At 46.1% G+C, this 57,131-nt stretch overlaps 1 protein-coding gene across 1 annotated transcript; it reads right to left on the reverse strand.

Moving 5' to 3' along the window:
• Positions 1–16,822: 16,822 nt before the first annotated feature.
• Positions 16,823–50,245, reverse strand: ZBTB10 (zinc finger and BTB domain containing 10). The gene is made up of 5 exons (XM_066578614.1): positions 49,315–50,245; positions 40,323–41,214; positions 29,015–29,080; positions 25,132–25,304; positions 16,823–22,298 (listed from the first exon to the last, which is right to left on the reverse strand). The coding sequence occupies exons 1-5, from the start codon at positions 49,990–49,992 to the stop codon at positions 21,903–21,905; spliced, it is 2,205 nt and encodes a 734-aa protein (XP_066434711.1). The 5' UTR covers positions 49,993–50,245; the 3' UTR covers positions 16,823–21,902.
• Positions 50,246–57,131: the final 6,886 nt, after the last annotated feature.

Genomic DNA, 57,131 nt, shown 5'->3' on the forward strand with positions numbered 1-57,131 from the left:
CCTGAGGTCCTAATATGAATGATAGATGAAGCAGCGTGACATCAGGACATGCTAGTAACAAACACATGCTTCAGCACTCATACACACTTAATATCTACATAATACGGCACAACAGTTTTTTATACTATCTGCATAAAAATGCAAGTTTCTTAGCACACAACTTGATCAAATTATGTAGGCCCATCCGCCACGTCCTTAATGGGTTCCTAACTCTACAGACACCTTTCTTTGGGCTAAAAAGCTTCCATTAGGCTTCTTTCCCATGAGCGTATATCAGCTGTCCGTTTTTCATGGCCGCTAATATACGCGGTGGTCTGATGCATTGGATTCTAATGCATCAGATCACATGGCCGTATTCCTGAGACACAAAAGCACAGGGCCGGGCGTTTTTACGTCGGGTCCAAAAGATAGTCCTGGAACCATTTTTTGGGCCAGAATACTTTAGCTGCTGCATGGGGTCCTATGGGAGCCAATGACAGTGACTTCCCACCCTGATGCAGGCTCACCTCTCTTCTACTCCCCATTCATTCTTTGCAATGGGAGGGGTGGGACGGGGGCGGAGCTAAGCGCAATCCCGTCCTGCCTCCTCCCTTTGCTGGCTGTGGACAACGGGTGGGATGTGGGCGAGCTAAGCTCCTGCCCTCTCCCCACCCCTTGCCCATAGCCATCAATGGGAGGAGGCGGCATAGGGGGGCGCTTAGCTCCGCCCCTCCCATTGCAAAGAATGAGCTGGGAGAAGAGGTGAGCCTGTGATGGGGAGGAAAGGTTAAAGGGGCAACAGCATGGTAGTCTCGGCGTTTGATTTGTGGGCCTGTTCACCAGTTTTATCTCTCCCAATGTAGCGTATATTGGCCGTCCGTGAAAAGGGCGGGCGATATACACTTGTGGGAAAGAAGCCTAAGAATGTGAAAGCTGGGTACCTGGCTATATACATGAAACATGTAGGCAGCCATTCCTACATAAATGCATATCCAACAGATAAATTAAGTGTGAAGGTGCACAATCAGCCATGGCTGCAACAATTACAGTGTTTCGGTGACTTACTGTGCAGCTTCACACTTAACCCTTTCCAATCCACTGTCTGACGTCTGAAGACATTATGATTTAAGGCTGTACATCTCCGATGTTGGAAGACGTCCGTCAGGGTTCTCTTATTGTATATTGCCAGCCTCTCTGTCGGAGCCTATCCAACGTGTCAGCTCGTGCAGTACTGGCTTTAGCCAGCAGATAGCGCTGTTGTATAATGGCATAAAAAGAGTAATCCCCCTAGGAAAACCACGATACAAATTGGATTGGAAAGGGTTAATTATTTCTTGGAAGTGCAGACTTGTGTTTTTCGTTGCATCAGGACATGTTCGCTAAATGTTTTCAGTCCACATCAGAACAGTGAGAATTGTGGATTCCAGAAAAACTGAGCCTCTTGTTCTTTTACAGGCTTTGTACAATATTGAACAGCAAGCTATTATAAGGGTGACTACCCACTACAGTTTTTTTTCACTGCGAAATTCACAGCATTTTCTTTTTGCAGGGGTCTATGGGACTTGTAATGTTAAAATCGCGATCTTGCGGTAAATTGCAATTTTGCGCGATCGCGATTTTAACATTACAAGTCCCATAGACCGCTGCAGAGAAAAAAATGCTGTGAATTTCACAGTGAAAAAAAGCTGTAGTGGGCAGTCACCCTAAGATTGCACAGGGCCGCTATAGACGATCTCATTTTGTAAGGGCTTATTTACATGGGCGAGAAAAACACGCAACATCTGTGCAGCTGCACAATGCACAGAATCGGCGCACTGGAATTACCCATTATTTTCAAAGGGTTAATTGACACAGTTATTCTTTCTCTCGCACCAATAGTGTGAGACAGAAAAGCTAAAGCAGGTCCTATTTTTGTGCGATTCCCGTGTGAGCTTAGGACTTGTGATGTAAAGGGTCTTGCACATGAATGAGGTCTCCGCTGCTGGGTGATACACGTTGCGCTCAAGTATCAGCCGTGTAAATACAGTCTTAGAGCAATCTAATGACATACTAACAGTGTGTGGCCCCTATCAGATAGCTAATTATGGGACGATCACATGAAACAGGAGAGGATTTCCTTGTACAGATAGAAAGCCTCCAAACAGGAAATATTCTACTACTATGGCAAAATCCATAGCGGAGTTTAAGAGGGACTAGATGCCTTGCTAGAGCGCTATGATATTACAGGATATAGACATTACCCTTTCCAATCCACTGTTTGACGTCTAAAGACAATAGGATTAAAGGCTGTACAGCTACGATGTGGGAAGACGTCCGTCGGGGTTCTCTTGCTGTATATTGCCAGCCTCTCTGCTGTTGGAGTCTACCCAATGTATCACCTCATGCAGAATTGGCTTTAGCCAGCATATAGCGCCGTTGTATAACAGCAGAAAAAGAGTAAACCCCCTAGGAAAACCAGGATACAAATTGGATTGGAAAGGGTTAAATAACCAGCGGGGTTGTTAATCCGAGTCTTGGAGTCAGGTAGGAACTGTCAAACGTTGATCCAGGGATTATTCTGACTGCCATTATGGAGTCGGGAAGGAATTTTTCACCCCCAAATGGGTTAAATTGGCTTCTGCCTCATTGGTTTTTTTTTCCTTCCTCTGGATCAACAACGGGGGGTGGAAACAGACTGAACTACTTTCTTCAGCCTAGCATACTATTTTACTGTATTTTATCTCTCTTGAGTTTTGCTTTTGTGAAAATGCACTTCACTCGTAACCTCACAGCTTGCAAAAAGCAAATCTTTGGGGTGCAAGTGTAAATCCCCGGGGTGCAGTTGCTTCGTGCTCAGAACTCTTATGGTGAACAGGTAACGTTTGTCACAGATGCTGACCGATGTTGGAGGAGGGTCACGCCAACTGCCCAGTTACAGGCTGCCTCCTCCCCTTTCTACCCATGTGCTGCCCCTCCCTGTTACACATGTACATGTGTATTTTACAGCTCCATGTTGTACAGAGTCTATGGGCCATACTGTACCCCAATATACTGTACCCCAATATGCATCAAATGTTATATGTTTTAGCTATTTTCTGCCATGATGCTTCACCGGCTGCCGCAGTATATTGTGGCGGTGTTCTCACCTAAACTACAACTGGGGAAGAATATTGCCGTAATACTGTGCCGTACGGTAAAACACACCTACTGCTCCACTGTGTGCACAGGGCCTCGGAAATAGGCTGGTTTTGTGCTTAAAGGGGTTGTCCCGCGCCGAAACGGCTTTTTTTTTTTTCAATAGGCCCCCCGTTCGGCGCGAGACAAACACAAGGGATGGGTTAAAAAAAAAAAAGTTTAGTACTTACCCGAATCCCCGCTCTGCGGCGACTTCTTACTTACCTTACCAAGATGGCCGCCGGGATCTTCACCCACGATGCACCGCGGGTCTTCTTCCATGGTGCACCGTGGGCTCTGTGCGGTCCATTGCCGATTCCAGCCTCCTGATTGGCTGGAATCGGCACACGTGACGGGGCGGAGCTACGCGATGCCGCTTAGAAGGGGGCGGAGCCAGAACGCCGCTCGTGCCGAGACCCAAGAGAAGGGAGAAGAATCTTCTGCGCAAGCGCGTCTAATCGGGAGATTAGACGCTGAAATTAGACGGCACCATGGCGACGAGGACGCCAGCAACGGAGCAGGTAAGTGAATAACTTCTGTGTGGCTCATATTTAATGCACGATGTATATTACAAAGTGCATTAATATGGCCATACAGAAGTGCTTACCCCCACTTGCTTTCTCGGGACAACCTCTTTAAGTTGACAAACACGCAAAAATAAACCTTTTAAGAATGAGGCCTATTTGGTACGGTCGCTTGCTCCCGCCCGGCCGTCTACCTGGAGGCCAGGGCATTGTGAGCTTCAGCGATCCGAGGAGAGGCGAGTATTAGCTATTTTTTTTAAGGACAAAACAGTTTTGGGGGATTTTCATCTCAACTTTTCAAAAGCCATAACCTTTTTATTTTTCTGTCCACATGGCTGTATGAGGACTTCCTCATTGGGTAGCGAGTTGTACTTTATATTGGTACCACTTTGGGGTACATATTATGTGTTGTATAACGGTTAATTCTTGTGAGGAGGATACCATGCGGTATAAATGACATCATACGTTTGTTTTCTGCTGGCCGGGTCTGTACAATTACAATGAGATTAAAATATTTACTTTTTAGGTTTTTAGACTTTTCCACATTATAAAGCTTTTTTTTGGAAAATAATTTGGCATTACTGCATTCAAAGACCAGGAGCTTTTTTTACTTTTTCATGCATGAAGGGCTTGTTTTTTGTGTAACAAGCTTTAGTTCTTATAAGTTCCCCACTTTGGGGTACATATAATTTTTATCACGTTTGTTGTTTTTATTCTCATATCGTTTTATTTGTTTTTTTATAGTGTTTGCCGTGTCGAGGACTTGAACTTGAGATCCAATGATCGCTCAGAAAATACACTGTAGTATTTGTGGTGTGAAAAGACGTGTCCTAGTGTCTGTGTAGGTGACCAGACACTTGATGTGATCAGCTCCCTGTTCAAGCTGTATGTCCCTTATCTATTTGTGTGTGAACTGCGTCCTGTTCAGCGTATATGTTGTATACCATCTGTTACGATCCAGGCCCCTGGGTTCCAGCGTGGGGCCGTCCCTAATGGGACGACCGCCCTGCTTGTAGGCAGGATTCCTGGGGTTAAGCTGTCTTGTTAGATAAGGAACTCACGAGACAAAGAGGACCCTTGTTGTGAGCTTAAGGATCTTGGCCAAATACCAACCAATACCTCATACGTACTTTAGCTATTCCATCTGCTTATGTGCGTTGGTATTCTTGGTAAGTGTTTTGGTGTTTGTCAGCCTTTTGTTGGATGTCTGCTCTCAAGTCCCATTTGCAGTTCAAGATTGCAAAGCCTCATAGGTGTCAGAATGATAGATACCCCCACAAATGACCCCATTTAAAAGATAACCCTTTAATGTATTCACTGAGGGGGGTCAGGAGTATTTTGACCCCACAGTTTTTTTTTCAGGAGTTACTGCAATTCAGCGGAGAAAAAAAATAGAATGTCATATTTTTGCAAATATGGAATTTTAAAGACAGCTTTTTGGTATAGTGCGCGTGAAAATGAAGGTTTGTACCCCAAAATTGATGCCCCTGTTTATCCCATGTTTAGAATTATACCCAATGTAGCTCCAATCTGCTTACTGGACACATGGCTAGGCCTATAATTGTGCAAACAACACTTCGCTTTCAGAGCACAATTAAATACATTCCAGGCCTCACGGAACGCTTGTAGAGCCATGAAAATGCCCAAATGATAGAACGCTCCCAAGAATGACCCCATTTTGAAAACTAAGCCCATTCATCTAGGTGTGTACCAAGCATACTGACCCTACAATTTTTGCAAGAATTAATATAAAGCAGGTGAAAAAAAAATAGTTTTTTTTTCTTTTCACAAATATGTCATTTTCATGACAATTTTCTTTGTTTCAAGCAGATTAAACTGAGGAGATGCACCCTAAATCCCCATTGTAGCCCCAATCTGCTTGCAGAACACATGGCTAGCTAGGCCTATAATGGAGGAAACATGCATAGGTTTTCAGGGTACAACTTAAAAAATTTCAGACGCCATTGCAAACTTGTGCATAAAAATAAATAAACTGACTCCTTAAAAATACCCTAACCCCCCTTTTTGGAGTAATAATGTAAAACTGTAAAATTTCTCAAAAAATGGGTAATTACAGGGGCTCGATTGTGATGGGCACACTGGGCAATAAAACCGTGCATCCCTCCTCCTCCAATGCATTTGTGTGTATTTCTTGACCTCAGTGGCGGGGATGGGGTGTAAAGCTTGGCGCTCTGTGAGGCTTCGCACTTCCTCAGACTCGTAAGCTTGCTGAGTTGCGGCGGTCTCACACAGAAGGCACTCAACAAGCTGCTCCTAGAGCTGCAGGAAGGCGAGCGTTCCCGGGGACTTTTTGTTAATTATGACAGGTAGCGATCTGAATAAGGTAGATCGCTACCTTTTTTGGACCAGGCCCTGGTCTTTCGCTTCATCAGGTATGGCTGAAGCACCTGTTCGGACAGGTCTCCACCCCTCATAAATTTGACAAGTTTTCTCTCACCCGTTGTAGCCCCCTCTTCTTACTACTACTGAGGTGTCTGCATGCACAGCTGAGAGCAAGTATACTTCTTTTTTTATCATGCCGCTTGACTAGAAGCAGCCGATCACTTACAATCCCCCATTTTCCACACCAAGAGGGTTGTGGGAATCCTGCTTTGCTTTTCCTTAGTGTCCCGCAGGCCCCTGTATTTGCGGTGTGTAGTGAATTGTATAGTGGGACACTAGTATAGTAGTTGTCCATATACACATGGTACCCCTTTTACAAGAATGCCACCATTAGCCTCCAAACTATTTTTCCATTAATGCCAATGTCTGGCAATCCGGGGGATTATGGTGGCGGTCCCTGCCCTTATATGTCCCAGGTATATCCTGTAGTCTCTTGCACACCTTATATAATCTGTCACCATTTCTGACACGTTTGGATGGGATGAACTGCCGAAAGGTAAGCCGGTCCTTGAAGCTCATCGGGGACTCGGCCACTAAAAGATTTTTCTTAGGGATATATAAAATGTGAAAGGATTATTTTAGCAGGGAGATGAGGAGCCTCGGTGTATATTATCATCATAGGCGGGGTCACCGCTGGGGGGACTTGGGAATTATCAGTTACATGGAAGAAACGCATTCGTGTTTCTAAGCAGGTTGAGGGTATAACACAGGGGTCGCACAGCACTGGTAAACCAGTAGGGGCGGATGGAGGAGTTTTTTAATGAAACCCGTTAACTTTAGGATTGTGGGGGTCCATATTCTGGAATAGACAGAGGTGGGGGCTCTGCAATGAACAGTCTAGAATTCCATGACTATCACTGCTAAATTAAAAAAAATCAAAGGAAGAAAATTTGCAACATCTACATTTACACCCGGAATTGCTACAAATTGGGGTATTTTAGGGGAAAGTGAAATTGATGAATCCAACATTGCGGGAGGCATCACACTATTCAGCCCTGACGACCCAACAATTGCTTCAGCCACCATAGGGCTGGCGGTAGAACTAGAGTTGTCACTGCTGGAGATTATTTCTGCCTCCGATGCAGTTTTAGTGTCTCCACCGGAAATGCTGCACACCATTTTAGAACATTTTTTTATTTTGTAGGTAATGGTGTATAAGCTTTAAAAAAAAAAAAAGCTGAGGTGAAACAGACGTAACAACGTAACTCTGCCTAAGAGCATTGCAACCACAAAAAAAATACCCAAAAAACTAAAAAATGTCATCGGTACACTACTAAGCAGTTCGCTACTATGTTTTTTTTTGCATAAATGACGAAAATAAACCGCGGGTAACCGCACGTAATAGTGTAGTGCTGCCTAAACAGCATTACAACCCACCAAAGAAAAAATAGTGAATATGGGGTGTTCTTCACTTTGTGGGTGAAGGAGGGTGATCAGGGTGTTGGAGGGGGTGATGAGCGGTACTTTCTTTAACTCTTTCCCTCTCTACAGCACAGTATCCGTCGCCCTATGGCCTCATGTCCACTAGCTAAAAGGAATTGCGGATTTCTGCCGCGGATTCCGCAGTGGATTTTGCCTATAGGGAATCATTGGCCATCCGCGGGTCCATTAAATTGATTTTTGCACCCACAGATGGCATTTTAAAAGAATTGCGTTTTTCATGCGCGGGAGAAAAACCGCGGCATGCTCCATTCTGCCGCAGATTCTGCTCGGATCGGCAACATTGCTATCACATTGATAGCAATGTGTGCGAATATCTGCATGCAAAAAAAATACCATTTAAAGCAAATCTGCGCGGCTTGTATTTTTCAAGTGGACATGAGGCCTATATCTCTCCCCTATCACACAAGCCCTCAGTGAGGGGAGAGAAATAAACAGCACTAATCCTCTGCTGTATTTACTAAACAAATGACATAGATGGCTGTCATAGGTGGATCACAGAGAACCATGTGACCAGGGACCAATGACAATGGTCTCTGGTGGTGACTATGTGCCAACTGCTGACAAAGGCAGCTTGCCTTATAGCTTATGCGCATGCGCCCATTGATCAGCGGCAGGTGGGATGAAGATTGGCGGTGGGGAACCGTCCTGAAGGCCTCTGGTACTATGTTAAAAAATAAAAAAAATCATGCTTTTGGGTTATTTGCACAGGACCGCGTTTGTATCCAACCATTTAGCTTCGGAAATACAGCAGAGAGGCGGAGAAAACAGCGCTAATAATCCGATTTTTTTTAATTAGGTGGAGAACTAATATTAACGCCTAAAATGTCTATGAATGACGCGAAAAAAAACATGTGCGAAGAGCTTGTAACTGAGCGCACGTCATGGTTGGTGAGCACACGGCACACGGATTCATGGAGGGCAGGCCAGAAATGTAAAGTAGCTCATTGGGCATGCAGCACAGAGAAGTGTTTCATGATTACATTTGCATGATATCCCATGGGCCGCGCATTCAGTTCATCCGATTGTTTTGCATCAAACGTTACCCAAAATACAAATAAGGATTTACACCAAGTAACATGCAAATAGACGCTGGGGACATCAACCGTGAATGTTATGCTGCTGGAGCGGAGAATCCTAACAGGTAGCGGAAAGTAACCGGCGAATGTTCACAAACCTGAATGAGCGGATTCTCTGAACACGGAGTCATATCGATAAGAGTTAGAAGTCTTTCGGGCTCACCCACACGGGCGGATTCTGGCTGCGTATTATACGGGAATTGGCTTCGCGCGTAATATCCAGTATACAGCAAGTATTCCTGCGCCATGTGCATTTTATGCGCTGTGAGACGGTGACCGGCAAGGTGCTGGAGGGCAGGTATATTTCGCCTAGGATGCTCTCCTATGCTGCTTTGGGGAGCGCTTGGGCCGATACGTGCCACCGAGCAGCCTGGGCTCGGTGGAGGAAGCCGGCAGTATGGTGTCAGTAACACTAAGTTACTGACACGTTGTAGCAAGTAAGTGGCTCCAAGCCGCATAATCCGGGCCGGCTTTTCCTGGAGTGACCAAAGTGAAGGGTGGGATGGTCACTCCCACGTACCAGGTGGGGCTGGTACCAGGCCTTATAAAGCCTGGGCCTACAGGGCCAGGGGGAGAGCTGAGACCTTTGCAGGTCTGAGAGTCCTGGCTGGCTGTCTGCAGGAGCCATTTGTTTACCAGTACGTAGACAGGGACGCTACATGTATAGTAAGTGCTCAGACGAGCAGGATTTACGTTATGTTTGCCTGATGTAAAGGCCTGTATTTTGCTTTGTTTGCTTGGAAATAAACCCAGGCAAAGCCTGGACTAAAGACTTTATCCTATGTGTCACTGTCTCTGACTGCTTATGCCCAGGTTGCTACCGATCCTAAACGCTAGTCCCTCACAGCGCCCATAGATTACAGTGGTGCGCCGTTCACAACAAAATAGGCCTTGCTGCGCTTTTTCACGCATGTAAAGAATGCAGGTCTGAATGACCCAATGTAAATCAATGGGCTTTTAGCACTGCAGATTACATGCACAAAAAAATCTTCATTCAATACACAGCCTCGATACAGTAGTGCGGGGGAGCTCTAAGATATAGGGGGACTTGATAACATCACCTGTCCAAATTCATCATTTTACAGTAAGTAGATCCACAATACAGGAGTCCGACAACCAACATATACACTCATTGTCAAAAAAACGCCACCCCATAGAAGTTAGCATTTTGCTGCAAACCTGGCATGCAGTTACATCTCAGCAGATATGCAAATGATGAGAGTTGTGGTGTGATTAGATGAACAGTCTTGTCACCTGAGGCCCTAAAAGTGGTTCCCCCCCTTGGCCTATAAAGAAGGCTCTCAGCAGCTCCTTACATGTAGTGACCTCTTCTTCTGCTTGTGTGAAGCTAGTTGGCAACTAGACGCCTCTACGACACAATTCATGAGATTTCATTCTCCCAGTTAGCAGAGTTTGAGGGGCGCATTATTGGGATGTGTGAAGTTGGACGGTCACATCGATGAATTGTCCCCCGCGGGGCTGTTCTGCCCAGACTGTTAGGAGGTGTTGGGACCAGTGGATGTGTGAGGGTGTGCACACTCCAAGTGTGCCCTCAACAGACCACCAGTGGAGAGGATCATCCAACAAGCAAGAGCAACTATTTCATAGTCTGCCACCCACAGATGGGCAGCACCATCATTACAGGCTTCTGTGTTGTCTGTACCATTTCCAGGCTCCTGGCTGAAGGATATTTCACCTCACAGAGCCCATTACTTGTATTGCCTTTGACACCCACCGTCACCTCCGTTTGTAGATTGTTACAGAGTGGAACCTGGTCGTTTTCAGTGATGGGTTCAGTTTGATCGCTGACAACGGCTGTATTCATATCTGGAGACCTAGCAGTGAGCGCCTCAATCCTGCCTTTGCTGTGGAGCGGCACACTGCCCCCTGCTGGTGTGATTGTCTAGTAGTCCATCACATATGACAGTCGGTCATCCCTAGTAGTGGTACGAGGGACGATGACAGCTCATCAATATGTTCAGGACATCCTGCAGCCAAATGTGAACTCTCATAGCGGCTTCCAGCAGGATAATGCTCGGCCGCACACACAGAAAGGGTGTCACAGGAATGTCACCACAACATGGGCCTGCCCAGTCACCAGATTTATTGCCAATAGAACATGTATGGGACCATCTGGGATGCCAACTTTGACAGCCTACAAATTTGCATGATCTAGAGGCTCGGTTGCAGCAAATGTGGAGCGATATACCACAGGATACCATACAGAATCTGTATGCCTTCATGTCCGCCCGTATCACATCTAGCATCAAAGCTAGAAGTGGTACAACGGGGTACTAGAGCCTCCATGCCCGCCCGTATCACATCTAGCATGAAAGCTAGAAGTGGTACAACGGGGTACTAGAGGCTCCATGCCCGCCTGTATCACATCTTCAATGCAAGCTAGAGGTGGTACAACAGGGTACTAGAGCCTCCATGCCCGCCCGTATCACATCTTATATGCAAGCTAGAGGCCTCTATGCCCGCCTGCATCACATCTTATATGCAAGCTAGAGGTGGTACAACAGGGTACTGGAGCCCTCCATGCCTGCCCGTATCACATCTAGCATCAAAGCTAGAGGTGGTACAACAGGGTACTAGAGCCTCCATGCCCGCCCGTATCATCTTATATGCAAGCTAGAGGTGGTACAACAGGGTACTAGAGCCTCCATGCCTGCCCGTATCACATCTAGCATCAAAGCTAGAAGTGGTACAACGGGGTACTAGAGGCTCCATGCCCGCCTGTATCACATCTTCAATGCAAGCTAGAGGTGGTACAACAGGCTACTAGAGCCTCTATGCGTGCCTGTATCACATCTTCAATGCAAGCTAGAGGTGGTACAACAGGGTACTAGAGCCACCATGCCCACCTGTATCACATCTTATATGCAAGCTAGAGGCGGTACAACAGGGTACTAGAGCCTCTATGCCTGCCTGTATCACATCTTATATGCAAGCTAGAGGTGGTACAACAGGGTACTAGAGCCTCCATGCCTGCCTGTATCACATCTTATATGCAAGCTAGAGGCGGTACAACAGGGTACTAGAGCCTCCATGCCCACCCGTATCACATCTTATATGCAAGCTAGAGGCGGTACAACAGGGTACTAGCACCTCCATGCCCACCTGTATCAATGCTAGAGGTGGTATAACAGAGTTAATTAGCCTTTTGCTGATATTGTAATCACTACATGGACGTTTCCTTCATTCGGCCTAGCATACTCTGTTACTTACTATTGTCAACATTACAATCGCACACAGAAATGGTCATCCAATTCCAACACCTCCTTCTAGGTACTTGATTATTTCTGATGAGTTGAATATAAATGTATTCTGGGATGCTAACTGGATGTTGAGACTATAACTCTATGGAAAACTAGAAACTGGTTAGAAAGCCCTAAAATGTCAGCCAAAAGTAATACAAAATGAAGACTAAAGAGAATTGAACCCCACTCCAGTGATATTTTCCTCACTTACTTTGTAGTTGACCTTTTTCAGACACCCTCACCACTTCTGTAAAAAAAAAATTAAAAAGGAATGGATACAAAATAGGCAGACTTTGAGAGTGGCTGCCCATTGGATTTACTGTAATTTATGCTAAAAACGGTCATAAATTATAGCAAAAATCTATATTGGACCATAGCCAACATATATTTCAGGTGGCGGCCCCCGGACAGCCCAAGATGCACCCTATGTATTGAGGCTCGCACTTCTTATTACATTTGCAATGTCTTACTCCAGTAGCACTTCAGTGAAACAGCACTCTTAGGCCAAGGGCACACAAGTTTATTATCAGTCCGTATGCTGTTTGAGGACTTTGACTTAGCCCCATAGTAGTCCGATGCACCAAAAACACACATTTTTTTATTCTTTTTTACACGTGTAAAAAAAAAAGTCAGGACTCACCTGCTATCTATATTTCATGACTACATGGAAAAATGGGGTCGGTTTCATTTTCCTTTTGTGGATGTGAAAAACAGATAACATCTAGAAGTGAAAGGACACGGACTGCATGGGGAACCGCAGAAAAGGGGCGACCCCACGACTGGGACCTGGCTAAATTCTCTTACCATCCCTAGAAGTGGGGGTGGGGGGGACGGGGGGGGGGGGGGGGACTGATACAAGGAAAGAGAGACAGATTAAACTAATATGGAGGGGAAGGAAGCGAAGAAGATACAAGATGGATTGATTGAAGAAATCCAGGATTCTAAGTACAATATGGAATGGGCAGAGAAATAGAACTGAGCTCAGAGTCGAGTAACACCAACTCACAAAAGGGCCCAAGTGAAGAACAAGAGTATAACTGGCCCCTCTACTCAAAGAGACGGAATAAATACACAATTTTAGGCAAGCACAGATAGTTGTACTGTTGATGTCTTTTATTGAGCAAACATCCACAATGCAGGGAGAAAAAGTGAACTGTTGTATTTATTAACCTGTAGCTCCCATTTAGCATTATCATATAAAAAAATGTTTATTGCGGATGCATCATTATACGAATCTTATTTGGAGAGGAATATCGAACCATTCCTCCCTAAAAATGTTTCATTTCATCAATATTTCTAGGATGCCTTGCATGCAAAGCCTTTTTCATCTTATTCCACAGCAGCTTGATAGGGATACGGCCAGGACTCAGACTTAGCCATTCCAAAACATAAATATCTACTTTATCACCCAATTCTTCGAGTTGTGCACCTTAAGTCCCTGTCTTGTTGCCTCACACAGTTTCTTGAGCTTGATGTCATTAACCGCTCCTCTTCTTCTATTCTCCTGTATGTTTTGATGTATCTCAGATTGTTGGCTCAGGGCCCAGATACCCCGAGATCATTGAGTGAGCAAAGCTCCAAACCATGATGCTGTCTCATTAAGTCCATAGAAGATTGCCCTGAAGCACTGTGGAATATCCAGGTAACTGAAAATGGACTATGAGATATATATATATATATATATATAATGTCTTCCCATGAACACCATTCTTTTTCTAAAAGTAGACATGGCAACAGAGGTTTTTGAAGATTGTAGAGTCTTGCTGCTACCCTTTCGTCCTCCTCCACCTCTTCCAGGATTGCCACTGTAGTCTAAGGCCTCATGTCCATGGGGTTAAAATCCTCAGTGTTTTCCCCGCAAGCGGATCCGCGCCCCATAGGGATGCATTGGACACCCGTAGGTAGTTAAATACCTGCAGATGTCATTTTCCCCCTTCAGGCGCAGATCCGCGTGCGGGGTAAAAAAGGGACATGCTCCATTTTAGTGCCGGTCTCCCGCAGGCTTCTATGGAAGCCGTCCGGATCCGTGGAAAACCCGTTCCATAATTAAACTCACCTGTCCTGGACGCTGCAGGTCTCCCTTCCGTCGCAGCCGGCGTGTCGACCACATCCGCCGAGCCGAAGAAAAAAGAACCGGCCGAGACAGAAGGGAGACCTGCAGCGTCCAGGACAGGTGAGTTTATTCTTATTTTCAGCCTCATGTCCCCAGGAAAGGAGGGACCCGCTGCGGATTCTGCATGGAGAATCCGCGGCAGGCCTGATTTTCCCCGTGGACATGAAGCCTTAGAGTGACCTTAACAAGATACTCGCTCCGAAAGAGTAGCATCAGTCCTGAATTTTCTCCAATTGCAGATCATTTGTATAACCGCAGATTGATGCAGACCAAAGTTAGCAATGCTTTTATAACCTTTTCTGCTTCATCTGTCCATAACACTTTCTTTAAGTTGGTTACATCAAGGCATGGTTCAAACCAGTCTTTAAGAACAGATTTGTCAGTAACCAGGCTTTGTGCCTTTATTTAATGGGCAAACTACCGATGAAACCAACACTTCTAATGACATCTTTCGTAAATGAAACACTAAGTCAAGTAGTTCTTAGAGAAGATGACGCAGAGGTTCACGTACAACACCTAGAGTTGCAAGAAACAGTGACATTATCTCACAACTTCCTCAAGGAGAGTTCACCAAACCATCCATCCGCCTAATGTGTAAGGGGCTGTCCAAATTCTATCTTGGTGGCAGATAGAGATGAGAAAGCACCCAAATGCTGGGGTCTGCGTTATTCGAGTCAAGCTTTTCGTAAAATTCAAGAGCTCTACGCGAGTAACGAACCCCATTGACTACACTGGGAGACTCGAGCATTTTTGTATGGGGGACGCCGGGTGCACCACAAAATGTGGCTTGTTTCTTTTTTGACAAGGCGAACACATGCCCACTTAGCCAAAGCTAAGTGGGCATGTGTATCGTACGTGGAGGAGTTTGGCTTGCATGTGTGTCAGGAGCAGAGGTTGCAGTAACGACGGCACAAGCTATTTTACGCTTCCAAAAAGCATACTCCGCATTGGCTAAAAATTACTCCTCAAAAAAGCTGGGCGGAGTCTTTTTAATAGTCTGAAAAATATGTCTCTGGTCCAGAGAAGTCAGGAGGGCAGCACCTTGATATTTCCAATAAAAGGAGATAAAATATATATTCAGACTCACCTGGCACCAGAGAAGTGGATCCTAATGAAATGAGCTCACCCTCTGGCATCCGAAGTCCAGACAAGCCTTGATCCTTAGTCCAACATTATAGGCGTAGATCTGCACACGAACTCACCCCAATAACATCCACCAGAGAAATGGGTTTATACCTATACCAAAAAAGTAGTGCATAAAATATGCATAAAAAATATATAAAAGTTCTTCGGCGCTCCTGTAGAACAGTCTGATGAAGAATAGTAGTAGGAAGAAGCCTTCTCTATTCACTTAAGATAGTTTAGAAAAGTATACTAAACAAGGTGCTGTTCCCAGACAGCCCTTATCAATAAAACTCCCCCATATACTCAGGACAGGGAAGCAGGCAGATGATGCCAAAAATGTAACATATACCAATTAAAAAAAATCCAAGACAAAAAAAAAAATAAAATTCACTGCAACGCGTTTCACACAGGTGTTCCATATGTAAGCCATTGTTTCTCGAGCAAGACAACGTTCCTGCCCCTTTGAACGAGTCACTGAATCGCGCCATAAGCAGAGTCAGCCATCTCTCCGGGGACCCACAGGCAAACATGGAGGGAGAATTAGTAAGTAAATGTATATATAAACTTTGTGTATAACTGCATTGTTTATCTGCTTGTGCCAAAACGCGTTGCAGTAATTTGTTTCATCTTGGACTTTATTAAAAACAAAGTACATGTTACATTTTTGGCATCCTCTGACTGCTTCCCTATACGGAGTATATAGGTGAGTTTTGTCTGGGAACAGCACCTTGTTTAATATACTTTTTCTACCCCATTTTAAGTGAATTAAGGCGGCTTCTTCCTACTACTATTCTTCATCAGACGGTTCTACAGGAGTGCCGAAGAACTTTTATATTTGTTGTGCATATGTTATGCACTACTTTTTTTTTGGCTCTAGTCCGGAGAAATCACCGTGTTCGGCCACACTTCCCACAGGGGAACGTGAGCTGAAATTCCGCTGCTATGTGCGGTACAATACAAGTGAATAGGGGGTATCTGCAGTGGAGAATAGCCATGCAGCTGGTTTTCAAATGCTCTGTGTGTTGTGGAAATGCCAAGTATTTTCACAGCAAAATTCATTCAATGCAATAAGCGAATCCTGCAGTGAGAATCCACATCAAAATCTGCAGGTGATGAACCATCATACCCTTAAAAAAGGGAATCTGCCCACTAATTTGAGCCCATAAGCTTTGCTCTACAGGGCTTAAAGTAGCTGGCTTGACGAGTCCATAGATGTAAAGTTTTAGATTTACCTCCCCTACAGTTTCCCATATGTCAGGACTCATACCCACCGCTGCAGTGCGTTGGGTGGCGTGCCAAGTAGTCCTCCCATACTATGAGAAGAACGGAAGGACTACATAAGCATTCAGCTGCAGGTTTGAGCATGGACACCGGGAGAACCGTGCGGACGGCAAGTATACAACTTACATCCCTGCACCCCGGTGGGTCAACTACTTTGAGCCCTAGTTTATAAAGCTAGAAGTAGCTGACAGCGTCTCTTTAAAGACGGAGAACGTTAAGAGGAGAAAAAATGATTACATGGAGATCTTATTTATTTGGGTAAGTGCAGTTGTAAATCACAGGGGCAAACGTACACAGTTTAATTTTGCATAATACCATTTAGGTTAGATGTGGGCCCCATTAACGTACACTTTTTTTCTTTTTTTTACACCATTGATTGCCAAATGTCAAACCAAACATTCAACCAATCCATTGGCAACTTGTCATTTAAGAAAAAGGGAAATAAACGTCACAACAATGCTGTAGTGTACCAAGTGTATATTTAAATTTACTGTATGCAATCTAACATCACATTTGGTCATAATTTATCGAATATACATAAATGATTGAAGTAATAAAAGAACTCATTTTCAATAGAATAAGATTTTGTGGGGGGGGGGGGGGGGGAGAATAAAAAATAAAAATACACACAACAGGATTTAAAGCCAGGTCCAAGGTACTAAGCTTCTGAGTGAATTTGCTCCTAATAAAATGCAGAATTTTGTGAAATGTATATATTATATTTTTATATATATATGTATATATTGACAGATCTATATGGAGCAAATTATTTAAACTATTTATAGGAGTCTACATGAGAAACAGAAGGGGAAATAAAAAGACAGACATACACTACTTACATATTCACAAAGCAGAACAGAACTTTCACCTTTAAAATACTCTCTCTTCAGTAAACTAAAATCTATTTTGGACCCCACCAGGAGAAAAAAAAATAAGAAAAATGACCGAGTAGTTAAAAAAAAAAAAAAAGAAAAAAACCCCAAAACACATTACACATTTAGGAGGTATTAGCTTTCCAATACATAATGAAAATATATTGACTGCCGATTCCAATTACGTGCCAGCGGTCATTCATCATCTAGGAAAAGTTTAATAAATATATTCCAATTGAAGACGGCAATATTGTTTGAAAGAAGAAGATGCAACAACGTCTTACACGAACACGGGGCACGCATGTAACATTTGTTGCCAACCGAATATGCTTTTCCATTCTTTCTACAGGGTTTATATTGAAGGCTTAGGAAATGCTAAAAAAGGGAAAACTCCCCTAAAGTCTGGATTTGCATGAAATTTCATCTCGATTTCCAATTTCAGATTTATTGATACCGGTACTAATGGCTGCAGCAATTGGGATGATAATCTATAACAAGCTCTTATGGGTCTGGGAGAGTCTAGGAAACACGAGATAATAGTTTGCACACTCAGCTGCAATTAAGGAGGGCTAGAGACTAGAACGCCAACTTACGGCAAAAGGTACCCACCAGCAGCAAGGACCTCAGACAAGTAGACTGTACAGAGATGGGAGATGAATTGAGATGTCTAGGCATACTTGTTGGCCTTATCCAAGATTGGGCATGGAGAAAGGCAACGGCACGCTGGGCGGTACACACACATACCGTGTAGCATCACGACTGATTTTGACAGCAATTCCTCAATATTAAAGGGAATCTGTCACGAAGATCATGCTGTCCAAATCAATGTCAGCATAAACCTGGGTCATGCAGGTCTTATTCTGAAACACGGTGGCGTTTCAGAATAAACATACTTTAAAGATGCTGTGTAACTGGACCTTTTAGTCGATGGGGGCGGAGCTGTACTGGCTTTTCCCCGCCCAGATCGCCTCTAGTTACAGCTGTCCCCCTATACACAAGCAGAGTCTAGATGATGCTGGCAAGGAGAGGCGTTGCGGCACCCCAGGAACTTGGAGCTTCATTTGCACAGCATCTTCAAAACTGCTTATTCTGAATCACCACAGCGTTGCAGAATAAGGCAGGATTCAGATGGGTGCGATATCGGGTTGAGAAACTTGGCCCAATATGGCGCGTTTTTCACGCGGATGCGAGGAGTCTTCCATTTAAAAATGCCTCACAGCACTTCTGTGAAATTGTCATCCTCAGGCGATTGTTTCACACCCGTCAGATGATCGCAAGTGTTTCCATAGACTTCAATGGGAAACATCACATTGCACGGTGTGCACGTGGAGTGTCATGCGATGTCTTTAAGGCTGGGTTTACACGTGATGAATTTGCCGCGGAAATTCTGTGCGGCAAATCTGCCGGTGGCTCCTTATCCCGGGATTAGTTAGCCATGTGGATGAGATTTTGTAAAACTCTCGTCCACACGGGGTGGCCAATCCGTCCCGGCAAAGCGGCGTGGAATTGACAGCCGCAGCATGTCAATTCTTTTTTTTTTTTTTCCTGTTGCGGCCTCACTCCTCTCTATGGGGAGAGAAAGCCGCAATGGAATGCCGGCAACCGAGCTACTCCAAAACCCACAGCGAAATGCTGTGATTTTTAGTGTTGCTGTGAGGGGGGAAAAGGGAAAAAAAAGCGGTCTATTATTAAAATAATAGAGTTGATATTCGCGCAAGTTTTGTGCATCTGGCAACACACAAAACATGCGCAAGATTCTCGCTCGTGTGAATGTAGCCTAAGGCAAATATGGGTGCAATGCACATACCGGTTCCAGGTTTTTGCTGCCTGTGGTTTGGGCATATATCTGGGGACAGATCTCATTTAAGGAATTGCTGAAGCATGCAAAAGGGGAAGAAGTGGTGGAATAAAAGAAGAGTCATTTGCTGAAAAACACAGTTAAGAAAAGGGAGAAAAATATTGCTCAGCGTGTTCTAATTCATGGAACCTATGAACGATGCTTGCTGGATATTGAGCGGTTGCTTTGCCAACTGTGCCGCCCAGCATGCAGTTGCATCTCTACACTCTCATCATATCAGGTGGAGGAGTATGCCCGGAAAACCCGTTTATTGCCAATTCCACTCAAAACTGAACTTCGATGGAGAATCGGCACCAGGAATATTTTGTACAAAACCTGCAAACTGCTTAGCTGTATGGAAATACCTGATATTCTGGTGTATGAATCAAAAAAAAAATTTAAAACACAAGATAGCGTGTAAGAAAACAGACTTCATTGTTCTACTAGTAGATAGTCAATGCAATATTGCTCCCCAAAAATATATATATAGAAAATAAATAATAGAGCTGTAAGATAATTGCAGTTTGTACACATCTGAAAATCTCGACCTGACATGATAATCCTATTAACAGAAAAGACAATCATAAAGCATTTATTTAACAAATATAGTTTGTGTGAGCCACCGAGAATTGCCGGGCGTTCTACGTAAAAACTCCAAACAGCTAGGACAATTCAGCCTCAACCCATTATAAAAACAAGAAATGTATACAGAGGGAAACATATGACCAGGTACAATAATTTTAGGCTAACCTTAGCTCCGGTTCACAGCTGAAGGCTGCGGCACTTGACTAGATGATCATATTAGACAAGATTAATGGTAGCGAGGGGCCGGGAATCAATATTCCTGCAGACTACACATCTGTGGAGCCGATGGAAACTCAAGAAAAGTAGCTATCAGACGCACATGGAATCCATTCCCTAGACTCTGCGAGAATATTCTACTTTAACCACTTATTTTTGGAGTCTCCCTGGGCGATCCGACTTCCTCAGCTGAACTACTAGAAATTACCATCAAGTACAGGGTAGAGTTTAGTTTTCAAAAACGCAAGCAAAATGTAGATTGGGGGGGAGGGGGGGGGGGGTTGACTGGCCAAGTGCTAAAGTCAAGCATCTCATGGGAAAATATTGCCACTTTTAAAGGGCCACTCTGGTGAAATCTTTTCTTCTCGTTCATAATGTAATTAGCACCGAAATGTCAGCTAGTATAACCTTGTTTAGTTATACCTTTCTATCTGAAACTTCCTGGACTCCATCTATTCAGATGGGTCATGTGATCTCAATTCTGCACCGCTGATACTTACTTGGCTTTGTGTTCTCTCCAGAAGTCACCTTAGTTCCTGTGAGATGGACCCTACCACACACAGAAACCCCTATCACAGTTGCTGCTAATGATTTGAGGCTACTGTCATATTTACAATGACGTATATCCCAGCTCACCCTCCTCCTGAATGTATACTTATGGTCTGTAGCTTATTTATGTGAATATGGAAGGTAGTAATAATTACAGTGTCCTCTCAGCAGGCAAAGAAGGTACAGGCTCTAGCTAGTCATCTGACGTTATGGTGATGCATCATGGGACTCCTAGCACAGTGTAGTGAAAGAAAAGGTAGGGAGAAATCTCAGCATCAAGATAGTGCCGGATGAGTATCAGACAGGAGGCTATAAGGCGGGAAAGTAACTGCACTATATATAAGAGACGTCTAGAGTGTGCCAAGCGAGGAATTCAAGGGTGGAAAACTTTATAGTTTTTTTTTTGCCAGAGTGGCCCTTTAATAGATTACTATTCAAACAACCTGGAGCATTCTTTAGCTGGAGTCTACACCACCATACTAGAAAAGAAAAAAAAAAAAAAATTACATTCAGCCGTGCATCATGAAGAATCTTACCACTGATAATATAAAAAGCAGCAATTCAGGAGCAAGTCGCTGAACAAAAAAAAATACAAAAAAAATTAAAAATAGAAAAAAACCTACAATCCAGAGCAACCTGCTGATTGCTCCTATTCAGTAATCCCTTTATATGCATAATGTCAAGTGTAGACTGTTCTCCCACTCGCACGGAGCTCACTACTTGGAGACCTATGACTTCAGCACTCGACCCAACTTCCGGGGACAGAGCAGTAACAAAATTGGTGGACTTTACAGACAATAAATTATTATTTTTTTTGTTTTAAGAAAACCTAAGTACAATTACAGTTACTAATACAAAATCTATTTTCTGTGTGGCAGAAACGGGATCTAACATGAGCGCGGCCTTGCTTTCTCCCAGTCAATATTCATCACACATTTGCCAACAAAAATTTCAGAAATTCCCCAAGACCCATCAGATACAGACCTGCAGTTTAGCTTAAAGCGGTGCAGCTGGATCCTTACAGTGAAAGAGTTAGCAACGCAATTAAAAAAAAACAAAAACCTGAACGTTAAGTCACACCCTAGTAGTGTAAGGAACGTCACACTCATACCTCTCCGCATACTAACAGAACTGAGACACAGAACATTACAATAGTAGTTTTTAGGCTCTGATAGGACCAACATAGCTATATCCTATAAATAAAAATACATTTCTTTGATAACTGATTGGAGATGTTAGGACTCTGTAAATTTCAACCAAATGGTTGTATTCTGTACAGTCCTGTGCAAATTAAAAATAAAAATAAAAAAAAAGGAAAAAAAAAAAGTTAATTTTTTTTTTCTTTTTTTGCTATAAGGCTTTGACCCTACAGTTTTCACAGCAACAACTATTGTCCAGCACAGTACCATGTCTTGTAAGCCTTCAGTCCAATAATGTCTCATATCCAGCTGCAGCACCCTTGAGTTTAAATGCCAACGGGCAGTCAGTCATCTATTGTCATACAAACATCTCCTGACTCGTCCCATCGAGGTGGAGGTTTCGGTCGCTCCCATTGTGACGGATCGTTCTGCTCTCCCCAGCGTGATGGATCATTCTGCTCTGACCACCGGGAATGGTCATTCTGATCTTCTCCATCAACCAGGTCATCATCTGCATCAACTGTCTCCACAGGGTCATTATCATCATATTCTTCATCCCTGGGGAAGTCTTGGTCTGTCACTTGTTCTACACCAGCCTCTTGAAGCCCCGGTTGGGATTTATCCACACAGTCTACACACACTCCGTAGCGTCTAGACCCATGACGAATTCCAACGCTTGCTGCAAGCATGAAGATCTTCTTACACACCATGCACTTATATTTCTTGTCTTTCTTATGCACCTAGACAAATATTAAAAGGGGAAGACCGATTAGACAACAGTTAAATAAAAGCGTTGGGGGGGGGGGGGGGGGGGGGGGGGAACTGTTAAAACACCATAAACAAGACAATGTTACAACGGATTTTCCAGAACATAATGAAAATATTCTACGAGCTTAAAAATAGTGTGAAATTAAAAAAAATAATATATATTTTATATCTATTATATATTCTGGTGACTCCCTGTCCAGTGCTGCAGCACCGGATGCCTACCGCACAGAAGTAGTGGAAGGTGGTCACGTGCCGCTCAACCACTCCTTCTGGGTTCAGTGTGGCGGGCACCAGGAATCCACCGGAATGGTCGAGTATTTTTCCCCCTCTTCATTTCACGCAATTATAAACCTGTACAACTTTCTCTTTATGTCCTGGAATACTTCTTTAAAGGGGTTTTGTAGTTGTAAACTAATGATGCTGTACGTTTGTGCCCTGAACAGCTTTCTGCAGGAGGCAGCTAGCTCTGTTCCTACTCCAGGGCCCCAAGCTTGGCATAGTAGACCAAGTTTCCATGGGGGTCATGGGAGACGGACCTTCGCCAATCAATTATTTATGATCTATTCTGAGGATAGGCCATAAATATTTTACAAATGGAAAACCCTTTAAAATTTTTGTATCTCAGACGGGTCAGGAGTCACTTCACCATCCCAACTTTGTGGGGCATTTAGTGATAATAGCTGCACCCACCAGTCATTTATCATCTGTAAAGCTGAGCATAGACTTAAATAGAATTAACATCACTGTATTCAACAGGATTGATGATAAATGTCTGAACGTTGGGACTCCCACCAATCACAAAGTGTAACCCCTGCGATGGGAAGGAACTTGAAGGACGTGGCGGATGAGCATGTGCGCTGGTACTCCATTAAATTCCATTGGACTGCCAAACAGCTGGCAAGCATTTCCGGGGACCCCATTCTTATGATCAGTTGGGGTCCGAGCAGTCTGATATGTATCTCCTATCCTGTTTTATGGTGAAAAGTGTTATTCCTGGGAATGCTTTTCTAAGATGGCCTTAATGCAGTAACGTCTATAAAGATAATGGGTGGGTCAGCAGCGACTAGTATCACTAGTGTATGACTAGTTAGATGTGGGCTTTATACAAGATGTACTGTTGTAATTTAAGCCTTTTAACAAACAGTGACAAAATATATCTATCACTGATTGGGGCTTAATCCTCATTAGCAACATACTTACCCAGCACTAGGATCTTGTGGGTACTGCGGAGTGGGATCCATGAGATTATGGCATTAATGTAGGCCACAGCCGTGCCCTGCTGCAAATGTAGGATTGGAAATAACCATTTCCATCAATCTAACTGCTTAAAATGCCATGGGCACTAGTGACTGCAGCGTGTAAGGTGTTTGACAGAGGGAGCATGCAGTCAGCTGACAAGGGCACCGTGACAAGATTGCAGGATGCCAATGGGTTGTCATAGCAGCCGCTGGCCTAAAACAAGTTTCCAGATCAGCATCAGCATCAGCATGGCCTAATAGACTGCCTGTCAGTATAACACTGACAGGCAATAAAGCTTTGGAATACTAATTATTCCAAAGTCAAGCTTTTTCAAATGGGACAAAAAAACAAAAACACAGACAGACACTGATGATAAATTCAATGTTCTGACATTTTCCATGCAAACAGAATAAAAAGTTAAAAAAAAAAAAAAAGAAAAATGACCATAGTATAATCAAAAATATATATTTGTATCTCACCATGCAAGCAGATTCATACAATGAAGTTATTTCAAACCAGTTAAAAAAAAAAAAGTTAACCTATATGTACCATAAGATGACAAATAACGGCTCTTGGAATATGGCGATAGGGGTGAAGGAGCTCCTTAAATTTGGTTTTCCAGGGAAATACTATTAATGACTTATAAGAATAGGTCATCAAAAGCTCCTAGGAAGGTGAGGTGGAAACAATGCAAGCCACAGCAATAGTCCGAACCTCAGGACTCAAATAGCCAAATTAAGCATAAAAGATGCAGGGGCCCATAAAGAGAATATTTAACATTTGAAAAGTTTTATTAATCCATGGTCTTCACAAACAGATAAGGAGGCATGCTTGTGTATTTGTTTTTAAAGACCATGGATTAATAAAACTTTTCAAACTTTAAGTTTTCTCTTTATGCTGCCACTGCATCTTTTATGCTTAAGGCCTCATGTCCACGGTAAAAAGAGGATTTAAAATCCGCAGCGTTTTTCCTGCACGCGGATCCGCGCCCCATAGGGAGGCATTGGACATCCGCAGGTAGTTAAATACCTGCGGATGTCATTTTCCCCTTGAGATGCGGATTGCGTGTGCGGGAAAAAAACCCGCAGCATGCTCCATTTTAGTGCAGGTCTCCCGCAGGCTTCTATTGAAGCCTATGGAAGCCGTCCGGATCCACGGTACACCCGCGCCTGAATTTCTGCTCTCCGCGCGCAGGAGAGCAGGAGTTTAAAAAAATGGAGTCCCCGGCGCATGCGCGCGGCGCGCTGCCGGTGTGCCGAGCACATCCGCCGGGCCGAAGAAAGAAGATCCGACAGCGACGGAGGGCAGGTCCGCAGCGTCCGGACAGGTGAGTAAATTCTTCTTTTTAGCCTCATGTCCCCAGGAAAGGAGAGACCTGCTGAGGGATTCTCCATGAAGAATCCACAGCGGGCCCGATTTTCCCCGTGGACATGAGGCCTAAATTGACGCTAGTGAGGAAACGCAGAGGATGGATTACCAGCAAACAAATAACATACGTAACGGGTTGTCAAATCTGTGAGTTCAGCATTAATTTAGCTGTAACTTGATAGCGGGTGATGAACATACCAGGGAATGTCTCTTGACGTGCTCTCTTCGAGTAAACAGTTTTCCGCAGATATCGCAGCTAAAAGATCTCACTCCCGTGTGAATAAGTAAGTGTCTTTTAAGCGTTCTTCTGTATTTTGCTACATAGTTGCAGTGAGGACATTTTAATTTGTTGAGTCCAGCTGATGCATCGCCTAAACAGAAAACAAAATAAATACAACCTTAGAAGATCACAGAAGTTGTCCCAAGCGAGGACTCGCCAGCAATCTACCATATCATTAGTTACTGTGCTCTGCTGTGAAAAGGAGGGAACTAGTTAAAAAGGGTTGATTGATTTATGTAAATAAGTATTCGTTCTGTATGTACAACAATTTAAAAATAAAAAATTATTTTACAATGATCTGTGCACATACGGTAATTCTGGGTGGTTTAACACACAGGTTTTTGTGACAATTTTTGGTGCGTTTTTTTTGGAGCCAAAGCCAGAGGTGGATCGAGCGGGAAGGAGAAGTACAAGTCCTCTTTATATTTACCATTCAGTTGGAATCCACTTCTGGCTTTGGCTCAAAAACTGCCACAAAAACCTGTGTGAAACCAAGTGCAGAGGAAACCACTCATTTGTAAATTGAAGTATTTGGCGTTATTAAAATTGCTGTATTTAGCCCTAAAATTTAACTGGTTTAAAAAACACAAAAAAAAACAGGAACGTTGAGGTTGGATTTGCATAATTTTCCCCCCAAAGCATGTGGTAAAACACTGCGTGTATAATGCATTTTACCGCTGTGTGACCACGCGTATCGCTGCGATTTTTCACTGCGTATGACAGCGTATATCTCACACACATCGTCATGCGCAGCCTGATTTGTTACATTTTCTTTTTCATTTCCCGCTCTGAAGCTTAGCGACGTTGCGTATAAACGCTGCACATACGCAGTGTAATTGTGTATTACAGCGTTTATTAGGCGCCTGTAGAGAACAAAAATGCTCCATCAAGCATAATTTTGCGGTAAAATAGAACACGTTGCGTTCTTTTTTATGCACGCATTATATGCAATGTATATCCACAAGTGTGACTGGATCAATGAAAATCAATGTACTTTCATTGACTCGATTCACCACGTATGACGCACGCGTAATATGAAAGGAGACTACGCTCATCTGAGTTAGGCCTTACATGCAGATTTACCACAGATCTCACCCTGTGCATCACAAAGGATGAAATCCGCAGCAACAATCCACATTATAAGTGTGACATGCTTTGGATAAGAAAAATGTACCACATGTCAACTAACATGGATGAGATTGTACTAAATGTGCTGCTAAATACACTGCTACTGTAAAATGCTGCAGTTCTCCGCCCAGTGTGAATGTACACTAAGGGTATGTTTACAGGGGGCAGAAATGCTGCGGAATGTCCGCTATGGATATTCCACATCCAAGACAAAGTCAAAATCCGCATTGGTGTGGATTTTGACTTGAAGTAAGCTTTGTACCTGTAGCAGATTTCAGAAGATCCAGCGCTCACCTCTAAAATTTTCGGCTGTCAGTGCTCCCTAGCACCCAGCGGCCTGTATTGAGCGCAATGCCGCTAGTCAGGTGATGGTACTGTGCTCACTAGAGGCCGCCAGGTGCCCAGTGAAGGAGTGCGCTGACAGCCAGAGACGAGCGGTGTATCTTCTGAAATCAGCAGCACATACGGCGCTGATTTCAATCCAAAATCTGCAGCAATGGTATGGACTTTGACTCCATTTTGGATGCGTAAATGCTGTATTTACCCCGAAATTTCTGCTGCGGACATTCTGCAGCATTTCCGCCCCATTTAAACACGTCCCAAGGCTTCTTTCACACAGACACAGGGTTTGTAAAAACTACCATAAAAGCTTTTTTGTTCCCACTTTCTTTTGACATACATTCTTTCCTATACATAAAAGTCAATGGGAAAAGGTCTTTAAAAATACTGTGGGAAATCACCCTAACTCCTCATGCAGAGACCTTCCTAAAGGCTAAAGATTAGACTGGCAAAAATGAGCAAGACTTCAGGATCAAGTTTTACTTTAAAAAAGAAAAAAATGATTTCTTTTTATCTCCCATGTTCCCTATGCAGCATCCTATTTATCGCATCACAACACACAAACTTTCATTGCGATTTTAACATTAGAAAGTCCTGTTGACTTTCGCGATAAAAAAAGTAAAATAAATCACATGGAAAAAAAAACCCCAAAACATCGTTGACCCTGAAAAGAAAAAAAAAAATCACGATCGCCCGTATGGAACAATCCTTAGGGTGCGTTCACACAATGGATTTGTTGAGGATTCTCAGCAGTGAAAAAACATGGAAAATTTTGATGTGCATTGGCAGCAGACTTTCCCCCTTCAATTAAAGGGTGAAGGGTGAAGGGTGAAGGGGGGGGGGGGGGGGGGGGAGGAAAGGATTTGCGGCAAAATTTGCTATGTGTGAACGCACCCCAAAGGCTCATTCCAACGAGTGTGATTTCACCACGTATTATGCATGCGATGCACACCTGCGGAGTACACTGTGAATGGAGTCAAAGAAAGCACATTGATTTTCATTATTCTAGTCACATTGGTGTATATACATTGTATGTAACTCCATGTGTGAAAAAGATAGCAGCATGCTCCATTTCACCACGTATCACGCTTGCACAGCCCCTTTATACTCTGTGGGTAGCGTATTCAACCATGTCTATTAGAAACGCCACTAAAACAGAGCGGGGAATTTAAAAAAAAAAAAAAGTCACAGTGCACATGACTGCGTACGCGTTATACGCTGTCATGCGGAGTGCACAATCGCTGCCATTTGAGCAATACCCGACTCACCACCGACTCCCACAGCGGTAAAATGCATAGGACCATGGTAATGAGCCCTTAGGGCTTCTTCACTCTAGCGAGGGCAATATGGTGCTGTGTGTCACGGCCCGATATCGCCCTAGCCGTCCATGTGGAAACCGTGGATGTGAGGCATTTTCACGTGGAAACAGCCTTGCATCACTGTGGGGATAAAAGCATCCTCCGCCGCAGCCGTCACAGCCACAGCAGAGGATCGCGGCTGGCCCCGTTGGAAACAATGGGTGAGATGGTAGAAAGATAGAACATGCTGCAATTTTTTTCCTGCATAGCATCGCACTGCGGTGGCATGGAGGAAAACATTGCTAACTCCTTTCAAAGGAATGGGATTCATGTTTGCACGTCCTGCAATGCACAAACCCCACATGTTTTTTCTCGCTAGTGTGAAGGCACCCTTTGCCTTTTCATTCTGTTTAGCTACACTCCCATTTTGGTTCAAAAAAAAAAAAGAATTAAATTGCAGGGGTGACTGCAGTCTTCACCTCCCCCATAATCTCTGCGGTGACGTCATGAGGAAGGCCTCTTTGTACATAAGCTTGCCTCAAGTCTACAATCGCAGATCATCATTAGGGCTACGCTTACCTGCAGTGAGCTGCACATTGCAGTCACATTAGAAATCACTACATTTTGGCTACTCTATTGTAAACATTTGCGTTTAGAAACCGTCCTACTGCCGCAATGCAGAGTTTACGCTTGGCTGATCTGGTGATGGCTCTCGTTGACTCTCAGGGTACGGTCCAATGTAGCGGTCCCCAGACATGGTTTTTGCATCGTTCACCGCTTGTTGGTGGCGGTCGTGCGGTTTTGCAGCTTAACAAAAACAAACATTACCATAAAAGCTGCACCGACTTCCATGTTGCAGCAGTTCTCGCCTGCAATGTGTCTCAGCAGCGTGGTGGCCGCTACGTCACAGATTAACCAGCTGGGAGTGAAGCTCCACTTCAGCAAGACATTACTAACGAGGCTCTAATTGTGTCTTTCAGAGTCCGTGTATGGATGCATATCAACCAAAAAGCAGAAGATTATACTGATAGATTACCGTTTTCCCACGTTTCCCTTTGCCAGGTCTCCGGAAACATACTGAACTTAAATTCATTTGAGGTCCCTAAGGAAAAAAAACAAAAAAAAAGACAGCATGAATATTAACAAGTCACTGGGCTTTAGATTTTTTTTTGCCTTTCAAATTGCGGCTAATTGGTTTGCTACAACAGAATCCAATACAACCATCCAGTAACATTCCTAAGGTCTCGTTCACATTAGCGTTGAAAGTTGCGTTTGGAACCTCAGTAGACGATTTCCGCTAGAAAGTAGGACAGAATAGCGCATCAAGACATTTCGTCCTGCAAGTTCTGGCAAAATGCTGGACAGAAATCAGACAAACCCCGTTACAGTCTATGAGGGTCATAAGATAGAATCGTTCGGCCAGAGGGGGGCAGTTTTCATGCTAATCAAACGGAGAAGGAAAAACGCAACTCCCGAATGCAGATGTTAACGAGCCCTTAAGGCCCTTTTACACGGCATGAATGTCAGACAAATGATGCCCGACACTTGTCCCTGTGTGTACTCACTACCGTACTACTGCACAGGAGCGAGTAACGCAGGCTAGCTCAGCAGGGTGCGGAATGGCTGGAAGAGATTTTTCTCCTCTCTCCTCCAGCCATCCCGGCCCCCCTTTTGAGTAAGGCAGCGATACTCGCTCCTCTGCAGTAGCACGGGAGTACACACAGGGACAAGTGTCAGGCATCGTTTGCCCGACATTCATCCCGTGTAAATGGGCCTTTGGATGTAAAGGTAATTGGTGTATTGCTCTTATGACCCTGTATGACGTATGCTGGGTTTGTACTAGACAAGGGCAATAAAATATTACACACATTAATAAAGGATCTGCATACTTTTGGAAAAGTTCACATTGAACTTGGCCATAAATTCTGAATTCATCCTACATAGGGGAATGAGAAGAGAAAGTTATTTGGGGAAATGAAGCTAGTTAAAACCATTCCCTTTTTGTGCAAGTAGTCTGAGGAGATATCAAGTTACATACATAATGGAGGGCGAGGCGACAAGGGAAGATCAAGCCTCAGCTTCAGTGTAACAAAGCCCCCAGGTGTGCCGCGGTAAACCGGCTAATTGTAACGGCCAACTGAAAACAAATCCCCTAGTCCAATTCTAGGCAAGGATCTGAATAAATGGCTACAAGGATATTAAAAACACAGAAAATGCAGTAAATTACCACATCTGGAGAAACACACTAGGGCAGATTTACGCCCCATTTACACGCAAAGATGATCGCTCAAAAGACAGTATGAGTGACAGTTTTGAGCGATCATTTTGCATAGCTACTAATGGGCACTAATGCCTATTAGTAGCTTATTAGCTTCTTTGCATTTAAATGAAGCTCCCTTCTCTACATGCGGATAACAGCAGGTGGTCTGTTATGTGCATACAGAAACTATTATTCTCCAGTGGCACAGCAGCTGAAAACAATGTTATCAGCGCTCCCGTGGAATATCACAGCATGCTGTCCCTGCTATCAGCTGGCCGGACAAAGGGTTTTTATGCTGAACTAAAAACATCGTTCGGCCCAAAAGCTAACGATGGTAGCATTTACACGCAACGATTATCGCTCAGAAGACATAATGAATTTTGAGCGATAATCTTGCGTGTAAACGGGCCTTTACTAATAAATTAGTCACTGCAAACAGACTAGACAGTCTTAAAATGTGCCAGTTTTAGCGTAGGTCAGGAACGTCCAGTCATTGTTAAAAGGCTTATATAAAGAGAGTCTAACATTGACTTGCAGGAATGCTGCCTTCCAATAGGTGGCGCTGCAGAGGTAGTTTCATCTCCCTTATTTTTTAAGTTTTATCGTAGGGATAATAAAATCAGCTATATCATAAGACTGAGGCACCAATCACTGACACGGGACGTTTCGTTCAGGCTCCCGCAGGCATTTTAACCAATTATCCCGTGTAAACACATGCAGCGACTGAACGAAGATTGTTCAGTTCCTGCATGCAGAAAACCCAACAATGAGCAGTTCAGTGTAAACAGCAGTTCACTTCCGAACGACTGTCTGCTTAAGGCCCATTTACAAGGGACGAGCATCGTTCAGGTGGTGTTCAAATCCATGCGGTCCCACTGGAATTTGAACCATGGTTGTCCCGTGTAAATGCATGCAGAGACTGAACGACTAGCCTTTCAGTCGTGTGCGATGCCTGTGATGCTCGCTCCTGAGTAACAGCATAGGAGCGAGCATCACTGGGATGGGCTGCCTGGCATCGTTTGCTCAACAGCTTGTCACGTGCAAATGGGCCCTAAACTTTATACCACCTATTAGTTGGCTTAGTTTACGTCACATCTTTGACACAATTTTGGTGCACAAATGTTGCTTTTTGGAAAGTCTAAATGAAAAAAAAGGATCCAGAAGTGTCTAAAGCAGATCTTTCTGGCACAAATTTTCTATTGTAAATCTTCCCCCACTGAATATATGAGGTATAAAACAAGGAAACTAACAAAAACACAAGTCCTCGGCTCCCAACAGCGATTTTTGTTTAATTTTAAAAAAGGTTCAAAATTCTGCCTGTCCTCGAGCGTTGAGATATCCCACGGCGGATCTCTGCCACGGAAGCTGCCGCCGGCAGACGAATTTCCGCTGTATGCCTTAACTGACAGATAGGCTCACCGCGGAGAATCGCAGCATGCTGCGATTTGCCGGACGCGATTCTCCGCTCGTGGACGGGGGGGGGGGGGGGTGTTGCGCTTTCCACTACAATGCTATGGAAAGCGTTCACTGCGTTTCCCGCGGCCAGATTATCACCGCGGGGAACGCAATGCAAAAACGACCGTGTACAGGCAGCCTTAGGCAACACTCACCGACAAGGGGAGAGATTTGCCCCATATAAAAAAGGACTAGAGTCATGTAAACCACTGCGCACTTGCATGGCCTCATGGGTATTTTTCGCAAACAAACTAAATGTTACAAATAGTATATCCAAATAAGTGAATTTGGCCATCAGTGCAAGGACCCAAAGAAGAGACCAATAAAAGAAAAGCACTCCAATACCTTCTATAGGATGTACAGGGTTTGTTCCCAAATGGTTTTATCCCAACGTTCCAGCTCCTCACTGGAGACAATTCTAAGTGGAAGCATTGGAATAAACCCATCTGAGGATAAACCTCGCACATCTGATACAAGAGCGCCGCTACTTCTTTATAAACATTACAAAGGAAGAGGTCACCACTAACAACCCAGGACAGTTTTGAAGCGCAAACAAAACTTGTTTTCGAATTAAAGGGTTTATCCAAATTATCCTAAAGGCCGCCTGCAGACGGGCGGAAATTCTGTGGCGGGATTTCCCATGGACTTTCCACCCGTGGACGCTGCCATAGGATTGCGTTAGCAAATGCAATCCTAGGCAGACTGCCGCGATTTGTCTGCGCTCTATTTCTGTGCGGGATAGCAGAGCCCCACACAATAACCTCACTCCCCGGCCGCCAGAAGCGGGTGAGTACACGCTGCTCTCTGCAGGAGGAGGATTCTCGCAGCCGGACCCGACCCGACCGTCTGCAGGCGGCCTAAGGGTCCCCTAGGGTGCAAAAGAAAACCATAAAACAGTTGATACTTACCCCTCCCCACTCGCGCCTCCCCTTTTCCTGCGGACTTCATTTTTACAGGTTGCAGTCAGTCTAAGTCATCTACAAACAAGTTGCTTCAACCAATGACCTCGCTCAGCAATTAACATTGAGCGTTGTCATAGGTTGCAGTGGTACGTCTACGGGACGTCACAGGCTGACTGCAGCCTCTAATGAACACCAGAATGGAGACCCGGAGCTGCCAATGCGGCACAAGCGGGGAGTATCAGATGTTTTTTTTCCATTTTACACCCCGATGGACCCCTTAGGCTGGCCTTTCATAACTTGGACAACCCCATGAATACCGATTTCCATTGGCTATAAGCAAACACTAAGTACCAAATTTAAGAATCATCATTAGCGATGTGAAAGGATTATGAGGACGGTCCCATCCAAGACTAGCTGAAGCCAAGGGGTTAACATTTTATAATCTACAGGTAGTACGTGGATGTGCGTTCTAGCGGTGTACAATAAATGCTTCCAAGCATTGCAGCGTTACTTTCACAACTTCACATGTACAGAGTTATTACAGATCATCTTCCCGATTTGAAACTTCTGTCGCATTCAATGACACTCAGATACAGAAATTTAACACAAATGGAAACAAACTCAAATTTTAATTTTGCAAAACTGTCTACCATAAGACATCCTCGTTGCTCATAGCAACAAGGACCGTCTTACTGTTAAGACAGTTTTGCTAAACAAGGCCCAAAAAGTTTTATTTTGCCGTAGTCGTCGCTAGGGGGATATGAGACAAAATGGCGGCCAACGAAGACAGGAGAGCGTTTTGTGTGCTTGATTTTCACGCCTACCCGCCTGTTATTAGTGTGCAACGTTACTTTCGCACAAACTTGATGAAAATCCACAAAGCGAGGCAACGTTCTTTCTGTGCGTATACTAACTCTAATGGAAAGTGATGGTTTCATGAAGCCGCCTTCCAGGTACAAATAACAAAATGTCAGAATCTGGGGAAGGAAAACCGACCCCTCTACGTGGATCATACATGGGAGACCCCCAAGGTGAATGTGTTTTGCGCTATAACCTGTAGGAAAGTGTGCGGCCCCTTCTTATTCCATGAGGAAACAATGCCGGGGGATTTTGTACCTGGATGCTAGTGATATATGCCTTATTTTGCAGCTGCAGCCGGAAATCCCAGGTTCCTTCTCCCCCCCCCCCCCCCCTTTCATTTTCACAATGAAGTCAGAAGTGAGCTCAATAGACGACTACCAAACAGATAGATTGGCCATGTAGGTCGTGACGATACTGAATTTTTTGACCTCCACGTTCCCCGAACCTTTTCTCTGGGGGAGTACTAAAGAGAGTCTACATGCCACTCTGACCATCCACCATACATGATCTGCAAGGACACATCCCAGAAGCCATTGCATCAGTTCATCGTGATACACTACACTGTGCATGGGGCGAACTTAACTACAGCATCAATTTGAGTCAAGTGAAAAGGGGGTCACATTGAACACCTCTGACGTGGAAGTTATTTTTGAGGATGTCCAACATAAAACTGCTATCAACGGAAACAAAAATTTATTTATTTTTTTTATCAGAGAGGATCATTAAAACGTGAGTTATGAGCGTTTCAGATCAGGAATATCATTTGCAATCAACCCTGTACTTCAGTGGTTTGAAGGTGGACTGTGAGAGCTATGCCTCCCACATTCCCCATACACATGCATGCATCAGCAATGGGGAAAGGAGAGTGAAGGCCCCTTTACACAAGCCGGTGATCAGGCATTAGCCTTTTAAATCGAATACTTGTTCATTGACTGATCAGATTGTTTATGCTGGCTTGTTGTGTAAACAGACTGCAGCAATCTGTACGGGACGAGCAGCAGCCGTGCCAATAGTACTCCAATATCTGCGTCTTGCTAGACGGGTCGTGGACTCTGAGAATCTACCGTTCTCTGCTGTTTATATAGTCAGGCCTCTGTAATCATCTCCTAGAGTGCCATGGATGCCGCCTACTGTGCACAATGATACAGCTACCTACAAGCATTATATACGACAGGACAAACCAGAAATTGCTAAAACTACACAGCAAAGACAACCACTTATCAAGCCAAACAATGGTTATTCACGAGATGCAAGCTACAGCTGTCCACACCGCGTGATTACCTCTGTGCAGGGGTCCCATCAGGGGTCCTGTTTAAAATACCGAAAATTACAACTTGGCCATTAATGAAAACTGCTGAAATGGCCTCTATATCTTGGCAGGTTTGTGTACCAACCATTACATCTGTGATATCCCAAATGGTTTCCGCGGGTCTCCCGCTGCGGAAATATACATGCGGAATCTGATCCGCCCGTGGACATGAGGCCTTATGGGAGATATGGGTTTTTTTTAATGACATTTCTGACCATTTTGCTTTTACAAAACTAGCTATAACCATCGTCAGAGATCTTAAACACTTTCAAGATCCTTGACAATGGGCCAAAGTCGTTCATATGAATTTGAGAGATAATAGTGCAGTGTAAAGGCCCATTTACACCAGCCAATGATCGCAAAAAAAGGAAAAAATTGCTAATCGGCAATCGCTTTAGCGATAATCGGTGCGTGTAAATGTGAGCCCATTGTCAGCTTTTTCAGGCACTGTTAGCTGATCCTTGAATTCAAGCTAACCTAAAAATAGTCTTTCACTTTTATCAGTAGTTCTCCATGGGGAGTGCTGATAGCATTGTTTCCCCATGGAGAACAAAGGATCTGAGCGCAGATAATCGCCTCAGGCTATTAACTGCATTCAGCTAAGGCTTCATTTGCACATCTAATTGGTACTTAAGTAGCTGAGTAGCTACTTAATACTTTATGCAAAATGATCACTCAAAGCTATCACTCAAACTGTCTGGTGTAAATGGGCCTTAAGGGTCCTCTCACACGAAAGCGGCATATGCAGTGATTTTACCTTAGCTTTAGGCTTCTTTCACACGAGCGTTTTCACAGCCGGACGATATACGCTACATTGTTAGTAAAAAAAATCTGGTGAACGGGCGCACAAATCAAACGTTTGTGCGCCCGTTCACATGGCCTGTGAGGCCAATGCAAATGCGCCGACCTTACCAGGCCATCTCCCATTTCCCCTCCCTCCTGATTGCAGGCTCACCTGTCTTCCTCCCCGCTCGGTCTGTGCAATGGGAGGGGGCGGAGCCAAGCGCTGGTCCGCCCTGCCTCCTCCCATTAACGGCTATTGACAAGGGGCAGGGAGAGGGGGAGCACTTAGCTCCGCCCCCACCCCATAGCATCAATGGGAGGCAGAACAGGGCGGACCAGCGCTTAGCTCCACCCTGCCACCGCCAATTGCACAGAACGAGAGGAGAGGAAGACAGGTGAGCCTGCAAGGGTGGGGGAGGAGAACGGAGGAAGGGAATTTAGCAGCCACGCTGCTAAACTCCCTCCCACCAACAGCCGCTACCATGGGCTCCCATAGGAGCCCGTGCAGCGGCTGGACGTATTCCGGCCAAAACAGTTCCAGAACTATGTTTTGGGTCTGACGTAAAAACGTCTGGCGCTATATTGGCCTGGCCGAGCATTTTTACGTCTCACAAATATGCCCATGTGATCTGATGCATTGAAATTCAATGCATCAGATCCCAGCGCATATCGGCCGGCCGTGAAAACGATATGTGCTTATGTGAAAGGAGCCTCAGTTTTAGCACACCCCATGACTGTGCTGAGTAATGAGGTGTGCTAAATGGCCACAGAGAGCAGACAACGCTTGAAAATAGAGACACCGGAAAGCACTACGATCGAACTCATGTCTGCTAGGCCCCATTGATTTTAGTAGGAATGTTAAACTGCGATTAATGCAGCGTTTAAAACGCTGGGTTAATCATGGTAAAAAGTGCCCGTGTGAGAGGCCTTAATGTGCAAAAAAAAAATCATTCACAGCTTTTTAATCATGCTTTTCAGTCAGCATAAAAACCATCGCTGGATCGCGAGCTTGTCGTTCAGTGTAAACGCTTCACATAAAAGGTGAAGCGCTGAGCGAGAAGCTGACAAGAAGCTCGCGAACCAGCGGTGACGTCTTTCACTGTAAATGCTCTGCACAAGCACTGACGATTTAAGCAGTGACGTCAGCGCTCGCGCAGTCGTTTACCTGACTGCGGCCCCATGTAAAAGGGCCAGAAGGCTTTAAACTTCATTACAGCAAATGGCCAATGCAAACATTGTGCAGCTGTAAACTAACGACAGCATATCAGGAAAGGTCATCAATAACAGGCAGGCAGGGAAATCTACAGCCTGCTGCAACTGTAGAAAGAAAAAAAAGCCAGAACCCCCCCAAAAACTCACAACACATTCTTTGTAGTAGGTTTCACAATTCCCTATTGACCTTCATCCAACATCACCAAAAACGCCACTAAAATTGAGACTGTTTTACAGCTTTTCTTAAAGGGAGGAAGGGATGACCAAGATTTTAATAGTTGAGGTTTTTCTTCACTTTTGGTGCATTTCTTGGGTCTGAGGATTCACTCCCTTCCCCTCCAACATCCAAATTTAGGTGAGGCTTTTTGCGCCTGCATTCTTATAGGGTTCTCAGTAACCCTATAAAGACTAAATATATACTAAATAGTTGGTGCTGCGATAAAGTCACTTGTCCCTTCCGCTATATAAGCCCAATAAGCAGTGGAGGTGTGATGTACATCACGATGATCTAGAAGCAGATGAACAGGCCAGATGCCACACACGGTTCAGATTATACTCTACAAACAGTGTTTGCAGCGCTGAGCTCAGGGACTGCAGCTGCCAAGTTCGTGTACTTCTGCGGAACAGCATGGGTGGACAAGACTATGTACTGTATGTATTCGTAAATGCCGTAGAGTTTCCTGTCAGGATCTGGTGACAATCAAGGTGTTTGGACACTGGCTGCCCTCTTCCAGTATATGCAGGTCCCCCTAATGTATGTGCCCCATTGGATAGTCAATACAGTTACGGCAACAGAACCTGGCGATTTCAATGAGCTTCGCTAATAATCGCTTTATGGGCAAACTCGGATATCTCCGGCACATCCAGATCAGTCTAAGGCCTCATGTCCACGGGGAAAATCGGGCCCGCTACGGATTCTACATGTAGAATCTGCAGCGGGTCCCTCCTGCCCCGCGGACATGAGCGCTGAAAATGAGAATAAATGAGAATAAACTCACCTCCCATCCGCTCCGTTTCTTCTCTTCGCGGCAGCGTCATCTTCTCTCGTCGCGGCCGGATCTTCATTCTTCGGCTCGGCGGATGTGCACGATGACGTCGGTGACGTGCCCCGCGCATGCGCCGGGCCGAAGCAAAATGATCCGGCCGCGGCTGAGAGAGGATGGCGCGGCGCCGAAGAGAAGAACCGGAGCGGGTAAGTAAAATGTGATTGTGTCCCGCGGATCCGGACGGCTTCCATAGGCTTCAATAGAAGCCCGCGGGAGACCCGCATGAAAATGGAGCATGGTCCAGATTTTTTCATGCTCCATTTTTTTTTAAATCACTTTTATTGACGATCCGCGGGTATTTATCTACCCGCGGGTGGTCAATGCATCCCTATGGGGTGCGGATCCACGCGCGGGAGAAGAGTTAAAATCCGCTGCGGATTTTAATTCTTCTTTTCCCCGTGGACATGAGCCCTAAGGGTGCATTTACACAAGCGACAGCGAGTCGTGCTCAACTCGCATTGCACAGCACATGCCTGCGTGATGTGCGGGAAAACCGCACATCAGCAAGTTCTATTCTCATGCGAGACTTACACGAAAATAGAACAATTTTCCGTGCTGCGAGAGAAAAATTGCCCATGTAAATACACTCTGCAAATAACGGGGTTGTACTTCTGTGCGAGTTTTGTGCGTCTCGCAATGCACAAAACTTGCACGGTTTTCTTGCCCATGTGAATGCACTCTTAGAACCACTTAAATAGCTCTCCGTAAAAACATGTCTGTTCAGATAACCCAAACTAGCATGATTGTGAAGAATGCCCAGCCAACAGCTGTCTTGTGCCTACGGTGAAATATACTGCATTAACTAGTCAGCGAGTACTGCTGTACTTTATGTACCAAATGTATATAATGCTGGAGATTCAGCAGGTGGAAAAGTGCACAAAGTACACATAGAAACCAATGCGGTCGGCACTTGATAAACCTCCCCTAAAGTAACAACTAGATGAATACTACCGCGTTTCCCCGAAAATAAGACACCCCCTGAAAATAAGGCACCCCCTGAAATTTGCAGAAGTCCCAAATATAAGGCACCCCCCGATAGTAAGGCATCGTAAAGTGTGCAGGCAAGTCAAGAGGCCTGTCCCCTGCTGCCATCCCAGTTATCTCCTACCTCCAGATGTACAGGTAGATCTGCAGACAGTCTGCTGTTATCCTGTCCCTGCTGTGCTGTACGAGTGTGCTGTTGTGAGCTCCCCTTGCTGGCTGGAAAAGTCCATACTGTACGTTCTGTTCCTGCTCTACATGTCTGCTGTGATGAGCTCCCCCTGGTGGCCGGAAGCTGCAATACCATCCCTGCTTACAAGTGGTCCAGGAACTTCTGTCTGCAGACAGGTGCGTTACTTTACAGCCCTTATTTTTTTATGGCTCTGTGTGTGAGTCAGGCACCCTGTGTGATTCTTATGGCTGGGTTCTCACAGAGCGTATTTCCAGCAGAAATGTCGCGGTTTGGCCACAGCGATAAACAGCGAGATTTCTGCCAGGAAAGCGCTGCTTCAAAACCCACGGCACTCAGCCGCTTGTTTTGAAGTGACCTGGCCGCACGCTTTTCCGTTTCTGTGAATCCGCACCACAACAGCGGCTTCTCCCAGCTTTGCCGTGACAGATTTGCTGTCCCATGTGGAGGAGATTTCTGAGAAATTTCGTCCACAAAGCTGGCCAATTGAGGGATTAGCGGCCACAGACAGATTTGCCGCGGCGAAATAAGACACCCCCTGAAAATAAGACGTAGCACATATTTGGGAGAAAAAAGTAATATAAGACGCGTCTTATTTTCGGGGAAACAGGGTACTTCAACAAACTGCATTATAGAAGACACCTTTACACCGTACGACTATTGGACGAATACTGTCTCAAAACAGCGAGTTTCAGGCTGTATTCACGTGGTAGATATTCTTGCGCAAGTTCTGCCCGCGTCTGATACGAAAAGAACCAGCACAGAAAATGATCCTATTCATTTGAATGGGTTCATTCAAATTAGCTATTTTGCACTCAGATCCGATGGTCCAATTTGACAAATGTCCCATTTTCATACATAGGTCCCATTCGCATGTGATATATGTGTGGTGTTCCGCATGTCCCACAACACTCGGACGGGGTGTCTGTGTGCTGTACGATGCGAGTTACACCCGAGATCTCGGCCTAGGCAATAGTGTAATCATGGCTGCCGACAAGGTGACCGGCGATAAACAGCTAGTTGTTTTGCTTCAGCTTTCCAAAATAGTCACTGGTTGATAATAAGAAGTCATCTAGTATCAAGTCACGGTCACTGTATTTGAACGACTCGAATGAATTTCCATGGAGATCCCGTCTACAGACAGTATCCCATCAAAATACTAATGAACAATCATAGATATATGTAAAGGCAAACGAAAGAGCGCCGTTTGTACGCAGCAACAAATTTTCTGAGCGACTACCTGAACGATACTTGCTCCGTGTAAAGGTACCGTAACTCTGTACAGAAGATACAACAGTAATGTACACAGACGCGACTCGCATAGCACTTCAGAAGTAGGACCTACCTGCTCCATCCTGGAAGCATTGCACATCCTCCTCTTGGTAAGAGACGGGTTGCTGCAGCATTGTATTACCATCTACCTGAAGTTCATTGTTTGGAGGGATGTTATAAACAAACCTCTTTGTAGTTTGGTTTTTCCTCCTCGGCTTATTAGTCTCTTGCACGTTTACTGAATTTGAAGCCATATCATTCCACACAAACACCTTTCCCTGAGCTGGGGGCTCAATTTCCGTAACCTCGGGAGAACTATCCTGAATCCACGTTGAATCATTGGCCTGGAAGTTTTCGGCAGAGGTTTCTTCAACACTGAACCCTTCTGTATCTAGTTTTGCATTGCTTGCTAAACTGGTAAGGTTCCGGGTGGCCCAGAAGCTCGCAGATTTCTGTTCGCGGGAAGCATTTCCCTCATTGTTCTTTCTTTTGTTGTAGTTGACAACAACAGTCTCAGGAGCTTCAGACTTTATACTTATGTTCAAGGCATCTTTGATGAAATTACGACACGACTGAACCACCTCCGTCATCTGTAGATAGCTGGCCACCGTCATCACCTCGATGGCATTTTGGCTCGTGAGTACAAGATTACCAGAATACATGAAGTCCAAGATGACTGAAAACCCATGAATGGCGACAACGTCCAAGTACGTAACAGTGGTTTGGTCACGGCTGTCTTTGTTCGTGAAACAGTATAAGGTTTTAAAAAAGCGGCTGCCTGCAACCAAGATGTTCTTGTGAGCGCGGAAAACCTTGCCACTGACCACGATGTTGACATCGCAGAGAATGCCCTTCTTCCTCTGGTCATTCAGTTCCTGCAGAAGCTGGTAGCAGTAGGAATTCTCATTTGGCTTTATACTATAGTCACTGTAAGTTTCTGGCACTTCCTGTTTTAATTCAGGCTCCTGCGGAGAAGAGAGAAGATTAATTGTTTGGGAAGAGATATCAGCAGTTTGTATACGGTGACTGAAGGATGCATCCCCTATATCATATCCGCGCTGGCCTCAGATATTTACAACATCCGTTATATCACAATGAAAGTCCCATTACGAGGTTTAGACATGATCATTTTGATTAGTCGTCCACACACTCCGAACCCGGTGAGGCCAAATGACCCTCTAATATGTAAGCGGGCCACACAACTCGACTCCAACAGACGAAGTTAGGCAACAGAGAAATTAGGGATGTTGGATTTCAATGTCTGATCCTTTTTGTTCCTCAGAAGATAAGGAGCCACCAGAACCGTTTAGCTGCAGCTTACTTCCCTAAACACATGGAAGCTTGGCGAAATGTTCGTGTCTAAAGGCCCATTTACACGGGCCGATGACTGCTCAGATGACAGCTTATGCAAAATTATCCCTCAAAGCTATCAAGTAGCTACTCGGCTACTTAAGAGCAATTAAGTGTGCAAATAAAGCCTTAGCTGAATGCAGTTGATAGCCGGAGGGCTCTTACCTGCGCTCAGATCCTTTGTTCTCCAACGGGGAAACAATGCTATCAGCACTACAGATCGAGAACTCCTGATAAGACCGCATGACGATTTTTAGGTTGTCCTGAATTTACCAGTGCTAGCAGTGCACAATAAGTGCATGATGGCCGTGCGTTTAGCCGCAACGATTATCGCTTAAACGATCGCTTTTTAGCGATCAACACTCCGTGTAAATATTAGGGGACAGTTGTCAGTCCAACAACTGTTCAACCAACCGTGTGCGCTTATTTGAAGGTATTTTACATAAACATTAATACCATAATATGCAGTACTTTTTAGGAAGCTGCCTCTAAGGTCCCCTGTCCACGAGCGTTGCGGTATTCCGCGGTGGATCTCCGTCCAGGAGCCGGCAGACGGATCTCTGCTGTCAGCTTATCTGACAGATAGGCTGACCGCGGAGAATCGCGGCAATTTGCAGCATGCAACGCTACGGAAAGCTTCAGACAGCATGATTCGCCAGCGAATCACACCCATGGGCAGGAGCCTTACTGCTGGCCACAAACATAGCATCTTATCAGCTGTTCTCACATCAGACAAGCACTGATCTGCAGAATGGGCGGGTTTATTTCAGCGGGGAGATAAGCGTTGCCAGAGGTGCCAAGCAACGGTTTATGTCCAGGGAGACAGGATCCGCCACGTTGTGCTGCCACCATACACATTGGATGGTTGGCTGGACAAGCAGATACTTAGCTGGGGAATATTTTAATGATCTGCAAACATAGCCGGTAATTTAAAAGCAACCTGTCACCTCCCTACAGGACCATAAATTAGGTTATGGTGCCATCAGGGGAGGAGCCGGGGAGCTGCGGGATTTATCTCTTTTTATACGCACCCGCTCCCTGTTTCCTGCACCGTCACCCACTGACGACTCTGTGCTGCACGGCAATGTGATTCTTCTCAAATTGCAGTCCTTTGAGAGCAAAGGACTTGTATGGGAGAGCGCAAACAAGGCAATCTGAGAAGAGCCACATTGTTGTGCGTTGCACGGTCACCCGCCGAAGATCGTGCTGAAACCAGGGAGCAGAAGAGTATTGAAAAACAAAAAACCATCCCCGCTCCCTCTCACGCCCCTAGCAGCACCATAACTTACTTTATCGTGCTGTAGGGAGGTGACGGGTTCCCTTTAAAGGGGTTTCCGGTAAATACATTTGTTTTTTTAGGTTGCTCAGATTTGAAATGTTCTGATATATTTCTATTTCAGTTGCTAAAACGAAAATGAAATAAAAAAATGAAATAAAATAAAAATAAAATAACGGTCAGAATTCAGGCAACGGTCGCAGGACCCCGATGTGACTTTTTTCCTACGCAGAAACACCTAAAACGGCTTCTACCACAGTTGCAAGTCATCTCCTATCCACAGAATGGGGATAATATGCTGATCGGTGTGGGTCGCATTCCCAAGACTCCCGATGGTCTCCAGAAAAGGACTCAAGTGTCCTGAGCTGCCTGTCACTGCTGGGGGCGCTCCTCCACCCCGCAGTGGTGTCACTGTGAATGAAGCACTGATAGAGCATGCGCGGTCAGTGCTCCTTTATTTTCAATGGAGTCAACAGAAATATGTGAGCAAGTGCTGCTCAAGTATCTCGGCAGACCATTGAAGAGTAATGGAACGGTAAGGCGACCAGCACTCCAGTCTCCTCATGGAAGAGGGTGCACGAACCCTAGATTGGCGATAGGCAACCTCCATTTTCAAGATTGATGGGGGTCGCACCACCAATCAGCAAGGTATCCCCTGGCCTGTGATAAGGGATAACTTGCAATTATAGTACAACCCCTTTAGGTCGCAGAAATGCTGCAAGTTTACTGCAAGTTGTGTGCAACCAAATGTGCCTGTGTTGCCCTGGGCTAAGGCCAGGAGTGCAGTCAAGGGTCCATTAAGACCTAATTTTTTGTTTGAATTAGTGTTTATACAGGCAGATACGTCGTTGGCTCATTCAGATCATTCAGCTGCTGCAAAAGCTGATAAAGTCTTGGGGTGCATTAAAAGAGGTATAGTTCTCGTCCCTCGCCCCATTATCCTCCCACTATATAAGGCACTTGTCAGGCCTCACATGGAATACTGCGTACAGTTCTGGTCACCGGTGCTCAGGAAAGATGTTACAGTGCTGGAGGGGGTTCAAAGAAAGGCAACTAAACGAATACATGGGATGAAGGGACTGGAATACCCAGAGAGGCTATGAACAATAAGTGAACAAGCCAACGTTGACTTTAAAGGCCCATTTAGACAACGATTATCACTCAAAAGCCATCTTTTGAGCAATAAACATTGTATCTAAACACACAGCTAAAAATCAGCGATGAGCCTCATCAGTGCCACGCGCCGAGTTCTCAGCGGGATACCGCTCATAGTATTGTTTCAGCTGGTATTCCGCCCCAAGAACACAGCAGAAGTATGCAGAAGACAGTGCTTCAGCGGTCTCCTGCATACCCCGCTCGGAGCGCTCAGCTGGATACCCGAGAACACAGCAGCTGTATACAGAAGACAGCGCTTCCTCTGTCTTCTGCATACAGCGGGAGCCTTCATTTACACACTAATAAGCTCTTAAGTAGCTAATTCGCTATTTAAGAGCTTATGCAAAGTGATCGCTCAAAACTGTCCCTCAAACTGCCGTTTCAGCAAATTTTGAGCGATCATCGTTGTGTCTAACTTGGCCTTTAGTCCTGCATAAAATGAACGAAAAGCACACAATTTATCGTTCGATCGCTGGCTGCGTTTACACCGAGCGATTGGCTTTCATTTTTGCTTGCTTAAACGATAATTGTTCCATGTTAAAAGGGCCTTAAGGGGTTTTCCCGTCTGATGAAGCGATACAATATTGCTCGAGTGTCCGCACTTTATGATCTGTGGTGGTACAACCTCTGGGACCCACACTGATCCTGAGAATGAAGGGGGCCACAACATTAAATTAGTACTGCCCCCCTTTCTGAGGCCTTGTTCACAAAATGGACCGCTTGTGCCGTTTCTGAATGGAAATCTGCCTTTTTTTCCGCATCTCACAGTTTTCAACTGGAAGTCAATGCCGTAGTTCATGCAGAGCGGAACCGACATGTCTATTCTTGCAGCAGAAACTACTGATCATGGCCGTACGCAGATTTACCCCATTGAATGGAGGTGAAACCTGCTTACAAATCCAAGTCATTTCAAGGTTGTAAAGCCACATAAGTCCAAGGGTTAACCTCAGATGTCTGCCGCAGATTTTTCTGCTGCATTAACACGCCCGGAGGCCAATTTCACACGGGTGAGCGCGATGCTTTTGTTGGCCCCATTGAAAACACCCAGAGATAGGACATGATGCGATTTTTTCCGGCACCACGATGCGGGGGTGAAACAACCAAATCGCTCATGTGTATGACCCTATTCAAAAGGATGGGGTTCATATTCATGCGTCCCACAATGTCCCAAATATCATGCAACTTTCTCAGACACGTGAAAGCGACCTTAAAAGGGGTTTTCCAGGCAGCTCCCGTGTCGGTGCCAAAATGCAACAGGGTCACAGAGGAAGCCGCACTGAAATCAATGGGATCTACACCTGCAATTACAAGCACCAGCCACTATGAAGAGGTCGGAGCAGTGACTTCCACTCTGACCCCGACGTGTTTTAGTATTGACAGAGGATTCTGCCTGGGAAAGCCCTTTAATTTTCCGTACACAGTTGTGCTCCTGGGCCACTTGGCTGTACAAGGCACTGCAGCTGGCTCCATTAACCTGAAAGGTGGTGCATTACAGTGTGGAGTCCCCTTTATTCTCAGGCTCAGTGGGGATGGCCCAGAGATCAGATCCCCACCAATTATTCTCAGAAGTCTCGTATACACAATGCAGAAAAATCCACAATGAAAAGTACCCGGCAGATTGTAAATTTGCAGCATGTCAGTTAAGGGCGCGTTCACACACAGCGGAAACTTGGCTGCAGAATGTGAGCCGACACTCTACAGCAATGTACAGACAAGGTGAGTGAAAGGGGTTTCAGCAAATCCACAGCTTCCTTTATTGTCAGGGTGCAGGCACACTGCGGGTTTTTGCTGCGGAATCCGTAGCAGACGTCCGCCTCCGGGTTTCGCAGCAAATATCCTCCATAGCATGCTGTGGAAAAGGGACTTGTCATGCACAGGAGAGGAAACCAATTGCGGGTTTCCACTCGCGGAGGAAAAAAACGCAGCATACTCCATTTTCCGACGGCGAGCCGTGCGGACAATCCGCAGTACAGACGAGACAAAACGAAAGCAGCTACACACAGACGCCGCTGCTACCAGGCACGGATTCCGCTGTGAGATTCCACATGCAGAATCGGACCCGTCCGTGCGCATGCAGCCGGACAGAAAAACCCAGGAATCTCCACAGCGCAATTCATTCATTGCAGTGAGCGAATTCCGCCATGACAATGAGCACACGGACTTTAGTATGGATTTACTCTGCAATGCGTGATCACACCCGTATGTATAATGCAGCGGTTTACTGCACCAAAAATCCGCAGTAAGCATGCACCCTAACAAAAAGAGGATGCGGCGGATTTGGAAACTTTACACTGTGGATTTGCTAAAACTCCTTTCACTCACATTATCTGTACTTTGCTGATTTTTCACCGCAGTCTGACATTTTTTTTTCTATTTCCCGCTCTAAGGCTGGGTTCTCACAGGGCGGATTCTCGGTGGAAATCGTGCGGTTTGGCCGCAGCGAAATACTGCGAGATTTCCGTCGGGAGAACCGTGGCTGCAAAACCCGCGGCGGCTTTGAAGCACCCCGGCCACTCGCTCTTCCGCTGCGGCCGGCGCTCCCATAGAGAAGAGTGCGGCCGCAGCAGAAAAAAAAAAAAAAAAAAAAAAGAACATGCTGCAGCCGGCAAATCCGCGCCGCGGCAGCAGCTTCTGCCGGCTTAGCCGCAGCGGATTTGCTGTCCCGTGTGAACGAGATTTCTGGGAAATCTCGTCCCTATGGCTGGCTAATCCTGGGATTAGCGGCCGCATGCAGATTTGTCGCTGCGAAATTCCGCACAGAATTTCCGCGGCAAATCCACCCCGTGTGAACCCAGCCTATCACTTAACAACGTTGCATATAAATGCCACATGTACGCAATGTAATTACGTATGTACATCGTTTATTAAGCGTCCATAGAGAATAGGGCTCTATCGCATGCCATACACGGTAAAAAAAAAAAAGAGAACGTGCTTTCTTTTTTACTTACGTACTATATGCGATATATATACCCAATAGTGAACGGATCAATGAAAATCAGTCTACTGTCACTGACTCCATTCACTGCGTAATATGCTATTAGATCACACTCGTGTGCGCCTGTGCCAACGCTGTCGATTTTGAGCACGTTTCACGAAGGGGTGTAATCTGCGTGCGGATTCTGATGTGGTTCCACATCAATAGCCACAGTATTATTTTGCCGTGAGAAATTCCCTACATGTGAACGCAGCCTTAAAGGGGTTTTCCGGACAAAAACTATTGATGACCTAGGCCATGAGTAGTTAATGACCGAGGACCCACCGTGGCTCATGATCCCCAGTCGGATGTGTGTCACACGGGGGATGACAGCTGAAGTCACCCCCACTGAAATCAATGGTCGCTAATGACTAACACTTCTGCCTCGGACACTGGGATTTCACTGTGGATGAAGCCAGCGTGGGCACTTCCACTGTCGTCCCCTATGACAGACAGCAGGCCAGGCGATCGGCTAATCACCACATCCCGTGCGGCGGGTCCCGGTAATTAACTATGGATGACCTACCCCGAGGAAAGGTCATCAGTGCGTTTTGTACTGAAAACCCCTTAATGCTCCATGACGTACAGCTACATCATGGAAGTTCAGGATTTGTACGGAGCGGGATCGGGGGCCCGACTACTATGCAGCTGCCAGCTTTCTTCCACAGCCAATACCTGCCTGCAATAGCCACGATCAGCGCTTACGCCGAGCGCGGCTGTTAACCCTTTAAATGTCACCATTTCTGACAGCAGCAATGAAATGCCCATATAGGAGTTCGGGGTCCCAAATGTCTCCTCTGTTGAGATTGCAGGGTGCCATTCGGTTGCCATGGCAGCTGGGGGCCTTCTAAAGGCCCCCATTGCCTCTCTGATTGTGGTATAATATAATGTGATTGCAAGTTCAAGTCCCCTATGGGGGCTAAGAAGACTATTTTTTCATTCATTCACTTTTTTAATGATTATTAAAAAAAGTAAAACGGAAATTAAAAAGGTTTAAACCCTCCGCTTCCCATTTTTATAGTAATAAAAAAAAAAAAAAAAAACAATTTGGCATCGCTGCGTCCATAAAAATCTAATCAAAGTACAAATTATTTATCCTGCATGAAGGTCATCAGAAAATGTACATGTTAGAATTGCTCTCTTTTCTTGGGGGGGGGGGGGGGGTTATCCCATCTCCAACAATACAATTTAATAAAAATCTATTTAAAAAAGTAGTTTTTACTCTAAAACGGCACCAATAGAAGCCAGAGCCCTCACATCAATAGGTTGGTGGGAAAATAAAAAAAGTTTTGTCTATCAGAGGATGGCGGCGGAAAATAAAGTCTCTTTGCAAAAATATTAAAATTTTTACAAGTAGTACAGCAAAAAAAATACCAAAAACTCACTATATTAATTTTTGTATCGTTGCAATCGTACGTTATGTGATTTTTGCTGCAGCGTCTCCACCCCAGAAACCCCCCAACTACCAAAGAGGCCGGAAGTGCATTTTTAAAGCGTTTTTCAGTACATTATACGGGACATTAAGTAGTAGTATTAAAAAATACACCTCGGCCCGCAAAAAACAACCCTCATACAGCGGCGAAGTAGGATTTTTTTTTTTTTTTTTTTTAAAGTCCGCATCCTAAGGGGGTTGAAGGGCGCGTTCACAGCAGCGTGGAGGATATTCTAAACCTCATCCACAGTAAACGGGCCTGCGCATCTGAAGCAGGTCGAATAGCGGAGATGAGAAGGGTGAAATCCGCACCAAGCGGTTCGCGCAGGTTGTCAGCCGCACATTTCCCCATTTGCAGGAAATGCGCTGTGTGTGAACAGGAGCATCGGGGCTCTTGTACGGTATCTGTGGACCACCAGCCTCACATCTGCGCTGGAACCGTACAGTCAATGGGGTCCATCCGGCAGAGCGGAGCAAGAAAACGGAGCCCCAGCGCAGTTGTGAAGCCCGACTAGAAAAAAAAAAGTGCTTTCCCTATATAGAAAACAAAAAAAGTTCTTGTGATTGTACAGATCTGCAGTAACCCAGTTACTCCTCCTCGCCCGACCGACTACAATCTGCCGACAGGTGATCGCCCTGCAGGCCGGGGACTCCCAGCCACGTCGCCGCAGCCGGGACAGTCCGAGGAGGGGAGCCCGGGGGGCGGGGAGCAGACTTCCGGCCCCCTGCTGGAGAATGTAGGTCACCCCCTCCTCCTGTAATCAGCTTACCCCCAGGGTGGGGAGCAGAGCTCCAAGGACACACGTGACCGCAATGTTTAGGAAGGAGCCGCCATTAATGAGGACTACAAGTCCCAGCGTGACAATGGGCGCACTGACCTGAGCTGCGGGGTCGTTGAGGCGGTGCTCCGCGGCCTGGCAGTGCCGCACCAGCAGGGCCCTCTTGTAGCTGCGGGTGCCCTTGGCCAGCTCGTCGTGGCCGCCCGCCTCCTTGTGGCACCAGGCGCAGGACATGAGGCCGGTCTCCTGGCAGAAGCGCAGCCATGGGAACTCCTGCAGCCACGAGCCCTGGAAGGAGCAGTGCAGGCTGGGCAGCAGGGACTGGCTGCGGGCGGCGGGGAGGAGGCCGAAGCGGCGGGGGCTGCAGTCCTCGTCCGCCGCCACCGCCGCCGCAGGCTGCCCCCGCCCGGCCGCCGCCGCCTCCTCGTCCTCCTCCTCTTCGTCGTCCTCTTCCTCGTCGTCGTCCTCGCTGCTCTCCCCGCTCACGGACGCCGCGGCCGCCCCGGCCACGTTCTGCCGGCCGCCCCCCAGCACCTCTGCCGGGTAGTCGTCGTTCTCCTCCTCGTCGTCTTCCAGCAGGCCTTCGGGCTCCAGTTCCACCTCCACCTCCTCGTTCCCTCCTCCTCCGCCGCCGCCGTTGAGCTGTCGGTTCATCGACCAGGCCGAGGCGGCCTCCTCCAGCAGCCCCGAGCTGACGCCATTGTTGTTATTGTTCACGGGGGCCCCCGACAGGCCGCCTCCCCGGAAGGCCAAGGTCCTGCGGTTCATCTCCGCCATGTCCGCGCCTCACACACACCGGGAGCTCCCGTCGGGGGGGACCCGGTACTAGACGTGACGTGCCCGCTGTGTGGAGGAGCCGCCGCGGGGGATTCTGGGTACTACAGCCGCCGCCGCGCTCTAACTGCTCCCTCGTCGTGTCCGCCGGCTCCGGGGACAGATGGCACCCACAAAACGCGGCGTCTCCCTCCGCACGGCCGACGAGGTCGAATGGCAAATGAACAACGGACTGCGCCCACAATGCACCGGGGCGCTGTCCGGAGAGGGGGAGTCAGGGGGGCGGGTGAGGTGGGGGTGGGGGAGCAGCTGAGGGAGGGGAGGCCTCCAATACACAGCGCGGCCTCAGCCCGCACCCCCTGTCACTGCCTGTCACCTCCATTACCTGCAGCAGGTGCTGCCCACTGTCACCTCAGTGGCTGATAACAGCGAGCAATACAGTGCACAGTAAAGCCCACACACGTCAATAAATATATACACCGGCTTTCTCCTGTCACCATGGACGACTACAGGCTGGGCAACCGCTTATGGAGGCCGTCTGACAGGAACTCTGCCCTTGTTGCCCCTAGCAACCAATCACAGCGCAGCTTTCATGCCTTCCATTGCTGAGGTAAAATGAAAGCTGCGGTGTGATTGGTTGCTAGGGGCAACAAAGACATTTTCTTCCAGAGAGCTTTCATGGGGGCTCATTCACACGGACGTATGCGTAGTTCAGTACGCAGCATAGTTACACGTATTCCCTTCATATCGCTTGTTTTGGCGCACGTAAAAAAATAAATAAAACACAAGGATGCCGCCATTGATGTCAACGGACGATGGATTTTATGATGGGCTATTTTGGTGCATAATAAGCAGCAAAATCAGAAATCAGGCGGTCTATCGCTACCTAACCTGCTGAATAAGGACGCCCGTTTAGCCCAAATTCCATCAATTTATGCAGGAGAAAACGCCCCCTTATGCGTCTCTATAGAAACCACGCAATTAAGCCGCCATAACTGCCCGTCCGTAACTGGCGCAGGACCAGCTTCACCCTGCCAACTAGTCTCCAAAATTCAACCCCACTCTCATTATTTACCACTTTGTTATGGCGTCAGGCCTGATTCAAGATGACCCCGCTCCTGTCCAACCCAGCGTCCCCCCTCAGGACCGGACGCCCCAAGCTTTACCTGGTGGCAGATTTAGGCCGCCTGTCCACGGGCGGGATGGAGCCCGCAGCGGAGTTCTTCTCTGTCAGTACAGAAGACCCTGCGCCGTCACTATGGCGAAGATGTGGCTCCCACGGCCATTCTGTAATGATGATTGAAGATTGTCGGTGGGACGGACGGCTTCCATTGACTTCAATGGAAGCTGGCTACACATAGCCTGCACAAAATCGCAGCATGCTGCGATGTCTTCTCCACGATCGATTTCCGCTCGTGGGCAGGAAATCGTGTGTTTACATTGCATGCCATGGGCTGCCGGAGGCGAAATCCCGCTCCGCAATGCAAATCCGTCTTTGTACAGGAGCCCTAATAAAATAGCGACCCTGCATGGTGGGCGCACCTCGCTATCCTCCCTCAGAAACCATTTCCAACCTCCCCCACCAGAGTGGTGGAGAATAAGGCCTCTTGCATATGGGCGACATGAGAAAATCGCTGCGATATTGCTGTGTTCTGTCGCGGCGATACTGCAATTTTGTGGCGCTACAAAGTCGCGTGGCTTTGTAGCACCATATGGGAGGATTTTCGGGGGAGAGTCTTGGAATATAAGCCCTAGCCTGAAAGACCCCTCTCCCCCCCTTCCCAAAGAAAAAAATACATCCCCTGGAAGCGCTGTCCGCCTCTGCTGCATCTTCTTTCCGTGCCTGAGACGAAAGGCGGGGAGCAGGGAGAAGACGCGACGGAGCAGACAGCGCGTCTTAGGTGATGTATGTGTGTTTTCCTGCAGCTAGGGCTTATTTTAGGGCTTTTACAGTAGGATTTTCTACTGTAAAAGTTGCATTGCACTGCACAAAAAAAACGCGTTTTCGTGCGATGCAACAGAGGGGAAGGCTCCATAGGGAAACATGGGCTACAAAACCTCACGAGTCGCGGGCATATCGCCGGACCTGTGAGGTTTTTGTCTCTCAATGTCGCAGGCTACAAAACATCGCTAATGTGAGGGAACCCATAGGAAAGCATGGGCTTCACATACATGTGATTTGTCGCAACGTGAGAAAATCGCACTACTTTGTCGCCCGTGTGAAGGAGGCCTTGGGCCTTATGTCCACGGGGAAAATCAGGCCCGCCGCGGATTCTCCATGCAGAATCCCGCAGCGGGTTCCTCCTTCCCCGAAGACATGAGGCTGAAAATAAGATTAAACTCACCTGTCCGAAAGCTGCGGATCTTCCCTCCGTCACGGCCGGATCTTCTTTCTTCGGCCCGTCGGATGCACTCGGCACGTCGGCAGCGTCGCGCACACATGCATCGGGCACTCCATTTTTTTTTTAACTCCTGTTCTCCCACGCTACCGCACCGGAGAGCAGAAATTCAAGTATGGGTGTTCCGCGGATCCGGATGGCTTCCATAGGCTGCAATAGAAGCCTGCAGGAGCCGTCTCCGCGGGAGACCCGCACTAAAATGAAGCATGCCGCTGTTTTTTTCCCGCAGACGCAATCCCCGCCTGAAGGGAAAAGTGACATCCGCAGGTATTTAACTACCTGTGGGTGTCCAATGCATCCCTATGGGGCGCGGATCACGCTGCGGGAAAAACGCTGCGGATTTTAAATCTTATTTTAGCCGTGGTCATGGGGCCTTAGGCTTCCTGCACATGGGTGGAAATTCCACGACAGGATTTCCCGCAGAACTTCCGACTGTGCCCGCTGCCACAGGATTGCATTACAAAATACAATCAGATACACACAGCCACGATTTGTCTGTGTGAAAACGCGTGAAAAACAAATTGCGGCATGTTCTATTTCTGCGTGGGTCTCGCAGAGGCCCGCACAGAAACGTCACTAGAGACCAGCCGGCTCCGCTCTGCGCATGCACCGGCTGGGTGGCAGCTGGCGCATAGCAGAGCTACCGAGACGCGGAAGCAGGTGAGCCGCGCTGGTCACTGCAGGGGCGCGGGTCAGATTCCGCTGCGTGAATTCTCGCAGTGGGATCCGACCAGGCCCTCTGCAGGTGGCCTAATTCAGGTGTTTCACTTCTGGACCTCCTTTGTATCCCCAGAGTCTAAAGTGCAGCTGATCCTACTGGAGGCGCTATGCCAATACTGTCCAGCTTACCCAGCCCCGTTGTTGCATCTCTACAACACACTAAATAACAAAGAACACGCTAAACTACCGTATATGACCCAACGGGAATCAGACGTAAACCCCTCCTAAGCTACAGAAAGATGGCAGCACTGTAGTGAGAGCTTAAAGCAAGTTGGCCTTACGGGGACTTCCTTAAAGGCACTACGTGGAGTCTATTCAGTGCCATCCCGCATACATGCCATCTGTCCCGAGATCTGCAATCTAGGTTTTAGGGGATGTGATAACGCTAGATCTCATTTCCACTTCCTGCCCCTTGGAGAAGGGTTCCCCATCTTACTTCCACTGTCATGGGATCTTTCCTTGGATTGGATCTGTGCGCACTGCTATTAGGCAACAAACCCAAAAACATACATAACGCTCCCTTTAAACTTATACAATTTATCCCTATGGCAGCTCATACCTACATTGCTCAAAAATGGCGGAAACCGCAACTACCTCTCAATCCCCTCATTGCCAGAATTAACAGGACACTTCTAAATGAGAAATTGACCGCCATACGCCAAGACAAGATAGCCCAATTTGAGTCAGTTTGGGGACCATGGATCAACCTTTGTCAATATCCTCAATCCATGGCCCCATCTCCAACCACTGCACTGGCCACTTGCATCTAAAGCCTGGCATCAAAGGGAGAAATTAATGAGCAAGTAAATCAAAGACAAAATGACCCTTCCCCCGCTGCGCCCCAACAAAGTGCTTATAATCTATTGTTGACCCCCCCCCCCCCCCCCCCGTACAATGTTGGTTTATATTTGGACATGTTTATAATTGTTTTTCAGAGTTAATCGATACTTTTGATGTCAAAGATTCCTGTTTTACATTAAATCTCTCCCCCCCCCCCCCTTCCCCCGCGGGGTCTGTGCCGCAGGAATGTTGCCAAAGTTTAACATGTCTTTCAATAAATATTTTTTGAAACATAACAAGTAGCAAAATAGGTCACGTTGCGTTTTTTTTACACTGTGTAAATACACACATAGTAATCAATGGGTTCTATTCACTGCGTATTACATAGCGTATTTACGCCTATATGACTGAGCATTAGGGTGTGGTGTCGGGCTACTTTTCCATGGCCCACCCTGTATTTATGTAGCACAGAAATCCACAGCATCGCTGTTCACATCTGCGGTTTTTATTTCCATTCTGCTGTCTAACAAAAGTCCCAGAGGTGCAGAAGCCGACGCATCATAAGCACGACTGGCGCCCAGTGGGTCCCATCAACTATAATGGGGTTCTTTGGATATCCATCATGCCACCCGGCATTGTACTAGACAGCATGCTGCGCTATTTTTTATTGGACCTGCAATGATGGCTTGGGATGAAATGTTCAATGCTGATTTGTACATAGCCTTAAAGAAAGTAATCACAAAAGCTAAAGCTATCTCATAGACACAGGACAGGGGATAACTTTATGATGAGTGGGGGTCTTACTGCAGAGACCCCCATCCATACTTAGAACATGAGTCCCATATCCTCCTCACTGCAGGACCACTGCACCCCCCACAGTGAACGGCGTAGTGGTTGCACACGTGTGGTGCTGCTCCATTCCCTTCAGTGGGACTGCTGGAGAGTGCAAGTGCTTGGCTATTCCTATCAGCCCCATTGAAAGTGAATGGAGCAGCAGTCAGGTGTGCTTGGCCACTCCATTCGTGTAGTAACCCTGCAGTGACAGGAAGAGGAGGACCCCATACTCAGGAACAGTGAGGGTCACAGAGGTGAAAAGCCCACCAATCATAAAGTTATCCCCTGTCCTGTGGATAAGAGATAGCTTTAGATTTTGTGCGAACTCCTTTAAGGCTATGTTCAAATCTGCATAAGACGTTTCATTTAAAGCCACCATCACTGATCTGGTACAAAATAGCGCAGCATGCTGCATGATTTTGTCTAGTACGATGCCAGGTAGGACTGCTGTCTGGGATGTTGGAAATCACCAATACAGAGGACAAGTCCTTTTAAATTTGTGTGTGATGTAACCACTTACGTATAGAGGAATCCTTGCAAGAACCTCAAGAAATTTGTACCCTGTCTTCGCTGTGCCTCATCTTGGAATAAATGCTGTTTTCTTAAAGGGAACCTGTCACCCCCCTACAGAACTATAAACTAAGTTATGGTGTTCTTCGGGAAGGTGACAGGGAGCCGGGGGATTTATTTTTTAGATTCACCCACTCCCTGGTTCCAACGTGATCACCCGCTGAAGATTGCGTGCCGCACGGAAATCTCCCTTCAGACTGACATGCGTGCGCCTTCCAATTCAAGTCTATAAGAAAGCACACACAGCAAATTAAGAAGAGTCAAATTTCTTTGCGGTGCATGATATTCATAGATGAACGACTGCCAGTCAAGACAGTCAGCACCCATACTGCTCGGGAACCCGTACCAGGCTCTCACGCAGGAGAACAACGAAGAAGTACATCAAGAAATAACTTTGCCCACAAAGAACAGTCTAGTAAGTACTCAGAATCCTCTTGGATGGAGAAAAAGAAGTGTTGTGAAGAAGAAAAGGAGAGTGGTGGTTGTGGGGGATTCCCTATTGAGAGGAATAGAGGACGCTGCCTGCAGACCTGACAGCTCACGAGAGGTGAGCCATCTCCCAGGTGCACAAATCAAAGATATGTCTGATAGGCTGTCAAGATTCTTCAGTTCTATTACTACTGGGGCTACTGTGGGGTTATTATTATTACTGGGGCTACTGTGGGGTTAATATTATTACTGGGGCTACTGTGGGGTTAATATTACTACCAAGGCCACGTGGTGCTCATTATTACTACTGAGGCCACTATGGGGAGTCACTATTACTACTGGGGCCACTGTGGGGGTCACTATTACTACTGAGACTACGGGTGTGGGTGGGGGGTGTCACTATTACTACAGAGGCCACTGTGGGTGTCACTGCTACTAGTGAGGTCATTGTGGGGGTCTCTATTGCTACTGAGGCCACTGTGGGGGTCACTATTACTACTGAGGCCACTGTGGGGGTCTCTACTACTACTGAGGCCACTGCGGGGAACACTGTTAGTACTGAGTCCACTGGGGTGTTCACTAATACTACTGTGCTGATATAGGGGATATTATTACAACTGAGGCCACTGTGGGGGTCACTGTTACTATTGGAGACAATGTAGGGGTCACTATTACTACTGGGGCGACTCTGCACGTGGCAGCATACCTCAAGTTGACTTAGGTTATGTTTACACCTGGCGAAAATACTGTGGAATGTTTGCAGCAGAAATTTCCGTGGAAAATTCCACAGCCTTTCCGCATAAAAAAAACAGTCAAAATTGGCACCATTGGTTCGGATTTTGACTAGAAATCAACTGCGTATCTGCAGCTGAGTTCATTCTATGCAGTGTTCCCTCTCACCTCCTCCGATGGCTTCCCTCAGTTAGCGCTGCCTGGTTTCCGGTCCTAGTGGCTAGTCATGTATGGCGGCACTGGTCCGATGATGTTGGTCAGGTGAGTAACTACATGGCGCCAAGAATCAGAAGCCGAGGTGCGCTGACAGCGGGATGTCTACAGAGGAGGTGAGGGGGAGCACCTCATAGTATGAAATCAGCTGCGGATCCGCAGCTGATTGCCAATCAAACTCCGCACCACTGGTACTCCAGTACTCCTCCTAGGAAAAAAAGACAGTGTTTCTCTCTGTCTATTTTGAAGCGGCCCTGTCCTTTTTATAATGACAGAGGTAAAATCATACGTCATGATAAACCCCGCCCCCTGATGTGTAGGCACTTTGCTATTAATAAGTGGGTTTTGGGTTGCAGATTTGGCACTCGGTCTATGAAAGGTTCACCATCACTGCTGTAGGATGTTTACGATATGAAAAATGGTGAACTGGTTGAAAAAGATGATGTTGAGAAAGTTGAACTTTTA

Source organism: Eleutherodactylus coqui, chromosome 9 (assembly GCF_035609145.1).
Source record: "Eleutherodactylus coqui strain aEleCoq1 chromosome 9, aEleCoq1.hap1, whole genome shotgun sequence".
Taxonomy (NCBI): Eukaryota; Metazoa; Chordata; class Amphibia; order Anura; family Eleutherodactylidae; genus Eleutherodactylus; species Eleutherodactylus coqui.

Excerpts from the sequence above, each read along its gene's own strand:
- ZBTB10 (XM_066578614.1), bottom strand. The coding sequence starts at position 49,992 with ATGGCGGAGATGAACCGCAGGACCTTGGCCTTCCGGGGAGGCGGCCTG. Across the intron at positions 41,215-49,314 it reads TCAACGACCCCGCAGCTCAG|GAGCCTGAATTAAAACAGGA; the intron begins GTCAGTGCGCCC and ends TCTTCTCCGCAG. Across the intron at positions 25,305-29,014 it reads AAGGGAAACGTGGGAAAACG|GCGATGCATCAGCTGGACTC; the intron begins GTAATCTATCAG and ends TTTTCTGTTTAG.